We start from the raw sequence: 72,089 nt of genomic DNA, 5'->3' as shown, positions 1-72,089 counted from the left end.
AAACAAATGACGCAATGTTCCTTAAATAGTTGAAAAATGGATTCATTGGATTCCTCTAATTAATGAAAGATTCAAATTAAATTTTAATAGTTCAAGGATAAAAAATAAAAGTGCATTAGGATATATAGGTTATTAGAAACTCTAATAGGCATATAAGCAATAAGGAAAATTCTTCAATAATTATTGCAGAATGTATGATTTTAAGAGATAGTGTATTAGCTAATAAGAATAATGAGTTTGAAGGTGACTAAAAATATTAATAGTAATAGATTTTTATAATAAAAAGAGTAATATTTCTAATTCTATTACGTTATTAATGAAGGATATTTGAAAGTTATCTCAGAATTTAAATATTTACGATTGTCATCATATTTATTGGAAAGAAATAGAATAGAAGATTGTCTAGTTAAAAAATGTATTTATAATATAAAATTGATCAGGTGGTTATAAGATTTTTCTAAAGATGTTACAAAGTTTGACTTTAATGATTGTTACGGCTCATCTTTCAATCAAATATATAAAGCTCTTCTCCTAAAAAAACCCAGTTTGGTCAAAGTTGTATGTCATGCTAAAGCCAGTTTTTTTTGTAGGCATCTCATGAAGGTGGATGGGCGGTAGCTGGAATCAAACTTCTTTCTTACATTAAAAAAAAATGATAATTAAAAATATTGTACGGTATTCTACTCTGTAGCCTCTTCTCCTAATAAAAAATAATTTTTTTTAAAAAAAGTCAAAGCCTTGAATTATGCTAAAGCCAGTTTTTTTGTAAGCATCTCATGAAGGTGGATGGGTGGTAGCTTGAATCAAACTTCTTTTTTACATTTAAAATAAAATGATAATTAAACATATTAAAGGGTATTCTACTTTGTAGGCACTTCTCCTAATAAAAAAATAAAAAATAAAAAAAATTAAAGCCTTGTATTATGCTAAAGCCAGTTTTTTTGGTAAGCATCTCACGAAGTTGGATGGGCGGTGCCTAATTGGTGTCTCAGCTGATTCGTGTCCAGCTGGTGCTCCTTGATGGCGGGAGTAATCAACAAAATTTATAACCTATAACACCATGAACTAGGGTAGCAAAGAAAAAGCTACTATAGCATAGTGGCTTTAGGATCGCTCACTGGGAAGGGTTTCCAAGCTGAAAATGATACCAATTCAAAGTGAATTGGTGCTGTTTCATTTTAAGATTAACTTAAGAAATAAAACACAAACTTTGGTTGAAAAAGGTTTGGACTTAGATTAACAACACAGCAAGTGATGAAAATTACTTAAGAAGAAAAACATTCCTTGGAGATTCATGTTTACAGGGGAGGTTCCTTATGCAATAGCATAGCTCCGGTCAGTTGGTTTAATTCCTCGCATTAGAGAATTAACATAAAGTCACTTCTCTAACAGGTACTGCACAAATGCATCCCTCAATTGGATTTCAGCTTTAATTCTCTCACTGATGCAACTTGCAATGGTTCGAGCCTCTCGCTTTGCCTTTACCATTCAAGGTGATCTTTAACCTTGGACTTCCTTTCACAAGCTCGCAAGAGATAACTAATGGATGTCTCCTTAGAGTCCAAAAGCTTACCAAGTGTTGGCAATTCTAGAAAATCCTACCTTCAAGTCACCTCCCAGAGGCTCGCAAGGGGTAAACTATTGCATCTCCATGGTTAGAGATCACTTGCCTTACCAAGTGTTGGCCAAGGTGACTCCAAGGCGTTTTAAGTTAACTAAAAACGTAGAAACCATTCATGGGACACACTTTCTCTTCATTCATAGCTGAAACCACAAAGCTTCTGATTCTTGCACTTGGAACCTTTCTCGGCAACCTTAACTCCAAGGAACTAAAAGGTTTAGTTACTCATTCTCTGGGGAAAGCTCCTCAGAGAGTGCATAACTTAGTAAATGAAAAATACAATCAAAGTGAGAAGGTAAGGTAGAGCTCAAGCTCTGTATTTTACTTCCTTTGAAACTTTTACAAAAGGTTCATCACCCTCAGAACAGGCTCCTCGGGCTATATTTATATCAAAATTACATTAATAGCTATTACATGGATATTTAGCCATTTTCCTAACTTAAAAGCTAAGGAATCCTATAATTGGTGGCTTACAAGGAGAATTTGGGGATTTAGACAACAAAAATCTAATGAAAAATATCTCCAAGTGTCGGTTACAAATATCGAGAAGCACTAAGGACCATTTCGTAGGTGAAAAAGAGGTCTGCGAAATTTCGCAGACAAACAAAAAGGGCTGCGAAATCACTTCGCAGCGAAAGGCTGGTTCCGTAGCGCTGCGAAGTTGGCTTTCATCTTGTGGTGTTTAGCTTCCATCGCGTCGTGAAACTTCAGGGGAAATCCATAGCACTGTGCAAAAAGGCTGCGAAATCATTCCGCAACAAAAGGGTGATTTCGCAACACTTTTCTGAATCCTTCCTTCAGCTTGAAGCAGTTGTCTTCCAAAGGCTATAACTTCCTCATTTCAGCTCCAAATCGAACACGGTTTGAAGCATTGGATTGTTAACTTCCTAAGCTTTCAAATGACATATAGCATGCATAATTTTGACATCAGGAAGTGCTCCAAAAGTGGCTGAAATGACTATCATCAAGAATACTTCATGACAGATTTCTCTTTGCTTCCCCTCCTTGCATTTCAACTTTGCTTATGGCAAAAGTGCTTCAAAGCTTTGGTTCTTCATGCCTCTAAGCTTCCCATTGCTTTGCCAAGGATTCCAAATAACTCTTCTCAATCTCATATTGCTTTGGTGATCAAAAAGCTATCAAAACACCAAAACTTAAGGCAATTTGATTAGAATTGATTGCAAGAGGCCTTAACATGTTAATTGGGTTAAAAGGCAATAACTACTACTCAAAAGTGTTTAAAATGATTAATTACAAGCTATCAAATAACACTTTTTGAGTAGTAATCAGGCGGTAGCCTGAATCAAACTTCTTTCTTACACTTATAATAAAATGATAATTAAAAATACTGAAGGGTATTCTACTTTGTAGGCTCTTCTCCTAATAAAAAAAAAAAAAAGTCAAAGCCTTGTATCATTCTAAAGCCAATTTTTTTCGTAAGCATCTCGTGAAGGTGGATGGGTGGTAGCTCAAATTAAATCAAACTTCTTTTTTACATTTAAAATAAAATGATACTTACAAATATTGAAAGGTATTCTACTTTGTAAGCTCTTCTCCTAAAAAAAAAAAAAAAAAAAAAAAAGTCAAAGCCTTATATTATTCTAAAGCCAGTTTTTTTCATAAGCATCTCATGAAGGAGGATGGGCGGTAGCTCAAATTAAATCAAACTTCTTTTTTACATTTAAAATAAAATGATAATTAAAAATATTGAAAGGTATTCTACTTTGTAAGCTCTTCTCCTAATTAAAAAAAAAAACAAAAAAGAAAAGGTCAAAGCTTTATATTATGCTAAATCTAGTTTTTTTCATAAGCATCTCATGAAGGTGGATGGGCAGTAGCTCGAATCAAACTTTTTTCTTCATTTAAAATAAAATGATAATTAAAAATATTGAAAGGTATTCTACTTTGTAGGCTTTTTTATGCTAAATCCAATTTTTTTCATAGGCATCTTATGAAATTGCCTGCAATTTAAGCTAAGTTGAGTGACGTCTCATAGTAAAGAGTGGATGGCTTTTGCAAAACCTCAAAGTCAGAGAGCGTCTTTTTCTTCTATTTCTACTCGTGGTTGAAATTACGATGTTTTCTTGAGCTTTATGGGTGAAGATACCCGCCATAAATTTGCAGATCATCTCTACAGAGCTTTGAATCAGAAAGGAGTTCGTACCTTTAGGGATAATGAAGAGCTAGGAAGAGGAGAAGAGATTGCACCAGAACTTTTAAAAGCTATTGAAGAGTCCAGGATTTGCCTCATAGTTCTGTCGGAAAACTATGCCCGTTCTAAGTGGTATTTGGATGAACTGGCAAAGATCATGGACTGCAGGCAGAAAATGGGAAAATTAGTTTTTCCGATTTTCTACCATGTGGAACCATTCCGTGTGCGAGGACAGACTGGGAGTTACGAAGAAGCATTTGAAATGCATGAAAAAAATGCAGACCAGGAGGTAAATATAGCATTTTTTTCTGCAAGTATCCATTAAGTTTTGTACCTGTTGATAAATCGGAAATCTTTTTAAGGTTATAATCAACATCGTTATCTTGTCCTAAAAAGTCAAAATCTTATATCTCCTCCTGACTGGGAGTATTGATTAACAGACCATTTTCCAAACTTATCTTTAATAAAAGAACACAGCAAAAGTGTCTCTCCAATAATTGCAGGGCAATACGCTTTCAAGAAGGTAAGTATGTTAAGTTTCAAATGTTGGGAGGCCAAGTCATACAACCAGTCTTTGGTTTTTTTAGGCTATTTTAGGTTCCGGAAAATACCAAGGAAAGAAAAAAATATTTAAGGAAAATGATTTTATCATATTTAATTATCCTATTCAACAATAATTAAGATTAGTTAGAAATTTATACATTTTTAAGTTATTTAATCTTTCCCTCGAATTTTTCGGGAATCAAACATAGCCTTAGTATTTTCTCATACTTACAATTATCATCTTGTAATAGACCTAATGAAAGTGTTTTAAGTTTCAAATGAGCCTACTTCTAAACTTGAATGATATTTAGAATATATAAGCTTCAATAATATCATTTTTGTTTAGGTTGCAAATATTACTTGTATGTATTTTGCTCTTCACTTGTCCTCTACTCTTGTTTGTCAGGGAACAGAGGCAATTAAAGGCATACTCTTGAACTTGTCTATACCAAAGCCGATACACATTACTACTGAATCCTTTGCAATGATGAAGAATCTTAGGTTGCTCAAAATCTATTCAGATCATGAATTTGCTTCGATGGGAGCACAGTAAAGTAAAGTTGTCTAAAGACTTTGAATTCCCTTCTTATGAGCTAAGATATCTCTATTGGCAAGGATATCCTTTGGAATCTTTGCCATCAAGTTTTTATGCAGAGGACCTTGTAGAACTTGACATGTGCTATAGCAGCTTAAAACAACTTTGGGAAAGTGACATGGTATGATTAGTTAATCTCTAAAGTCCATGAAAGCTTATATATTGAAGCCGTTATTGTTATTTTCTGTTACAGCTTCTTGAAAAGTTAAATACTATCCGATTGAGTTCCTGTCAACGCCTCATTGAAATTCCAGACATCTCAGTTAGTGCGCCCAATCTGGAGAAACTAACTCTTGATGGTTGTTCAAATTTGGTTAAGGTTCACCCATCTATTGGAAAGCTGAGAAAGCTTATTTTGTTGAATTTGAAAAACTGCAAAAAGCTTAGCAGTTTTCCAAGCATCATCGACATGGAAGCGCTTGAAATTCTTAATTTGTCTGGCTGCTCAGAGCTCAAGAAGTTTCCAGATATTCAAGGTAACATGGAACATTTATTGGAGCTTTATTTGGCTTCAACAGCTATTGAGGAACTTCCCTCCTCAATTGAGCATCTCACTGGACTTGTTTTATTGGATCTGAAAAGGTGCAAAAATCTTAAGAGTCTTCCCACAAGTGTCTGTAAGTTGGAATACCTTGAATATCTCTTCTCTCTGGTTGTTCGAGGCCTTGTTTTATTGAATCTGAGGAATTTCAAGAATCTCGCGAGTCTTCCAAAAGGCATGTGTACATTGACATCTCTTGAAACACTCATTGTCTCTGGTTGTTCACAATTAAACAATTTGCCAAAGAACCTTGGGAGCCTGCAACATCTAGCGCAGCTGCATGCAGATGGAACTGCTATAACACAACCATCTGATTCAATTGTTCTTTGAGAAACCTCAAAGTATTGATCTATCCTGGATGTAAAAGATTAGCACCTTCATCATTGGGTTCGCTCTTTTCATTCTGGTTGTTGCATAGAAACAGTTCAAACGGGATTGGTTTGCGCTTGCCTTCTGGTTTTTCTTGTTTTAGGTCCTTCCCAAATTTAGACCTAAGTGACTACAAACTAATAGAAGGAGCAATCCCAATAGTATTTGCTCCTTAATCTCATTGAAGAAATTAGATCTAAGCAGAAACGATTTTCTAAGCATACCTGCTGGCATCAGTGAACTTACAAGCCTAAAAGACCTCCGACTGGGGCAGTACCAGAGTCTCACAGAAATTCCAAAGCTTCCACCAAGTGTCCGAGACATACATCCACACAATTGCACAGCACTTTTACCAGGCTCGTCAAGTGTAAGCACATTGGAAGGGCTACAGGTCCTATTCTATAATTGCTCCAAATCAGTTGAGGACCAATCCTGTGGTGATAAGAGGAATGAAATGCAAAGATTTCCACATAATTATGTGTCTTCCACTGCTTCTGTTTCCTCTCTAACTACTTCACCAGTTTTGATGCAAAAGTTGTTTGAAAATATTGCATTTAGTATTGTTTTTCCTGGCAGTGGAATCCCTGAGTGGATCTGGCATCAGAGTGTGGGATCTTCTATTAAAATAGAGCTACCTACAGATTGGTATAATGATGACTTCTTGGGATTTGCTCTCTGCTCTGTTCTTGAACAACTTCCTGAAAGAATTATATGCCATTTCAATTCTGATGTTTTTTATTATGGAGACTTGAAAGACTTCGGTCATGATTTCCATTGGAAAGGCAACCATGTTGGGGCAGAACACGTCTGGCTGGGTTATCAACCATGTTCCCAGTTGAGGTTGTTTCAATTCAATGACCCCAATGACTGGAATCCCATTGAGATTTCTTTTGAAGCAGCCCACAGATTCAACTCAAGTGCATCCAATGTGGTGAAGAAGTGTGGGGTATGTCTTATTTATGCAGAAGACCTTGAAGGAATCCATCCAGGAAATAGAAAACAACTTAAAAGTAGGGGTTGTAATGTAGTCGAGAGAAGCAGTGACAGAGCAGGATTCAATCGAAGTGGAATGGACTCCAGTTATAGTGGCAGCAATGACAGACCCACCAACCATCCCACGCTCAAGCGCAAGCGTCCTCTAGAATGACTACCATCGTCCAGACTCTTTATTCCAATAAAATTCTCCTTTTTGTTGATTTGGTCATGCATGCTCAAAATTAGTGATGGTATTTTTCGTCGATGATTCTTGGGAACTCCTCCAATTATGCCTGTATATTATATTTCTGTCGACTTTTAGGTGAGTCTTCATCTTTTCTCTTATTGAGTTATATTGATTGAAGCAACTGAAATTCTTTAAGGTGTCGTTCTTTCTTGTTTCTTCAATATTTTAGGTAGACATTTTTGTTTGAATATTACCTTTGATTTTGCTGAAATTTGTTACCAAGCCTTTCTGATTAGGTGTCTTTTTTAGCACTTGGTGGTGAATATGGGAAGTTTGATTATGAAAATCAAGCAAAGTTGGTGTTGGGTGATGAATGCAAGTTGCCTGATGAAACACCCAGCATACTTCTTTTCTGAGTGTAAATCAAACAAAGGTATTTCTCAATTCTCTGTATCTTTATTAGAGGAATAATACTCATATATATATATATATATATATACACACACACACAATTGAGAGTCCTAAATTAGGAAGGTATTATCCCTAAGGAAACAACTAAATTATGGTAAGTATAGATATATACAGCTAACACTCCCCCTCAAGCTAGAGCATAAATGTTGATCATGCCCAGCTTGTTACAAAAGTACTCAACTCGAGTTCCATTTAGAGCTTTTGTAAAAATATCCTCAAGTTGCGCTCCAGTCTTCACATAGCCAGTAGAGACTAGATTTTCCTCAATCTTTTCACGAATGAAGTGACAATCGACCTCAATGTGTTTGGTTCTTTCATGATAGACTGGGTTCGCAACAATATGAAGAGTGGCTTGATTGTCACACCAAAGCTTCGTTGGCATTGTGCACTTCATTCCCACTTCACATAAGAGTTGATGTATCCATATGATTTAAGTAGCCTGTGCCATGGCCCTATACTCAGATTCTGCACTCGAACGGGATACAACACTCTGCTTCTTACTTTTCCAAGCCACTAGATTCCCACCAAAGAACACACAATAAACTGTAGTGGATCTTCTATCAAACTTAGAACCTACCCAATCCACATCAGAAAAACACTCAATGCGAGTGTGTCCCTGACTAATGTATAGTATGCCTAGACTGGGAGCCTTCTTTAGATAACACAAAATATGCTCTAAAGCTGCCCAATGCTTTATTGTAGGCGCAGATGTGAACTGACTAACAACACTTACTGCATATGCAATATCTGGTCGCGTCATGGTGAGATAATTCAGCTTCCCAACTACCCTCAGATACCTCTCAGGGTTGTAGAAGGGATCTCCATCATCTGGCATAAGCTGTACACTAGGAACCATCGGAGTAGTACATGGCTTTGCTTCTATCTTACCAGTCTCTTTAAGCAGATCAAGCACATACTTCCTCTATGACAAGAACATCCCTTTCTTGCTCCTTGATACTTCTATTCCCAAGAAATACTTCAGTTCACCCAAGTCCTTTGTATGAAACTTGGAATGCATGAATGCCTTAAGATCAGAGATTCCTGCATGATCATTTCCCGTAATAACTATATCATTGACATAAACCACAAGAAGTATGATACTAGCAATTGATTTCTTGTAGAAAACGGAATGATCTTTCTTGCTCTTGTTCATGCCAAATGCTTGAATCTCCTTATTAAATTTTCCAAACCAAGCACGGGGACTCTGCTTCAATCCATAGAGAGCTTTTTTCAGACAACAAACCTTCCCATACTCCCCCTGAGCAACAAACCCAGGAGGTTGCTCTAGATAGACTTCTTCTTCTAGATCATCATGAAGAAAAGCATTCTTGATGTCTAACTGATGTATCATCCACTATTGGGAAGTAGTAATAGAAATAAATAGTCGAACAGAATTTAGTTTGGCAATTGGAGAGAAAGTATCAGAATAGTCTACTCCATATGTCTGAGCATATCCTCCAGCTACAAGCATGGCTTTCAGTCTTGCCACAAAGCCATCAGGATTAACTTTTACCGCAAAGACCCACTTGCAGCCAATAACTTTCTTTCCTTGAGGCAAACCAACAAGTTTCCATGTATGATTGTCCTCCAATGCACGGATTTCTTCAAGCATTGCATTCTTCCAACCAAGATGATTCAGGGCCTCTGTAACAGTTTTAGGTGCTGAAATAGAATCTATAGAGGCTACAAGAACACTCGAGGAAGATGACAGGTGATCATAAGACACAAAGTTAGCAATGGAATAGGTAGATTTGCAGTGTCGTTTACCTTTTCGAAGGCTAATGGGAAGGTTGAGATCACTGGAAGGATCAGATGACGAAGGAGCTGGTGCAGGACATGTATCTGTTGTCACTAGGCACCGAGAGTACACCTGTACAATTGGTGGTTTGACTGGAGCAGGAGGAACATCAACAACAGTACCCAAATGAGCAAGAGACGCATCAGAATCAACCACACTTGATTGCCCAACAGTTGGTCTTGAATTAACCATTAAATACACAAGCCATTCTTCATCCTCCTTCTCACTTGCAAAACTTGTGGGTGAAGAGAAAAATGATTTGTCTTCTGAAAACACAACATCCATTGATACTAGATACTTATTGAGATCAATCGAGAAACATCTATAGCCCTTTTGCAGTATTCAGTACCCCAAGAAAACACACTTTAACACCTTAGGATCAAGTTTAGTAACAGAAGGCCTTGTATCTCTAACATAGCATATACATCTAAAAATTCTTGGTTCAATTGGAAATAGTGATTTTTGTGGATGTATTACTTTGTATGGAATATCACCTTTAAGCACTACAGTGGGCATACGGTTGATCATAAAACAAGCTGTGGAAACTACATCAGCCTAAAATTGTTTCGGAACCTTCATCTGAAACATGAGTGCACGAGCCGTCTTAAGTAAATGCCTATTTTTTCTTTTAGCAACCCCATTTTGAGAAGTAGTATCAACACAAGATGTTTGATGAAGAATCCCATTGTGACTCATGTAGTTCTGAAATGAGTTAAACACATATTCTTTTCCATTATCGCTTCTTAATATTTTCACACACACATCATATTGGGTTTTAATCTCAGCAGAGAATGCACAAAAATGTGAAAATACTTCTGAATGATTCTTCATAAAATAAATCCAAGTCATTCGAAAAAAATCATCCACAAAGGTAAAAAAATATCAAAACCCAGTTTTAGAAGTAACAGGACAAGGACCCCAAACATTAGAATGTACTAACTCAAACAAAGACTTAGCCCGTTTATTAATCCCTGGGCCTAAAGAACTACGATGACGCTTCGCAAAAAGACACGACTCACAATCTAATGAAGGTAAATTATCAAACTGAGGACATAATTTCTTCAACACCGGTAGAGAAGGGTGTCCTAACCGACAATGAGCTTCAATAAGAGGGGCAGTACTGACACACGCAACTGGTCGAGGTACCTACTCATCAAGAATATAAACCCTCTGGTGGGAAGTCGTCATCAGAGAATACTATACAAGTGGCTCTGTCAGCCGTCACCATATGAATCAATCCATCTGGAGTAGTGGTGGTCTCGACTCTAATCTGGCTCAAGGCTCGAATCAACGCATCTCGATGAGTGCTGGAAGATGACAGCAAGCTTCAAATAGAAATACGAGCCTATGTGCTCTGTAACTGCCTCAGAATCTCGTCATCCTCTCTCCTAACCTCCTCAAGAGCAGATGTACCTTCCAAGGGTCTAGCAGCTATGGGAGGCGATTGTTGCAATAGCCTGCCCCCGTGAAAAATATACTGCACATCAAGAGTTTGAGAAACATCAGTATACGAAGTCTAAACCTCCTTAACATCTAGAAGCAAGATGAACGGCACTTGAACACTGTAATGTGGAGAAGTCAGTGGCTCAACAGTGGTCATTCGTACTGATGCCGCCTCAGGAACTAGTCTAAATGGTGTGGGCATCCGAGGGCTCAAAGTCACTCTGCCTATCTCATAAATCTCATCTAATACTATGGGCTCTGGCTTTGAATCATCCCAACTCAGCATGTGGATGTGGTTGTAAAGCTCAGCGAAGTCCAGGAAATGCATGCCGTTGATCAGAGGAGGAATTGTGGGCTGGTAATGGGTTTGTGGTTACACTCAGCTGACCTAAGTGAACCAAACCTTGGTCAATCAGATCCTGGATGGCATGTCTCAAAGCAGTACAATGATCAGTCTCGTGTCCAAGCCCCTAATGATATGCACAATGTAGATCCATCCTGAATTGAGATGGAACAGGCTGAGGTGGTGGTCTGGGAGTGAGAGCCGTCAATAATCCGACCTCTGTAAGCTTCTGAAGAGTTTAGCTCAACGACATGTCTAACTGTGAAAACTACATCTACGTCCTCAAAGCAAAAGGAGCAGAGGTCTGCTAAGCTCTGGGCTTGGTATAAGATGTTGTAGGTCTCGTGGCAAACTGCACCGCATAACATGGTTACCCTATGGCAGAATATGAAACAGGTGGTCTCTTTGTGCCTTGGGCAGCATAGTAAGGTAGTGATAGTGTAGGAAGCATGTAGGTCTGATCATAAGTTTGATGAAATGCCCGTGGCCTATACTGTTGAGGTGGAAATGAAGGGTAAGTCCTAGGAAGTTGTGAAACTGGCTGATGATGCCTAAGAGGCCTCTGACTGGTAGAACTGATAGCACTCACATCAATTGACCTTTGTCCTCCAGATGGTTTCTTCCACTTAACATCACTAGGGGAAGAATTTGTCCATAGACCTCTAGAAATACCGTCTTCAACATCATACAAGGCCAAAACCAGAGAGCCAAAATCTGTGAAGGGTATTCCGACCACATGTCTAGCAATCCTGGGCTATAGACTCCTCAAAACCATCTGTATCTGATCCTTCTCTGATGGCCTATCAATAATCTCGACTATCTTCCCATACCATCGGGAAATGAATGAAGAAATGGACTTGTCCGACTTCTGTCTTAGAGCCTCAAGCTCTTTCCTCGATACATCTATGACAGTGTTAAATGAAAACAATCATAAAAACTCCTAGGCCAAGTCATCCTATGTCCTACATTGCGAGGACTCCAAAGATGCGAACCAACACTGGGTCGCTCCACTTAGAGATGGTGTGAATAAAGTGATCATTTGTGGCTCATCCAATCCGTGGGCCCTCATCATTGGGCTGCAGAGTCGGAGGTGAATGCAAGGACAACCAATGCCTGTGTACCTCTCAATGTTGGGCATCTTAAACTTGGTCGGTAAATTGGCCACCGGCATACCCTCAAGATCATCCTAGGCAGCTGAACCGTCAAATACTCTCAATTGTCTCATACGCTGCTCAATACGGTCCATGCGTGTGTGAGCATCATCAATAACTATGGTCTAAATGACTATAGGTGGGGCAACCTTAGAATGACCATGCAGCAGATAAGGTGAGGCCTGAGGCACCGTTGGAACGGGTGGTGGCAGTGGAGGTGGCAATGAGTCATAAGGTGTCTCATCCTGAACTATGGCTGGTCTGATCTTCTGGCTGCCTATCTCTTGCCTGAGACCAGCCAAAGCCTCCTAAATAAAAGCCATGGCGGTCATGAACTGATCAACCATGACAACCTGCTGATCCATGTTTGATATCTCGAAAAATCGAACTAATTTTCCCTCTACTTTAACCCAAGATGGCAAATCCAGACTGAGAACAAAGTGTTGATCCTGGAACATAAGAAACGGAATAAGGGTATGACACAAGGAAAACACGGAAGAAATGTTAATCTGAATTGAAACGAGCAAAGCATTGAAGTGTGGACAAACTATTTGACTGTAACTCAAACTTGTACCGATCTCTATGCATTCTCAACTGGAGACTAAAAAAGGGAGTACCGAATCCAAACCATGACTAAAGAGGCTCTAAAGGCCCTCAGATGCACCCACATGTAGGGAGGGAGTCCTAATTGAAGGATCTACGGCTCAACCTATAAGGTCAAGGTGACTCTAAAAGGATATGGGTGGACTTTAAAAGATCCCTAACAGAAGCAATCATACCCTTCAGTGGTACACAACCCTCTGCATGCCTCCGAAGAGATAGGATGCTTCCATGTAAAGTGGTCATCACCTCCACACATGCACTACCTCGACATCCTAGGGGGTTTCCTATGGTGAAACCTCTCAAAACTCTCAACACACAGTAGTCAACTAAAGTGCACAGTAAGCGATGTGGGCGCATTCGAAAACCCTATGAAACTAAAACAGAAGAGAAAACGCATTGGTCGCACAAATATCAATGAAACCTAGCTCTGGGCTATACAAGTCTTCAATGATCGGACTCCAATCCACATCAATGTGTCAGTCACCTCCAGAATGCTCCCAAACATCGATATAGCCCGTCGCTAGACCCTACTCCTAACTTTTAGCTCAGTCAGAGTAACAAACACACATAAGGCCTCACACTTGCAAAAGCGAGAGTCGGAATGAAGGAAATGACAGAAACCAAAGGGTTGGAGGTGAGGGGATAGATGAGCGGCCCACACGGACAAACGACATGCTATCACACAGAGGAGGGCTGTCATGCAACATACAGTTAAGCAAAGTACAGATATATCACTCATGTCCACATACAAGCTATGACAATCAAGATTAATAATGACAAAGACAACATGCTCAAGGATGATCAAGATAATATACAAGCCAGAGAATCAACCTATCAAATCAAATGATATACAACAATGAATCTATACATGCGAGGTGATTAAAACAATCATGGAAAAATCAAAGTCACTATGCTAAGCAAGGCAAGATGATCAATTAATATAATCAACATGTCAATGTCCCAAACAAATATAGCAATGAAGCACAGGAAAAATCGCTACAATCGAAATCCTCAATCAAGATAATCAATCAATATAATCAGCATGTCAATGTCCCAAACGAATATAATAACCAAGCATCCATCCAATGATATCGAGAGCTCTTAATGTGCAATCAATAGATAGGTACCCACTAATCGACCAATCAAATGCCACATTTGCTTCATCTTAAGTTCAAGCTTGACCCTCTAAATGATCCCCAACGGAGTCGCCATTTTATGGACCCCGTGTTTCTGCTCATGCGCTTCCACTCAATGGAAAACTCACTTTTTATTTGAAAATGATTTCTTTTTTTAGAAAATGACTTGGAGTTGCCACTTATTTTTATTTTATTTTTAAAGGGTAAGCCAAATAAGAAAGAAAACCCTAAATGTGACTCCTTGTTTGGAAAATGTGGTGCATGAAAAACCAAATATGGGCTCATGGGTTAGGTTACTTATTGGAAAGGTACGGTAAAGATTGTAGCACCCCTCTAAGTCCCAAAAAAAAAAAAAAAACGGGTCTCTACTAATGAAATGAAGCAATCATGACAATTAATAAAGAGATCAATGGATATCAACGTGATCACACACTGAAAGCCAAAACATACATGGAGGATGGTCAGAGTGAGAGAGGATGCGTACCTTAGCAACAAACGACAATGCGCTATCAGAAAATGGGGTTAGTGCACAAGAATGAGCATAAAATATGTCACACATGCCACTAAACAGAGTGAGAAATCATCAGATATCACAATTCAATCAAATTTATTTTTAGAGGAAACATTCACTGATGTTAGGCCCCCACCATAATCCAATTTATCTTTGCGTGAATTAATTTCATAGATTCCATCATTTGGAATTACGAAATTAAATTCATGCTTATTTTAAAAATGTTTTTAAAAATCAAAGAAAATGTGAAAATTGTTTACCGAATAGAAAATGGCAGCAACTTTTATTAAAAATGGAATTTTGATGAGCCTAAACACTAAAGAGGGATGAGAAGTTGTGAATTAAATTATTTGGAAATTGGATTTTCAAACAAACAGTTTTGAAGATATGCATGCATCTATGGGTTGTGAAAACGGGCCTAGGTGGGTGGCCATGCAAACTGGAATCTGCCTATGGGCCTGGGGTGCCACTGAGGTTGGGTATGAAGGATGGTGGGCCATTTATGGGATTTGGATCGAATTTGGAACTCCATCAGTGGCACTACTAAATCTTGGCAATAACGCCTTGTACCCAAGCTTGCATCTGGGTGCTCTCTGTGGAACTGGTGATACCACTTTGACCTCCCTGACTTGTGGCAGGAGATACAGAACTTGGGATAGGACTAGCCACTGCACTTTGATTGTTGTCCGTACCTGGAGGCTAAGAACTAGTGCTGGGTCAACGACCATTTCTTCTGGATCAATGCCAGACAATGTCTCACCGGTTGCTTACCATGGCTCCGGTATTAGAGCTAAAGGTTTCCTTAGCTCCGATTCAATTCTTTTCCCCAGCATATCCAGCAGTAACCTTGCTTGCGTATCCAGAACCACTGCTTCAACCTCATGCGCGATTACACCTTCCAATAACTTGCATTTCATCCTGTCCAGACTGGGGCCATACCGTTGTCAGTGCTGAGTAGAAGACACAGAATGAAAATCAGCATCCAACACTGCAATGACACTGTTCAAAGAACAATGTCCCCCTCAGCTGTGCTCTGTGTACATCCAACAACATCTCACCAATCAACTCCATTTTTAGTTTCAAGCTTATTCATGCTAGACACTTGAGAAGACTCATTATTAGCTGCTTGAACTTTCTCTGTTATGATCAAATCATCTTCTACACTTCTAACTACATCAACTTCTGTAGTCTTGGAGTTGCTCATGAAACCATCCTTGCCTTCTGGATCATTTTCTTCTTTGTTTCCATGCACCATTCCACTCCCAGAAATTGTTGTTTCAGCTCCCATTTTTCTATTTAGAATCACACTAAGAAGTTTCGGCCCTTCAAACGATAGGTCACCTTCAGATTGTTAATGACCCTCTATCTTTAAGTTTCTCCGCCTTCCAAGGGACAATGATTGTTGAACCTTCATTTGCTGCTCTTTATTCTCCGTATTCTTCACAACTTTCAGCTTCACTAGCTCCTCCTATCTTCAAGACAACAACACCACCAGAAAGCTTGGCCAACCTTTCTTGTAACTTTTCCTTGCCATAATCAGAAGTGCTCAATTCAATGGCTGACCTAATCTGTTCACACCGTTCCTCAATGGCCTTCTTGTCACCAGCCCCATCAAGGATAACAGTATCGTCCTTAGACATTGTAACCTTTTTGCAAGTGCCAAGCATATCCAGTTCTACCTTCTCAAGGTTCAAACCAAGCTCTTCCGTTATAAGTTCCCCCTCCTGTGAGAGTTTCCAAATCCTGCATGGCGGTCTTCCTGTTCTCTCCAAACCCAGGTGCTTTGATGGCACAGACCTTGATTCCAGCACGAAGCTTATTTAAAATAAGGGTGGCCAATGCTTCGCTTTCCACATCTTTAGCAACAATCAGTAAAGGCCTCTGAGTCTTTAATGCCATCTCTAGCATTTTCACAATAGCATGTATATTCGAGATTTTCTTCTCATAGATTAGAACAAGAGGGTTTTCTAGTTCGCATTTTTGGTTTTTTGGTTTTGTTATAAAATAAAGGGATATGTAACCTCTACCCAGCTTCATCCCCTCAACAACTTCCAATTCATTATACAATGTCTTTCCATCTGAAATTGTGATTACTTTCTCTTTGCCAACTTTCTCCATTGCCTTTGCGATCAATTCACCAACTTCTCCCTCACCATTTGCTGATATTGTCCCAACCTGTGCTATTTCTTCAAATGTGCTGATCATCTTAGTTCTGCTTTTCAAGTTTATCACTACAACATCTACTGCCATTGTGATACCCCTTAGGTCCATTTCATTCATTCCAACAGCAGCCGACTTGCACCCTTCAGTCAATATAGCTCGGGTAAGGACTGTGGCATAGGTGGTACCATCTTCTGCTACATCATTAGCGGCATTTGCAACCTGTTTCACAAGGCTTGCACCAATATTCTTGATTCGATCCTCTAACACAATGCTTTTTACAACAGTTACACCATCTTTTGTCACTTTTGGGACACCAAAACTTTACTCTAGTACCACGTTACGCCCCTTGGGGCCCATGATGACTCTTAACAGCATCTACGAGCTCTTCTACGCCCTTAAGCATCAAGGCTCGAGCCCCAACCTCGAATCTGATGTCTTTAGCAGCATAGTTTCTGCTCCAATTCAGCCTACTACCCATTTGATGGGTGCTGTTCTTAGTGATCCGAGCTTTGGAAGCAAGACTGGTGGCGAAACGGTACCGACTGGGGAGTTGCAGAAGCTATAACTTCACGAAATGGAGGGTTTTAGAGAGAGAGGAGAACTCGGTTGCGATGTGAGAAGGTAAAACATAACCAAGTGGGGGAATGAATGAGGGATTGGGTGATGGAAGGTAGTGATGAAAAACGGGTTTGGGTGGATAGGGAAAAATGAGATACAGGTTTTAAAAAAAACGAAAGTGACCACGCACTTTGGGACTTCATGCACGTGGAAATTAGGCAACAAATGGATAATGAATGGAATGGGTGGTGGATATGGGCATGAAGAGTTCGATGGGTATGATCGATATGAGATTAAATGTAACGACCCGCACCCAACCATGTAGATATTGTCCGCTTTGGACCCAAGAGGGCCCTCACGGCTTTAAAACGCATCTACTTGGTTAAGAGGAGTCTCTACATATATAGCGCTAGGAACATTTTCCCCTATCCGATGTGGGACATCACATTAAAGGTGAGAATGTAATGATGGGTTTTGCAGTGGAATGAATGGAAAATGTGATAGGAGAAGTTGGTCAATGGGTTTTAAAGAAAGGGTGATATGCATGGGGGGTAATGAAAAATGAGGTGGATAGTAAGAACATGGGTGTGGTGATAGGCGTGTTTGGTGGGTTTAGAAAATGGGTATGGGATTAGTGGAATAGGTAGGAAGGATAATGGGTTTTACAAAGGTTTGGTGGAATGGTTTGGCTTGATGGGTAGTGAGAGAAGTGTCTCGGTGGGTATGAAAGATGGTCATGAATATGGGTAGGAGAATGTGAGCATGGAAAAATGGGTATGGTTATTGAATTTGATGGGTACCGGAGGGCCTGAACTGCTTCATTGGGCATGGTCATGCAAAAAGCAATACGTGAATTGAAAGCAATTTGCATCTCAATTGTGGAATAGACATCTCCAGTCTCTTTTGATACCTTCCAGCCATTGGAATGATCCAGTGTGACATCAATTGCACCATCATGAATAGCCTTGGCCACAATGCTTTCAGCCATAACAGGGTTTGCAGAATCCAATCTCAATTTGCCAGCGATATCTGCAAGTGAGATGCGGGAATAAAAGATGCTAAAGTTCCACAGCCTCATCCTAATGACATTATGCCGCAGCCGAGCCATCAGATTGTGGATTCGATCAGTATTGAAAGTGACAGCAAATTCTTCTGCAACATACCTAAACAGCTCCAAATTACCCATCTGAACAACATTTATAAGTTCATAGTACGACCGCAAAGCCTTCTGAAATTGTCTCAACTGTATCATAGGAAACACCATTTGAATTCACTACAAAGGTGTGTGGCTTCTTGTCCATTTGTGTACCGGTAAGCTCCTTTCCCATCAAAATTTCTGCTATGATCCATAGAGATTTGGCCCTGCCTCTCCCCACTTTCTTTTTGCATGAATACTGTCCTTTTAGGTATACCTCCCAGCAGTAAACGGACTATAATGGCCTACTTGTTGCAGCAGGGACCTTACAAGCAGCCTATAGAAGACTCTCCTCCGTTGCAGAAATGTGCTTATTCTCCTCAAAAACCTTCAATCGACCCACTATACGCTCGTCAATCCACCATGAATAGAAACTATTCACCCTTCTTCTGTTTGATAAGCGAAATCTGATGAAGAGAGCCTCATTCTTCAGAATCTAAGCAACTTTCACCACCCGAAAGAACTTCATTCACCCTAAACACTCATAAACCAATAGCTATTCCAACCAAACTAATGTACTCCATTGACTTAGCCTGAAGCATACGATTATATTTGTCATTTGCATTCACTAAAATAGCTTTCAGGTAAGGCATTACTGCATCATAATACTTCTGGAAATGCTCCCATGATGAATCAGCAACTGATACTAAAGCTGTCAAATCCTCCTCTGCATTGTGCCATATAGGATCATCTTCGATATCTAGCAGCATCTTCATCAGTATCGGAAATAACAATCGGTATAGACTGTGGCAACTTGTTCATCATCCCCGGGAAGATGTGAGAAATCCAATGCACACCATGGATGAATACCAAAAGCAGGGGAAAACAGCAAAAAAAAAAAAAAAAATCAGAGCACAAGGGGAAAAGACAAAACGAACTCATGCAAGCCACGTTTCATGTTTGCATCAACGAGATTATATGAGGATGAGTGAAATCGAACGAGTATTAAATGAAAACATGGTTGCAGGTATCTCATGAGGAATCTGAGACAGGGCCAAATTAATCTTCAATAAAAACCAAATAAATGAGGAACATGAACATGCTATAACACCAGCAAACCCGCAAAAAGATCAGCTGAGATACACATGTAGCATTTGACGTCTATTCCCAATCAACAAACAACACTCAATAATCAGCAGAGAAAGGGAAAAAAAAGTATACCAGTTGAAACGAATTGGAAATCCATAGTAGTCGTACATGAGGACGATCTTCTTTAGCAAGATGGGTTGGATTTCTAGCTGTTCTTGCTCCAAAAATTCCCCAGAAAATCCACGAACTGCCCCACGGGTTCCCTCTTCTTCTCTCTAGCTATCCTTTGCCTCAAGCCACCTCAAAAACACACATCTCTCAAGCAACCTCTCTGATTTTCTTCTCAAGTTCTTTGCAACTCTCTATATTGTTCTTTCCTCTCACAGTTTTTCTCTTTCTCCTCTGTAATAGACACAAAAATCCCCAGCTGATCTTTCTTTAGTCTCCTTCTCACCCCCATGCTATCTTGCCTCCCCCCAGTAACCTATGCTTCCCTCACAAATATCTCTACCCCCTCTCTCTATAGCCAGCTCCAAGAAAAACCCAGCCTCAAAATATCTCACCCCTACTCTAACAGAATACTCTCATTCCCCCAGCTCCCTCGTTTTCTCTCCAAGCTACTAAAAAAAAAACCAGCCTGCCTCTCCTTGCTTGCCTCCCAAGCCAGCTCAAAAATATCCCCGTAACAGAATACGCTCTTCTACTCTTCCAACGGCCTGTAGCTTTTCTCAGAATATTCCCTCACATGTGTCAACCTCCTATTGCCTCTCCAAACCACTAACACGATTCCCTAACAGCTAACTACAAGGTGACACGTGGCCGTCTCCAATCCTAGCACCTGGCAAAAATGAGCTGCACAAAAGTGAAAAATAAAAATAAAAAGCCCCCAAAATGGGGGTCTACACATGGATTTTTTTTCAATAATAATTTTTTTTGTGTCAAAGAAATTTTTATGGTTTTATTTTACTTTCCTAAGAATTTAGGGGAATGAACTTCTAATCATTAGGATAAAGGATTATTTGGACTATGAATAAAAATAATTATCCAATAGTAAAAATAATCTCTCTTTCTAATTTTGCTAAGAGATAATGCTCATTTGAATTATAGAGAAAGATGATTGAATATTTGCATACTCAAGGTTCTGAGCCCTTTGTCATGATGAGTACAAATAACTATAGATGATATTTGTTTTGATGTTCTTGGTAGCAAATTTGGTTATGTTCAAGGACTTGATCATAGTGAGGTGATTAACACCTTTACTCAACACAACTTATATAGACGTCATTACAACTAAATAGAAGATTGGACAACTACAAAATCAAGTTGAATACTAATATTTGGAGGGGCACACTTGATGGTTAGATGAAAATACTAATGGAAATCAATACATTGATATATCATTGAAATTTGAATTATCCAATCTTAACAAATTGATATTGCAATTTATAACATCAAAGATGTAATAAGACACACTACAATATGAGCTAAACATTGGCCAATAGTCTGTTTTGGTGTGATGCAACTCAAGCCATTTTGTTGGGCTTTCAACATTATATTTTGACTTTTCGAATATGTTTGCTTTCCGAAAAATTTAAGGGAAATAAAATACGAAGGAATAGTAGAAGGAAATAAAAAAAATGAGGGAAAATAAAAAATAGATTAAAACTCAATATATTATTTTTATTACTTTAAACTTATTTTATATATTTTAACTTATCAATATAAAGATTAAATAGTTTTAAAATGTATAATTTACTAACTAGTTTTAATTATATTGGATTTTTTTAGGATTTTTCATGTGACAACCAAACATGAAAAAATAATTTTTTTTCTTTCCTTAGTATTGTTTGGAAACCAAACATAATCTTAGAATTACTGCTTTGATTCCCAATATAATCACTCCTTAATGGGTCGTGGCAGTGTGAGTTTTTTTTTTTTTTGTAATGTTTTGTTATAATGTTTCTTTCCTCTTATTGAATCATTTTGTTTATCAATCTTGACATAGGTGCATCCAATTTTCTAGGTTTAAAGACAACCCTTGTTGATATGTACTCTAAATGTTTTTTTATTAATATGGGCATGTATATAAAATGTTTCCCGGGAACTACATGGAGAAGGTTAATGGTAATAATCTTCTTTTTTTTTTTTTTTTAGGTTTCTTGTTTTTAGAATGAGAATGTGATCGTTGACCATAAATACTTTCCATAGAAAAATAAATTTTACTAAAAATTTCATATTATGGTTAAAGGTGATTTTCATGATAAAAAGGGGCCTATTCCCATAACTTTTTTTTTTTTAATAGAAAAAATTGACTTTTTCTACAAAGTTGTTTTGTACCAAAACTATATGGTGTCACAAATTTTATTTTACAGTAAAAAGTAGCATGTTTCCATAAATATTATTTTATGTTACAAACTTTACATTTTATGGTTAACAATAAGGAAAATTCTATGGTTCCTATAGGGTAAAAGAAACCTACTAATACAACTGTTTGTACCTCTTCTTATCTTCCTTTTTCCTTCTCTCTCCTAGGTAAGCCCATGGTCCTACTCAAATTTTAATTAAAAAAGTAAAGCTATATTTACTAATTTGTTTTACTAATGATTTTTAAAAAAAAAAAAAAAAAATCTAGTAAAAAACAGAGAATTTGCCTCCAAAAAAAAGTATAAATCTCAAGTTAAATTTATAAATAAATAAAAAATAATATGTAATGAAATTTTTATTATCTAAATTCACATAAAATATTTTGTACAATCTATTTAATATTCTTATTTATTATTCTTTTTTTATCACAATCTATTTTTCATTCCTTTGAAAAAATTAAATTTAAATTTTTTATTTGTTTTTGTAAAATTTTTATTTTGATTACATAAGTAAGCTAGTCATCCGCGTGTTCTAGAATAGTAATAGATTTTATTGAAAAATGTGTCCCAGATACTAAGAATATGACGAGAGTATGAAACTGTATCCGAGTATGAAAAATGTATCTTAGAAGGTTCCCTATTTCTTTTTGCTAAAAATTCATAGGCCTTAAGGTATAATTCACTATCAGGCTTATGCAATCGGCCCATTAGTAAAATAAAATCTTCGCCCATTATAAATTTATCTTTTTTTTTTTTTTTTAAAAAAAAGTGTAGATAAAAAAGATTTTAGATAAGTATATTGATTCTTTTTAAAAATTAAATTTTATATATAAATATATGTTACTATTTGATGGGTGGGTTAATCTGTTTACACTCAACGTCAAAAAAAAAAAAAAAAAACAAATGAATTTTATAGGATTTCATGGCTTTCTTTCTTTCTTGGAGACCATGGATATATGGGCATGAGAACCTGTATGTTAAAGCCAGTTTGGTGGAATGGTTGATTCCTATATTTAAAATAAAGGACGCAATGTTCCTTAAATAGTTGAAAAATGGATTCGTTGGATTCCTCTAATTAATAAAAGATTCAAATTAAATTTTGATGATTCAAGAATAAAGAATAGACGTGCATTAGGATATATAGGTTATTAGAAACTCTAATAGAACTATAAAAATAATTGTGAGTAGGCATGTAAGCAATCCTTGTGAGAATAACTATGGACTCACACATATTAACCACAGTTTATGATTAAGCTATCTATACATATTTCAATTTATGTTCATTGAGTATGGGCCACCTTATGTGTAGAGCTCAATGTCATATGTGTCTTACATGATGGGCCTAAGACACATGTGGCCCAACATCTCAAAGGGTATGGTCCCTAAGGCATAGAGGAAATTAATATTTAAGAAATTCATTAGGTTTTGTGTCGATTCAATTTTTGAAAAGACAGAACATTCGCTCTCCTGCCTCCCATCACCAGAGAGAATACAGAAAAGTGGTTTCCCCTCTATCGCCTTAGAAGAACCATACTTCTTCAACACCCATAATGGATTCAGGTTTGTCCGCATTCTATAAAATATTAGGCATGATTTCTTTATATGATTAACATGAGATTTCTGTCTAGTATTTGGGTTGATAATGGAGTTCCAATTAACAATTGGTATCTTAGCCACATGTTGAATCATTAAGAAATTGCCACAATTTGAACAAAAAAAAAAAAAAATGAGGCAAGGGAAGATCATGAATGGAACATTCAGCCTCCACTACAAGAAAAAAGGTCATTATTGACATATATTATCTTGACTTAGGGTGATATGTGTCAATATTGCCTATTTAAATGAACAACTATGACATATATAACTTGTTTAAACCAATAATGACATATATAAAATTTTTTGAATTCTTTCATGACTTATATAATAGAATCTTGACAGATAATTTATAAGTCAATGTATTCAAGGTACTTAAATAAAAGCAATAATGATAATAATTTGTTTGATATGTGTATATCTAATTTACTTACTAAGTATTATAAATTGAAGTGACAACAATCAATTTTGATTAAGGAAGTCAATATTTAATAAATTTTTTTAGTAATGTTAATATCAATTTTCAATTTTTTTTTATCAAATTGGTTAAATCATTTTTTAGTCTATATCAATAGCACTAAAATAAAATTTTGTACATAATTTTTTATTCACTAATTTTAGTGAAATAAAATTTGCTACATTATGGTTTTTTTATAATTGGATATAAATAAAATCAATACTAATAAAGTATTTTTTAATTCATTGATGTTAATGATTTTTTTTTGTTCCGAGTTTGTATTAATATAATATTTTTTTCATAAACTATTTTTCATTATTTTTAAATTAGTAATTAACTTGTATTTGATTTTAAAATAATTAATAAATTTGTGTAAGCTTGAAAATTAAGATATTTGGAATTTTGATTTATCAATTGTTCGGCATAATATCATGTTCAAAATTTTATTTTTTAAGTTAACTCATACAAATTTAGACATTAGGAAAGAAGAAAATTAATTATGGAAAATTGACATTATAAAAGTTATAAATATATTCCATAAATTGATTCTCATAAAGTTATTATTATTATTTACTTTATGTTTTTATTTTTTATTTTATTTTCATTTCTTTTTTAAAATGTTTATTTTATTTTATTTTATTTACCTTTAAAAAAAAGGGGGCTTTGAAAAATGGAGAACAATCCAGCTCCATTCGGGAAAAATCTCTCTCTCTAAATTGATGGTTCCTACTGAGTGGTAGAAAGGGAAATTAGGTTTTTGATTTTAAGAAGCAATCTTTTGGGTTTTGACATTTTAAGGCAGAAACTACTCATCGAAACGCATTTGTTTCCAATTATCTGGTCTTAGCCACATCTTAATTATTCGCAAATTTCTAGCCCCAAAATTCATTATGTTCTTATTCGAATCGATATCTGAGTAAGAGTATGTCCGTGTCATTAACCCATCTTTCTTGGTGGTTGTGGAGTGGAAAACACCAAGAGCCCAAAAGACTCTCCAATGGATCTTCTTTAAATTCTTCTCAAGATTCAGGTTTGTGGGAGTCAGATGCTTTGAAATTCCCTTTAGTTAAGGGGGCTTCTTCGTTGACATTTCAACTTTGTTTTTTTTCTTTCTCCCAGAACCTCTCGATTCTCTGAATCTCAAAGTCTCCCAATCTCCCGCACCTCGATCCACACAGATCTCCAATTTTTGCTATTGTTTTTTTTGTCTTCGTTGAATTTTCAACCTAGGGTTTTGATTTTGTCTGTTCCAGTTGTTGCTTCGATCTCCTCGATCTCGGTTCCGAATTCACCCAGGGTTTGATCGTTTGATTGTTGGATTGTTTGATTGATCTCATGGAGGCGATCGACGAGCTCGTGCAACTGTCAGGGTCTATGCGCCAGGCCGCAGCGCTACTGAAGGATGAAGATGCGGACGAGAATTCGAGTTCCAGTTCTTCTCGCAAGGGTTCGACTTTTCTTAACGTTGTTGCTCTTCGAAATGTCGGTGCTAGTAAATCTACAGTTTTGAACAATTTGATTGGACATCCTATTTTGCCTATTGGAGAAAATGGTGCTACTCGTGCTCTAATATGTATTGATTTACAAAAGGATGGTTCCCTAAGCAACAAGTCGATCATCTTACAAATTGACAACAAATCTCAACAAGTTTCTACACGTGCTCTTCGACTTTCTCTCCAGGACAGGCTAAGTAAGGGTGTCTCAGGTAAAAGCCAAGATGAAATATATTTGAAGCTACAAACTAGTACAACACCTCCTCTGAAACTAGTTGAATTGACTGGATTGGATCAACGGATTATGGATGAGACATTGGTGAGTGACTATGCTCAGCACAATGATGCCATTTTGCTGGTTATTGTATCTGCTGCCCAGGCACTCGAAATGGCTTCATCTCGAGCTCTCAAATTGCCAAGGAATATGATGGAGATGGTACAAGAACAATCGGTTAAATTAGTAAAATAGATCAAGCTACATCAGACCAAAAAATCCTTGTTGCTGTTCAGGCTCTCCTGTTAAATCAGGGTCCTAGAAGTACATCTGAAATGCCATGGGTGGCTTTAATTGGGCAATTTATTTCAATTGCCTTTGCACAGTTTGGATCTGTTGGGTCTGCATGAGTTTGATAGCGTGCGTAAAAGAATGTCTATTGTCATCAAATTCCCTAACGATACTGTGAAAGTCTTGGTAAAAGGTGCTAATTCTTAAATGTTTAGCATTTTAGCAAAAGACAGTGGGAGGAATAGTCATGTAAGGCTTGCAACTCAGAGCCATTTGACTGAATATTCATCACAAGGCTTACTCACACTTGTAGTTGCTGCTAGGGATATTACTGATGAGGAACTTTCAGAGTGGCAGTGCAAGTATGAAGATGCAAGCACTTCGTTGACTGATAGATCTGTAAAACTTCGTCAAACAACAGCTTTCATTGAATGCAAATTAAATCTTCTTAGGGCTACTAGGATGAGAATAAGGCTGCCACTTTGAACCTCCACTACACATCAGTTTATTTTTTGTAAAAAAAAAAAAAGAATGCTGCTACTTTAAGAATATGGCAGCACCGGATTTTGTGAAAAGCATCCACACGTTTTGATGAATTTGGAGGGCAACCATACCATGCAAAGAAGATGACTGCCACTTTAAGAATATAGGTTTAGTTATTTTTTATTTATTATTCTTTAATCTTAATTATTATTGGTGAATTAACCTCATTTTTGTAGAATCACTAACGCTTGCTATACAGGTACGCTCTCTATCTTCCCATTTTAAAGTTTCATGAATATATATGTCATTAATAACTATATCCTCGTTTGATATTGACTTTGGGTGCCTTGATATTCATTTGATTTCCTTTGATAAAATGCATGTTGAGTAATATAATACTTGAAAATGGCTATTTTGATACTTGTTGATTACTTTTCTATTAACGTGTGTCTATCCTACTAGGTATTCAAGAAATATAGCAAAAAAGAAGATGATGAAGAATTAATGACCACCTCTTACGAAGATAGTATTGTACTTTTCAATTTAAGTTTGTATATTATCTTAATTGAATATTTGTAATTAGTTTTTTTTTTTTTTTTTGTATATAGAAAATAGAGAGTGAGTAGAAAAAGATTTATTCCATTGTGTTTTTAATATTCAAATGTATCTATAATAATTTTTTCCCTTGAGTAATAGTTTATTTACATTGTTTTAGGACTTAGTTATTATTATCATAATTAAATATGTACCAAATTTTATTTGGAAACAAGTTTCATATGGTAACAAGTTTATTTTCCATTAAAGCTAAAAAATATTATAGTAAAATAATATTAAATTTATCATAGGCAACCTTGACAGATGGCCAATGCCCAACATTGACATTGCAATAGCTAGAAACCTTGACATATTATACTTATCCCTGACATTTGTTGTAGCAACCTTAACAGAAGAGCAAGTTAACATTGACATATGATAAAAAAATCTTGACATATGTTGAATCCAACCTTGACAAAAGTGAAAGAAACATTGACATATGTCATACTAACAAAGATTAGATCATTGGTAGAAATAGAAACAACCTTAACATATGTAAATGTTAAGGTAGATTTAAACTTTTCTTGACACTGGCATAGATGACATATATAAATAGTAACATACCTTGATAGATATACCCTACCTTGATAGTGAAAAACTGTCAACGAAAGGCTTTTTTCTTGTAGTGCTCATATGTGGGGTTCGAGTCCCATCAGCGCATAGGGCTTGACCCTGGAAATTAGCAAACAGGCAGAATGAATGAACCAGTCCAATTGATTACAGAAATGGCAGGTTTGCCTGTTGGCATTCCCTACGACGCCGTCAGCCAATGGCTTCCCTATGACGCCATTTTCGCATCATTTTGGTTTCGGTTTGGCAATCGGAGAAGACGATTTCGATCCTGGGCGCCGACGATTCCAATCCACAGCGTTTGCTATGACACCCGTGACACTGCTTCCCTGCGACGCTGCCTTGCATTCGCTGCGACACCGTTTTGAAGTCGTTTGCCTATTGAAAAAGACAATTTCTCGTGAACTCCGTCTCCATTTCAGATCTCCAATGGATTTCGCACCGTTCCCTGCCTGCGACACCATTTTGGCGTTGTTTGGCGATCGAATAAGTCGTTTTGGCGCCGCTGCCGGAGTCATTTCGATGTGGGCGTTGCTGCCGACGTTGTTTAGGGTCATTTGCCCACTTTGTTCTCAATTGAAAAGGCATATGGGTTTATGCATGTAAAATAAATGCCCTCTCAAAGCTTTGGACTATAAGGACTTGTGGTTTTATAGGAAAATGGAAAGCACAAACCTTATAGTTGGCTGGTATGATTGGTTCTAGACGTCAATGCCAACACTTCTCTTGTGCAAATATAAAAAATTTGCATTGATATTTTGGAAGACATGTGACATGTGATTTAGTAGTCTTTGACGGTCTAGCTATGACTCAGGTGGGTTAGCTCAGGCCAAAGCCAATCAAGCCTTGTGAAAGGGAATGAGGTGAGTGAGTGGTTGTACTTTTAGTGAAGGCCCAATTTTTAACTATAACTTTAAAAAACAAACAAACAAACAAAAAAACGCCCACCGTGGGGCTTGAACCCACGACCATAAGGTTAAGAGCCTTGCGCTCTACGAACTGAGCTACGGAACCCTTATGATTTTTTATGATTCTGTAAAATAAAAATTATTTCTTATTACATTTGTGTTTAACATTTAAAAATAATGAGTTATGTATATTTGTTGCCAAAGTAACTTATATTATGTAATTTTATTTATTTTGAAATATGTAAACATGTTATTGGTATGTAAAATAATCAGCCCAAAGGAAGATTATTTTAATATAATAATAAATAAAGTAGTCATAAATGTGTGACATATAAAGTTTACCTTGCATGCTGTGTATGTCAATCCAAAGACAGACATATTGCTTCGGTTTTTTACTGTCAATATTTATGAACTAATTTTGTAAAAGAATTCCAATTACAAGTTGATATTTTTGTCCAAAGACTAAATATTAATGTTTATGCTAGGTATCTTGTAATAGGCCCACATGCATATATATATATATATATGTGTGTGTGTGTGTGTGTGTGTGTGTGTGTGTGTGTGTGTGTGTTAAATTTTTATTTATTCATATATGTATGATATTTTTTTGTGATTGATTGTGAGTTTTTTTGTTATGGATTCAACATCTTCTATATCTGCTAATGTTAATAACATTCCTGTGCTTAATGGCACAAACATCATGAAATGGAAGGAGCACGTTATAATTGTGCTCAGGTGCATGGATTTGGACTATGCATTAAGAGAGGTTCGCCTTGCGGACCTTACTAGTGCTAGCACTACTGAGCAAAGGGCTGCTATGGAAAAATGGGAGCGATCCAATCGCATAAGTCTAATGATAATGAAGAACTCAATTCCAGAAGCTATAAGGGTTGTAATACCTGAGGAAACTCGAGCTAAGACATTCTTGACCAGATAGCAAACCAATTCGTTGCAAATGAAAAGGTTGAGACGAGCACTATTCTTAGTAAGCTTGTCTCCATGCAGTACAAAGGGAAAGAGAATATAAGGGAGTACATAATGGAAATGTCCAATATTGTGAATAGAATCAAGGCACTAAAGTTAGAGTTATTAGAAGACATACTCGTGCACTTAGTCTTGATCTCTCTACCTACATAATTTAGTCCATTTAAGATCAGTTACAACACATAAAAGGAAAAATGGACTCTGAATGAGCTTATTGCTCAGTGTGTACAAGTGGAGGAGAGATTGAAACAAGAGAAGATAGAAAGTGCTCACTTGGCTTCCACATCTCAAGGATATGGTACCAGCAAGAAAAGGAATAGGGACAATAAAGGAAAACAAACTGCATTTTTAGGGACATCTAAGCAAAAGGTGCAAAATAAATAAGATAAGGAGATCACTTGTTTCTTTTGCAAGAAGACTGGTCATATGAAGAAGACATGTACCAAATACGCCACTTGACGTGAAAAGAAAAGTACACTTCTCAACTTTATTTGTTCAGAAATTAATTTAGCTATAGTGCCTATTGACACTTGGTGGATAGATACGGGTGCAACTACTCACATGAGTGTCACGATGCAAGGTTGCCTAAGGAGCTGAATGTCAACTGATGGTGAAAGATACATCTATGTGAGAAATGGAAACAAGGTTGCAGTGAAGGTTATTGGTTTTTTTAGATTACAATTAGATTTTGGTTGTACTTAGGATTTAAATGAGACTTTTGTGGTACCGTCGTTTAGACGAAATTTAATTTATGTTTCATGTTTGGACAAATATGGATATTTTTGTTCATTTGGAAATGGAATGGTTAGTCTTTATCTAAATTCAATTGTTATTGGTACTGGTAGTCTAACAGATAAATTATAAAAATTGAACATAAAGACCTCTAATGGTAATGAAACCTTGCATTCAAGTAATTATGGCATTAAGCGAAAGTTAACAAATAAGAATTCATCAATGTTATGGCATAGGCGTTTAGGTCATATTTCAAATCAACGTATTCAAAGGCTTGTGTCAGAAAGAATTCTTGATCCACTTGATTTGTCAAACTTTCAATTCTGTATAGAGTGTATTAAGGGTAAACAAACAAATGTGAGGAAAAATGATGCCAATAGGTGTGGTGACGTCTTGGAATTGATACATACAGACATTTGTGGTCCATTTCCTACCCCTTCTTGGAATGGACAACAATATTTTATCACTTTCGTTGACAATTACTCACGCTATGGCTATCTTTATTTGATTCATGAGAAGTCTCAGTCATTGGATGTGTTCAAGAATTTTAAAGCCGAAGTTGAGAACCAACTAAGCAAGAAAATAAAGGTCGTTAAATCTGACCATGGAGGTGAATATTATGGCAGATATGACGGATCCGGTGAACAACGTTTAGGGCCATTCGCCAAATATTTGATGGAGTATGGTATCGTCCCTCAATACACCATGTCGGGGACTCCAAGCCAAAATAGTGTAGCAGAGAGGCGAAACCATACTCTTAAAGATATGGTAAGAAGTATGATCAGTCATTCCATCTTGCCAGAATCACTTTGGGGCGAAGTTGTCAAAACTGCAGTTTACATTTTGAACAAAGTCCCAAGCAAAACAGTAGCCAAAACCCCATATGAGTTATGGAATATCAAGAAACCTAGTATTAGGAATTTGCATGTCTAGGGTTGTCCAGCTGAGGCTAGGCCTTACAAGCCAAATTAGAAAAAATTGGACTCCAGAACTGTGAGTTGCTACTTTGTAGGGTATTCTGAAAGGTCAAGAGGTTTCAAGTTTTATGATCCATCAACTAGGTCTTTCTTTGAAATGGGCAATGCTAAGTTCATTGAGGATGTTGAGTTAAGTGGGATAGAGCCATTAAGAAAGGTGGACTTTGAAGAAGAATCTGTTAGTATTCCTATTATGGCAACAAGACATGGTTATATTATATTTGATGACACTATCTAGAAGGTACAACCAATAACAGAGATTGTAAACACACCTGAAATTCCTCCTACTCAAGTTGTAGAACTAGTTCAAGTTCATGAAAAGGTACTTCAACAACCTCAAGTACAAGTGCCACTAAGGAGATCCACTAGAGAAAGGAGAAGTATAATTTCATATGATTATGTTGTATATCTCCAAGAACATGAGTTTGACATGGGTCTGGAAGATGATCCAATTTCAATTAGTCAAGTCAAACAAAGTTCTGATTCTGAAAAGTGGATAGAAGCCATGAAGGATGAGATGAAACCAATGAAAGACAATGGTGTTTGGGACCTAGTAGAGTTGCCTGAAGGTATAAAACCGATTCGTTGCAAATGGATTTTTAAGACCAAGCGGGATTCAAAAGGCAACATTGTTAGGTATAAGGCACACTTAGTCGCGAAAGGTTTCACTCAAAAAGAAGGCATTGATTATAAGGAGACCTTTTCACCAGTTTCATCAAAAGACTCCTTTAGAATCATCATGGCACTTGTGGCTCATTATGATTTAGAGCTACATCAAATGGACGTCAAAACTGCGTTTCTTAATGGTAACATTGATGAGACAATATACATGGTGCAATCGGAGAACTTTGAGTCTAATGATTCAAATCAACTTGTATGCAGATTAAAAAGGTCCATATATGGTTTAAAGCAGGCATCCCGACAATGGTATCGAAAGTTTGATCAGGTGATTACTTCATTTGGTTTCAAGGAGAACATCGTTGATCAATGCATATATCTCAAGTTCAGTGGGAGCAAATTCGTTATCTTGGTGCTATATGTAGATGATATTCTACTTGCAAGTAGTGATGTGGAACTTTTGCATGAAACCAAGTGATTTCTATCCAGTAAATTTGACATGAAGGATCTTGGTAATGTATCTTTTGTGTTGAGTATACAAATCTATAGGGATCATTCAAGAGGTATACTTGGGCTATCACAAAAGTCCTACATCGATAAGGTGCTAAGTAGGTTTGGCATGAGCAATTGTACACTAGAGGACACACTTGTGGCAAAAGACAATAAATTCAGTTTGCACCAATGTCCGAAAAATGAACTTGAGAGGAAGGATATGGAAAGGTTTCCCTATGTCTCGACAATAGGAAGTCTCATGTATGCACAAGTTTGTACGTGTCCGGATATTGCGTACATTATTGGAATGTTGGGTAGATATTTGAGTAACCCAGGTATGGATCACTGGAAAAAGGCAAAACGGGTTATGCAGTATTTACAAAGAACTAAATATTATATGCTCACATATCGAAGATCCAATCATTTAAAGATAGTGGAATATTCGAACTCCAATTTCATAGGATATCTTGACAGTAGGAGATCCACTTCAGGCTACATCTTCATGTTGGCTGGAGGAGCAGTTTCATGGAAAAGTGTTAAACAAACACTTGTTGCTTCTTCCACTATGGAGGCAGAATTCATAGCTTGCTACAAGGCATCAAACCATGGGATATGGCTGCGGAATTTTATCACAGAGTTGCAAATTGTTGATGGGATTGAGAAACCATTGAGAATCAATTGTGATAATAAGGCCGCAAAATTGTATTCTAAGAACAACTGAAGTTAATCAAAGTCCAAACACATTGACATCAAGTTCTTGGTTGTGAAAGAAAGAGTTTAGAGTCTTCAAGTATAAATCGAACACATAAGCACAAACTCTATGATTGTGGATCCGCTCACTAAGGGTTTGCCACCCAAAGTATATCATGAGCATGTCACACATATGGGTGTTGTACATATTAATGATGTGCTAGTATAGTGGGAGTTTGTATTTGGGTTTTGCGTTTGTTTTCTTGATGTATTGTTATGTTTGTGTTATCTGTACAAACTTTAGTTTTAAAGACTATTGTGTTTGAATACTCTGAATTGAAATGATGACTTTTAGAAGTAGTTTAGCATCAAGTGTTGAAAGTGGAATTTGACTATTTTTAGTCATAAAGTATGACCAATTGGAAATAGACATATTAAAGATCACATTTTATGTAATTTCTATGCTACACATCCATACTTGATCCATGTTGCTAATTTTGTTAATGTTGTGACCATTGATGGGTTTAGTTATAATTATGATTAACGAAGGTCGTTTTAATCCCGTGTTAGCAGCATAATTAGTAGATCAGATTGTTTAAGGATATTTGGATAGGATAGCAAAGATGAGCTCAATAAAGTATTATCATGAACATTGTTTGGTAATATATGTGGTCCAAGTGGAAGATTGTTAGAATAACTATGAACTCATACATATTAACCATAGTTTATGATCAAGCTATCTGTACATATTTCAATTTATGTTCATTGAGTATGGGCCACCTTATGTGTAGAGTCCAATGCCACATGTGTCTTACATGATGGGCCTAAGACACATGTGGCCCAACATCCCAAAGGGTATGCTCCCTAAGGCATAGAGGAAATTAATATTTAAGGAATTCCTAAGGTTTTGTGTCAATTCAATTTTTGAAAAGACAGAACATTCGCTCTCCTGCCTCCCATCACCAGAGAGAATACAGAAAGGTGGTTTCCTCTCTATCGCCTTAGAAGAACCATACTTCTTTAACACCCATAATGGATTCAGGTTTGTCTGCATTCTATAAAATGTTAGGCATGATTTCTTTATATGATTTAACATGATATTTCTGTCTAGTATTTGGGTTGATAATGGAGTTCCAACAATCCTTCAATAATTATTGCAGAATGTATGATTTTAAGAGATAATGTATTAACTAATAAGAATAATGGGTTTGAAGGTGACTCAAAAATAGTAATAGATTGTTATAATAAAAAGAGTAATATTTCTAATTCTATTACGTTATTAATGAAGGATATTTGGAAGTTATCTCAGAATTTAAATATTTACGATTGTCCTCATATTTATAGGAAAGAACTAGAATAGAAGATTGTCTAGTTAAAAAATGTATTTATAATATAAAGTTGATAAGGTGGTGATCAAATTTTTCTAAAGATGTTACAAATTTTGGTTTTAAAGATTATTACGGTTCATCTTTCAATTGAATTTGTAGAGCTCTTTTCCTAAAAAACCCAGTTTGGTCAAAGTTGTATGTCATGCTAAAGCCAATTTTTTTCGTACGCATCTCATGAAGGTGGATGGGGCGCGGTAGCTAGAATCAAACTTCTTTCTTACATTTAAAATAAAATGATAATTAAAAATATTGTAGGGTATTCTACTTTGTAGGTTCTTCTCCTAATAAAAATAAAAAAACAAAAAGTCAAAGCCTTGTATTATTCTAAAGCCAGTTTTTTTTCATAAGCATCTCACGAAGGTGGATGGGCGGTAGCTTGAATCAAACTTCTTTCTTACATTTAAAATAAAATGATAATTTAAAATATTGAAGGGTACTCTACTTTGTAAGCTCTTCTCCTAATAAAAAATAAAAAATAAAGATTAAATAGTTTTAAAATGTATAATTTGCTAACTAGTTTTAATTATATTTGATTTTCTTTAGGATTTTTCATGCGACAACCAAACATGAAACAATAATTTTTTTATCATTTTTTTTCTTTCCTAGTATTTTTTGGAAACCAAACATAATCTTAGAATTACTACTTTGATTCTCAATATAATCACTCCTTAATGGGTAGTGGTAGTGTGAGTTTTTTTTTTTTTTTTTTTTTTCTGTAATGTTTTGTTATAATGTTTTTTTCCTCTTATTGAATCATTTTGTTTATCAATCTTGACATAGGTGCATCCAATTTTCTAGGTTTAAAGACAACCCTTGTTGATATGTACTCTAAATGTTTTTTGATTAATATGGGCATGTATATAAAATGTTTCCCGGGAACTACATGGAGAAGGTTAATGGTAATAGTTTTTTTTTTTTTTTTTTAGGTTTCTTGTTTTTAGAATGTGATTGTTGACCATAAATACTTTTCAAAGAAAAATAAAATTTACTAAAATTTTCATATTATGGTTAAAGGTGATTTTCATGATAAAAAGGGACCTATTCCCATAACTCTTTTTGTTTTTTTAATAGAAAAAATTGACTTTTTCTATAAAGTTGTTTTGTACCAAAACTATATGGTATCACAAAATTTATTTTATAGTAAAAAGTAGCATGTTTCCATAAATATTATTTTATGTTACAAACTTTACATTTTATGGTTAACAATAAGGAAAATTCTATGGTTCCTATAGGGTAAAAGAAACCAACTAATGGTACAACTATTTGTACCTCTTCTTATCTTCCTTTTTCCTTCTCTCTCCTAGGTAAGCCTATGGTCCCACTCAAATTTTAATTAAAAAAATAATGCTATATTTACTAATTTGTTTTACTAATGATTTTGTTTTTAAAAAAAAAAATCTAGTAAAAAACAGAGAATTTGCCTAAAAAAAGAGTATAAATCTTAAGTTAAATTTATAAATAAATAAAAAATAATATGTAATGAAATTTTTATTATCTAAATTCACATAAAATATTTAATAAAATCTATTTAATATTCTTATTTATTATTCATTTTTTATCATAATCTATTTTTCATTCCTTTGAAAAAAAATTAAATTAAATTTTTTATTTGTTTTTGTAAAATTTTTATTTTGATTACATAAGTAAGCTAGTCATCCACGTTGAAAGATATTAAGAGGAGTAATTGCTGAATTATGTTCTTGCTATTAAACACATTGAATGGGGTTTATATAACATAAAGGGAGAATTATCTTTTGAGGGTAGATGGGCCCCCAAATTAACAAAAGGTCCATATAACTCTTCAAATTAAGTTGAAGGATATGAAATAGTAACAAACAAATATACCCTTTAAGAACACATATAAAATATTTTATAAAATTAAGTTAAATATTTTTTTTTCAAAAATACTAAATTAAATAAAAGTAGTTTTCAAAAATATTAAATTAAATATTTTTTTTTTCAAAAATATTAAATTAATTTTTTTCAAAAATATTAAATTAAATTAAAGTATTTAAAAAAATATTAAATTAAATATTTTTTTAAATATTAAATTAAATAAATTTATTTTTAAAAAATATTAAATTAAATAAATTTATTTTTAAAAAATATTAAATTAAATAAAAGTATTTTAAAAAATATTAAATTACATAAAAGTATTTTTCAAAAATATTAAATTAAATAAAAGTATTTTTCAAAAATATTAATTTTTTTCTCAAAATCAACAAAGGGCATTTTCGAAAATACTAAAGGGTGATATCCTTCAACTCAATTTCCATACTTTCATTGGGTCTTGGGCTCAATTTGAAGAGTTACATGGACCTTTTGTTAATTTGGGGGCCCATCTACCCCCAAAACATAATTCTCCCTAACATAAACATCCCAAACGGTTACAGAAAATATCCCACAAAACATGGTCAAGTCAATTACAATGAAAACAAACATTTGAATACATCAGAAGTAATCTGTTACAACAAAAAACTAACAGTTAAAGAATAGCTCCTACGATTAGGCTTCAATACGCCCCTACAAGATGGCAATTCCATCTGAAATGCCAATCTTGGAGCGAAGAAAAAGGAACTGACCTTTGGAGAGAGGTTTAGTAAGGACATCAGCCAACTGAGAGTGAGTGTTAATATGAGAAACTTTAAGAGAATCATCAGCAACTTTTTCCCTAACAAAATGGTAATCCAACGCGATGTGCTTCATTCGACTATGGAATAGCGGATTTACACACAAATAGGTGGCACTTAAATTATCACAATAAATAGTAGGAGATTGTTGAAGAGTGATACCAAGCTCAGAAACGAGATGAGAAACCCAAGTGACTTCAGCAGCAGTAGAAGCGACAACCTGATACTCGACCTCTATTGAAGAACGAGCTACTGTCTTCTGTTTCTTTGAACACCAAGAGATTGGATTGCCACCAAGAAAAAGAACAAAAGTAGTGGTAGACTTGTAAGAATCTTGGTCGCTAACCCAATCGGCATTGGAATAAGCTTGAAGATCAAGAGGTGGAGTGACATCTGAATAAGCTTGAATATGGAGAGGCTGTGGTCGTCGGAAAGTGAGACCAAAATGTATTGTATGTTTCAGGTAACGAGGCAACCTCTTAGCTGCAGTCCAATGAGTTTGAGTGGGGGCATGCATGAATTGGGCAAGTTTGTTGATGGCGAAAGCAATATTAGGACGAGTGAGCTGGAGATATTGAAGTCCACCAACCAAGCTCCGAAATTGAGTAGCATTAGCTGGAGTAGAACCATCATTGAGAGTTAGATGGCCAGTTGAAGACATTAGGGTGGGAGAATTCTTTATGCCTTCCAAATGAAACTTTGCCAACAAGTCACGAACATATTTATGTTGAGATAAAAACATACCATCAAAAGTGGAAATGGCCTCAACTCCCAAGAAGTAGCTCAAAGGACCAAGATCCTTTAGGGAAAAACGATGAGGAAGAGCATCAACGAACTTCCGAATGGACTAAGAACAATTTCCTGTTACAGGTAAATCATCCACATATACCAGAAAATAAATTGTGATTGATCGACATTGATAGATGAATAATGAAGTATCAGATTTAGAATTGATAAACCCAAAGTTGAGGAGAAATGTCTTTAACTCTGTGTACCAAGCTCGAGGGGCTTGTTTCAAACCATAAAGAGCCTTTTGTAAGCGGCAAACATGAGTAGGATTATCCTTATCAACATACCCAGGTGGTTGAGCCATGTAAACATCCTCAGTTAAATTTCCATGAAGAAAAGCATTATTAACATCAAGCTGTGAAATAGGCCAACTGTTACTCAAGGCAATGGATAGAACAACTCGAATGGTGGTTGGCTTAACAACTGGGCTAAAAGTGTTATGATAATCGACCCCAAGGCGTTGATGGAATCCTTTGGCAACCAAACGGGCTTTGTATCGAGAAATAGAACCATATGGATTTCGTTTGATACGAAACACCCATTTACACCCCACAATGTTATGGTTGGAAGGAGGAGGTACAAGAACCCATGTACTGTTGCGAGCAAGAGCAACAAGCTCATCATCCATGGAAGCACACCAGTTGGGATCTTGAAGAGCTTGAGAGGCAGTAGTAGGCTCAAGGGACGCAGGAAGCGGATGTTTGGTGACATGAAAACTTGTCTTAAAGCCAGGAAATTGTTTGGGACAATGGATATTATTTTGAGAACAGGTTACAATTTGATGAGATGGCTCGAGTGGAGGATTGGACCCTTAGGTTTGGGTAGGTGGTGACAAGGACAAAGATGGAGAGGAAGTATTAGAGGAGTCAGAAGACAAAGGGAGAGGGGAAGAGGAGAGATCATACCTTGGAGTAGCATCACACACCAAGAGAGGAGCTGAAGTCATAGTAGATGGACTGGAACTAGCAGGAGAACGTGATGAGAGTAGCTCCTGATTAGGCCGTGTGGTAGTGGAAGAAGATCCTTGGTGCGGGAAAGATTCAGAGGGAGTGTGAACCATAAAAAAAGAAGGTTGGATAGCAGCAAGAGCTGGTGAACACGAAGACCAAGTGGAGACAACTTGGTCAAGATCTGTAGGCGAAGTATTTGAGGCAAGAGGAAATTGATGTTCAATGAATTGGACATGACGAGAGATGTACACATGGTTGGAAGACAAGTATAAACACTTATAAGCATTGTGAGTGTTGGAATATCCTATAAAGACACAGGGCTTGGAGCGTTTATCAAGTTTATGATCATAATAAGGACGCAACCAAGGAAAACATAAGCACCCAAAAGCTCATAACTTATCATAGTTTGGCAGTTGTTGAAAAAGAGACTCAAAAGGTGTTTGATGTTTAAGAACTGGAGTGGGCAAACAATTAATTAAGTATGCAGCAGCAAGGAAAGCATGAGACCAATATTTCAAAGGTAGAGAAGCTTTGTGGAGCATGGCCAAACCTGTTTCAACAACGTGACGATGTTTCCTTTTAGCAGAGCCTACATGTTCGGGTGTGTAAGGGGAAGACACTTGATGTTGAATACCTTGTGATACAAAGTAGGATTTAAGACTTTTATATTTAGTGCCACCATCTGTGTAAAGAGTTACCAATGATGCTTTAAAGTATTTTTCGACCATAGACTTGAATTTGGGAAAAACTGCGTAAACATCAGACTTGTAAGCCATAGGAAATAACCAAACATATTTTGTAAAATAATCGATGAAAATAAGATAGTACCAAAAGCCATCAATTGATTCAATTGGGGAAGGCCCCCATACATTTGAATAAACTAAATTAAGAGGACCACGACTTTGAAGTGAAGAAACTCCAAAATGCAACTTGTGGCTCTTATTACATAAACATGACTCACAAAAGAAACTGTGGAATGACTCAGTGGGATAAATTGGAAGATTATGTTTGCGAATTAAAAACTGAAAAATACGAGATGATGGATGTCCTAAACGATGATGCCAATTGGCAAGTGATGTCTTGACACTAACACAGGCTTGTTTAGGAAAGGTACCCATTGCGTTTCCCTTGTTAGGCCAAGGCCACTCATAAACATCATCCTTGCTCCGCCCTTGAGTGAGACGCGCCCCCGTTTTGAGATCCTTGACAACAAAAGAAGAAGGAAAAAACTCAATAGAAGCATTGTTGGTTTTACAAAACTTAGAGACAGAAATTAAGTTTTGCTTTATGGAGGGAACACATAACACATTAGACAAACAAAAAGACTTAGAAGGAGCAGGGAGTTTAGAAGAACCAGTGTGAGTAATTTTGAGGCTTGAACCATCACCCAAGAGAATGTCATCAGGACCTTCATAAGGCTGGTGGTGGGAAAGATTAGTTAAATCGCCAGTAACATGATGGGAGGCGCCAGAGTCCACAATCCAATTTGAAGACGACGAGTTCCCAAAAGAGGTGTGATGAACCTCTGGCTGTTGTTGCAGGAACCTATTGGCCGAATTGCATTGTCTAGCAGTATGCCCATTTTTCTGACAAAATTGACATACAACATTGGAGTGAAACTGATTGTTATGGTTACCATTGTTGTTGAACTTCCCATTATAACTTTGTCCATTGCCATATCGAGGTTAGGTGTTGCCAAGACTTGTGCGAGTATTATTCACAGTGACATTTGAACCACCACGTGACTCTTCTCTTTTCAAGAAAGATTCATGTTCTACAAGCTTATCATGAAGTTCTTCAAATGAAACAGGAGTGTCTCAGGCTCTTAATGCAGCAGAAATCTCCTTAAAGCCACTGCCAAGGCCATTGAGAGCAAAAATTGTCAGATCATCATCACTTAAATGAGTGTCAATGAGAGCTATCTCATCAGCAATTCCTTTGATGGTTTGAAGATACTCTGCAACAGAACGAGTATTGCAAGTGATGTTGGTAAGCTTCTCCTTGAGATTCATTACTCGTGATATGGATTTGTTAGCATAAAGCTTGTGAAGCTTTGCCCAAGCATCACGAGAAGAAGTAGCAGCAGTAATCAAAGGCACAACTCCTTCTGAAAGAGATGCAAGGATTGCATGAAGGAGCAATTTGTCTTGCCTAGTCCAAATAGAAAAATTTGGATTTGAAACAGTTGTTCCATCTTCGGCAATAATTTCCTTGGATGGGCATGTCTTAGTCCCATCAAGAAATCCCATGAGGTCATAACCATATAGTAGGGCGTCAAATTGTGCTTTCCAAGAGGGAAAGTTGTTGTTGTTCAATTTGATGGATAGTTAGGCAGTTTCATTAATGGAGATAATTCCATCAAAGCAAGAAGTAGAAGAAATGAGTGATACATTGGTTCTGCTGGTTGTGTTTTCAGCCATGGTGCAGGATATTTGCAAAGAGAGGTTTTGGATCAAGAAAAAAAAAAAAACTCGTTAGAGTCTTTACTGCTCTGATACCATGAAAGATATTAAGAGGAGTAATTGTTGAATTATGTTCTTGCTATTAAACACATTGAATGGAGTTTATATAACATAAACATCCAAAACAGTTACAGAAAATATCCCACAAAACGTGGTCAAGTCAATTACAATGAAAACAAACATTTGAATACATTTGAATACATCAGAAGTAATCTGTTACAACAAAAAACTAACAGGTAAAGAATAGCTCCTATGATTGGGCTTCAATACACGTGTTCTAGAATAGTAATGGATTTTATTGAAAAATGTGTCCCAGATGCTAAGAATATGACAAGAGTATGAAAAATGTATATGGGTATGCAAAATGTATCTTAGAAGGTTCCCTGTTTCTTTTTGCTAAAAATTCATAGACCTTAATGTATAATTCACTATAAGGCTTATGCAATCGGTCCATTAGTAAAATAAAATCTTCCCATGTTATAAATTTATTTTTAAAAAAAAGTTTAGATAAAAAAGATTTTAGATAAGTGTATTTAATTATTTTTTTAAAGTAAATTTTATGTTTTAAAAATTAAATTTTATATATAAGTATATGTTACTATTTGATCGGTGGGTTAATATGTTTACACTCAACGTAAAAATAAATAAATAAATAAACCCTTTATTTCATTTTTTTTTAAAAAAAAGATAAAATGAATTTTATAGGATTTCATGGCTTTCTTTCTTTCTTGGAGACAATGGATATATGGGCATGAGAACCTATATGTTAAAGCCAGTGTAGTGGAATGGTTGATTCCTATCTTAAAAACAAAGGAGACAATGTTCCTTAAATAGTTGAAAAATGGATTCGTTGAATTCCTCTAATTAATGAAATATTCAAATTAAATTTTAATGGTTTAAGGATAAAGAATAAAAGTGTATTAGGATATATAGGTTATTAGAAACTCTAATTTAACTATAAAAATGATTGCGAATAGGCATATAAGCAATCCTTCAATAATTGTTGCAGAATGTATGATTTTAAGAGATAATGTATTAGCTAATAAGAATAATGGTTTGAAGGTGACTTAAAAATAGTAATAGATTGTTATAATAAAAAGAGTAATATTTCTAATTCTATTACGTTATTAATGAAGGATATTTGGAAGTTATATTAGAATTTAAATATTTACAATTGTCATCATATTTATAGGAAAGAAATAAAATAGAAGATTGTCCAATTAAAAAATGTATTTATAATATAAAGTTGATCAGGTGGTTATCAAATTTTTCTAAAGATGTTACAAAGTTTGGTTTTAAAGATTATTACGGTTCATCTTTCAATTGAATTTGTAGAGCTCTTCTCCTAAAAAAACCCAGTTTGGTCAAAGTCGTATGTCATGCTAAAGCCAGTTTTTTTCGTAGGCATCTCATGAAAGTGGATGGACGGTAGCTAGAATCAAACTTCTTTCTTACATTTAAAATAAAATGATAATTAAAAATATTGTAGGGTATTCTACTTTGTAGGCTCTTCTCCTAATAAAAAAAATTAAAATAAAAAAGTCAAAGCCTTGTATTATGCTAAAGCCAGTTTTTTTCATAAGCTTCTCATGAAAGTGGATGGGCGGTAGCTTGAATCAAACTTCTTTTTTACATTTAAAATAAAATGATAATTAAATATATTAAAGGGTATTCTACTTTGTAGGCACTTCTCCTAATAATTTTTTTTAATAAAAATAAATAAATAAAAAGTCAAAGCCTTGTATTATGATAAATCCAGTTTTTTTGGTAAGCATCTCACGAAATTGGATGGACGGTAACTCGAATCAAACTTATTTCTTACATTTAAAATAAAATGATAATTAAAAATACTGAAGGGTATTCTACTTTGTAGGCTCTTCTCATAATAAAATAAAAAAAAGTCAAAGCCTTGTATCATCCTAAAGCCAATTTTTTTCGTAAGCATCTCATGAAGGTGGATGGGCGGTAGCTCAAATTAAATCAAACTTCTTTCTTACATTTAAAATAAAATGATAATTAAAAATATTGAAAGGTATTTTACTTTGTAAGCTCTTCTCCTAATTAAAAAAAAAAAAAGAAAAAAAAAAAGGTCAAAGCCTTATATTATGCTAAATCTAGATTTTTTCGTAAGCATCTCATGAAGGTGGATGGGCAGTAGTTCGAATCAAACTTATTTCTTACATTTAAAATAAAATGATAATTATAAATATTGAAAGGTATTCTACTTTGTAGGCTCTTCTCCTCATTAAATAAAATTCAAAATTTCAAAAATCCTTGTATTATGCTGAAGCCAATTTTTTTCATAGGCATCTTATGAAGGTGGATGGGCTGTAGCTGGAATCAACTTCTTTCTTACATTTAAAATAAAATGATAATTAAAAATATTGAAAGGTGTCCTACTTTGTACGCTCTTCTCCTAATAAAAAAAAAAAAGAAAAAAAAGTCAAAGGCTTGTGTCATGCTAAAGCCAGATTTTTTGATAGGTATATCATGTATTCTTTATTACATTTAAAATGAAATAATAATTAAAAATATTGAAATCCATTTTTATATTTGATACATGATACATCCACCGGAGACCTTCACAAGAATTTTAGCACACAGCATCCCCACCTTCCAAGGCAGACTTCATCCCTGCCTTTTCTACCCACCAGCGTTTTCCTGAAATTTCTTGCCGCTTTTATGAAGAAATTGCCTGCAATTTAAGCTAAGTTGAGTGACGTCTCATAGTAAAGAGTGGATGGCTTTTGCAAAACCTCAAAGTCAAAGAGCGTCTTTTTCTTCTATTTCTACTCGTGGTTGGAATTACGATGTTTTCTTGAGCTTTATGGGTGAAGATACCCGCCATAAATTTGCAGATCATCTCTACAGAGCTTTGAATCAGAAAGGAGTTCGTACCTTTAGGGATAATGAAGAGCTAGGAAGAGGAGAAGAGATTGCACCAGAACTTTTAAAAGCTATTGAAGAGTCCAGGATTTGCCTCATAGTTCTGTCGGAAAACTATGCCCGTTCTAAGTGGTATTTGGATGAACTGGCAAAGATCATGGACTGCAGGCAGAAAATGGGAAAATTAGTTTTTCCGATTTTCTACCATGTGGAACCATTCCGTGTGCGAGGACAGACTGGGAGTTACGAAGAAGCATTTGAAATGCATGAAAAAAATGCAGACCAGGAGGGAATGCAGAAGATGGTGGCGAATATTAGCGGATGATAAATCGGAAATCTTTTTAAGGTTATAATCAACATCGTTATCTTGTCCTAAACAGTCAAAATCTTATATCTCCTCCTGACTGGGAGTATTGATTAACAGACTATTTTCTAAACTTATCTTTAATAAAAGAACACAGCAAAAGTGTCTCTCCAATAATTGCAGGGCAATACTCTTTCAAGAAGGTAAGTATGTTAAGTTTCAAATGTTGGGAGGCCAAGTCATACAACCAGTCTTTGGTTCTTTTAGGCTATGTTAGGTCCCGTAAAATACCAAGGAAAGAAAAAAATTGTTAAGGAAAATGATTTTATCATATTTAGTTATCCTATTCAACAATAATTAAGATTAATTAGAAATTTATACTTTTTTAAGTTATTTAATCTTTCCCTCGAATTTTCCGGGAACCAAACATAGCCTTAGTATTTTCTCATACTTACAAATACCATCTTGTGATAGACCTAATGAAAGTGTTTAAGTTTCAAATAAAGGCCAATATCATATAAGAAGGGAGGTGATTGCCCTTCCTGTGTGGGATGGAGGTCAGAAAAGATGAATAAGGGAGAATGGTTTCCATAGAAGACCTCTTTATTTATGGTATTCTAATGGAGCTTGAACATGATAGAGATATACTATTAACCATGCATAAGCGTGAATTTAATAGTATGTTATTATGATGTCATTCTATAAACAATTATTTCTTTGTATTTAATTGGAGATTTGCATTAGATAAATTAATCTTTCGGCATAATTTAATAATAATTGTGTTAGTATATTTTATATATAACTAACTGGACCAAGTAGAGAATGGATGTTTTGTACTGACTGTTAAAACATATTCTCTAGGACATTAGAAATAAGATTTATGTTTTTAATCATGATTTAATTAATATGAGCAAATATAAAATGTCTTGTGTTTTGATTCATTAAAGAGTGAGTTTCATTTATTGGAGCGATAAGACTCGATGAGTTGGACAAAGACGCTTTATGTTTGCGATGTATTAAATAATGATTGAATCCACGTCTCGGAATAGAGATTGATGATGCACTTTAAGTAAGCTTATAAGGTTTCATTGTGTAAACCCTACAGGTGGATTTTTATCCGACACATGAATTAAGTTAAGCGACAATCTTGAAGATCTATTGTTACTCAAATAAATTGTCCGTAATTTGTTTGATGTAAATAACATCTGTAATCTTAACGTGGGAAACATAAATTATTATGTAATGGAATTCTAAGATTAATAAGGAGTTCAATCATGAATTTTTAGTGGTATAATTTGTGATTAATTATAATGAGAATATACTGGTCCTGTATGAATTCTTATTATAATTAGTAGCCTTGTTAATTTTATTCCTGCGGTCCCTGCTGTGCCTTAATTGTTTGGACTATACATGAATTATGTGTTTTAAATAAATGATAGATTAGTTTTTAATTAAATTTTATTTAATTAAAAATAGATAATCTAATTTATTTAAAATGAGCATTTTAAGGGAAAGAGAGTCACGCTTATATCTGTTTCTTGAAGCAAATTATACGCTCAAGAGTTTCTAAGAAAGCTGTCTTCTTCCCATCGAAGAGAGGCATATTAGAAACAGAAAAGAGAGTGACACAACCCTAGCTATTGTTTTTCTGCCCACTCAGAAATCATAGTCCGGAAATTGATAAGGTAAACAGCAGAAGATTGTAGGAGATTGTGGGCGTTTTCAGCAGAGAAAAAGGTCAGTCTTTTACATATGGTTTTGGCTTTCTCCATGCTTGTTTCATCATGATTTGTTTCCGCTGCGTAAATCATGGTTTCTATCAGAACAAATGACAAAGGATTGCCCAAGTATAATATCCCTTGTTGTTGAAGGATTGAAAAACGTGTAGCTCATGCCAGCTAAAAAGATTACATGTTTTCATACTATTGATCCTCTATGAAAACACCTGAATATGTGATCCAAGTATTCCAACCTTATTCCTTCACTGCATTCTATTTCCCCATAATTCTGGTTTTCTAAATAAAGCTGAAAGCATATATAATCCAGTGTACTTCATGTTTGCTGGTGTTTGTAACTGTTGACTCACCACTTGTGTCATGCTTTACTACTTACAGGCCTAAGGCTCATGTTATTGAGGAGATTACTTCCACTGTTTGGAAGAGTTTAAATAGGGAATTCTTACATGTTGAGAAGAACCTTGTTGGGATGGATCGACAAAGGGCATCTTCTACTTGTACTTCTATTGGTTCATGGGATTATGAAGTTTTCTTGAGCTTTAAGGGTGAAGATACCAGATACAATTTCACAGATCATCTCTATGCAGCTTTGTATCAGAAAGGGATTCGTACCTTTAGATTGGATGAGATCAGGGGAGAAGAGGTTGCATCAGCTCTTTTTAAAGCTATTGAGAAGTCAAGGTGCATCCTTGTGGTTCTCTCAAAATACTTTGCCCACTCCAGATGGTGTTTGGACGAATTGGTGAAGATCATGGAGTGCAGGAACCAAAATGGAAAAGTAATTCTTCCAGTTTTCTATCATGTGGATCCTTCCGATGTGCGAAAGCAGGAAGGGTGGTATGGAGAAGCATTAGCCCAACATGAATCAAGAAACATTTTTGGCCACAAGACACAGAGGTGGAGAGCAGCTTTGAGGGAAGTGGGCAATCTTTCTGGATGGCATGTACAGAATGGGTAAATATAGCTTGTTCCATACAATCTTTTGCGAGTATCCTTTATTTTTTACATAAATAATGACAAAACATAAATCTATTAAAAGATATATTCGACATATGTGTCTTTCCTAAAAAATCAAAATATTATGTCCCCCTTGAATGGGAATGCTAATGTTCAAGCTAAGTGTTGGTTAACTACATTTCTACTTTATTATTCATTATTCAATTCAAGGCTTCATTCTGGTTATTAACAGATTACCCAGGTTCATGGCCCATATACAGTGTTAAAATCTGCTTCATCAATTAAAATAGAAAAATCATGGACTTTCTAAATTATTTCCCTGAATTGGTTCTCATAGGCCCTGTGACTATTTGAAATGCAAGGCGCAAACATGATGTTTTTCTCAACAGAGAACCAATTTGGAGGAGTTTTTTCTTCTTCTTTCTTTCTTTCTTTCTTTCTTTTTTGTTTCTTTTTCCTTTACTTTTTTTTTTTTTTAATGATATAACATTACTCTTTCAAAATATAAGTTGCATATAAAAGGTCTTAAGACTCAGTCATGTAGATGAGACTCAAGATAGAAGGCCAAAGTTTCTTGATGATACTTCTAAAATGTCATCTACTTTGTTTTTGTTCAAAACCAAGTCTTTCAAACTTAATCCCTATCCTTGAAATGCCAGAAAGGAACCCCTTTCTAAATTTGTTCACACACTCAAAACTATAGATTTCAATAAGGTGTTTCATTGACATGATTATTTTGGGTGGGCTTTTGTTTCCTGTTTTTTCATTTTGTTTATGGGAAATGGAGATTGTTTTGGTTGTATATGAAAATGATGATGTTTTATTTTGAATTGCATGTGTGATTAAGATACATTGCTTTTACTGATTTGATGATCACAAATAATTGTCTAAAGCAGGATTTCATTGTAATCAATATGACAGGGAATAAGTTGATTTTCAGTAAAATCATCTCTTTTTCCTTCATCAATCATTTATTTCTTTCTTAAGATATCATACACAATATAAGTGAATATTTAACAAATAATTTATTTATTTTTGAAAATAGTCTTTTTTCTAAAGATATTTTTTCTTCGATTAAAATTAGTTGGTTTGAATTTAAAACAATATTATATCTTCTTGTCCTTGCATTAATATTTAATTGGTTTCCTACTTCTTTGCATTTCTTTAATGGGTTAATATAATGGTATGCACAAGCTTCTATTCTTGATTTTTGTTTTTTTAGTGTTTCCCGATACATACAAATACCATTAATTGATAGGACTAATGAAAAAGAAGCTTATAAAAGGAAGTGTGTAAAGTATCAAATAAAGGTGGACATCATCTAGGAAGGGACGTTAGTGATCTTTCGGTATGGATAGAGGTTATTATAGATCATTAAAGGACTATATTTAGAAGCCCTTTTTCTACAATGCTCTAATGGAGTGCTTGAAAAAATGGCTAAAGATCATCTATGTATAATATCTCTGATTGTCTAAGGATTGTCGATCATGTAGCTAATGCTAGCTAAAGAGATTTCATGCTTTCAACTTATTGATCTTTGTTGTAATGTATACTCAACATAATGAAAACACTAAAGTATGTGATATAATGTATTCATTCTTTTACCCCTAATGCATTCTATTTGCTCATAAGTCAAGTTTATAAATGAAACTAAGCATAATCAATTTTAGTTAATGTTTTCTACTATTTGTTACTCTATTGGCTCATCCACGTATATGCCTTGCTGGTGGCAAGTCTGAGGTAGATTATATTGAGGATATTACTTGTGTTATTTTGATGAGATTTAGTCATAAACTCTTACATGTTGACAAGAACCTCATTGGGATGGATTATCATTTGGAAGAAATGGAAGAAATTTTTCCACAAATGATGGACTCAGTATCAAATGATGTTTGCATGGTTGGGATCTATGGACTTGGAGGAATTGGTAAGACAACCATTGCCAAAGTTTTATATAATCGAATTGCTACTCAATTCATGATTACTACCTTTATTGCAAATGTTAGAGAGGATTCCAAAAGTCAGGGTCTACTTCATTTACAAAAGCAACTCCTTCATGATATCTTGCCAAGAAGGAAGAACTTTATAAGCACTGTTGATGAAGGGATCCATATGATAAAAGATAGGCTTTGCTTTAAAAGGTTCTTCTTGTGCTTGATGGTGTTGATGATTTGAACCAATTGGAAGCCTTAGCTGGTGATCATAATTGGTTTGGTCCAGGAAGTAGAATTATTGTAACAACTAGAGATAAGCATTTGTTGGAGGTGCATGAAGTGGATACATTATACGAGGCTAAGAAATTAGATCACAAGGAAGCTGTTGAACTCTTTTGTTGGAATGCTTTTAAACAGAACCACCCCAAGGAAGATTATGAAACACTTTCAAATTCTATGGTACATTATGTTAATGGTTTACCATTAGGTCTTAAAGTTTTGGGTTGTTTCCTATATGGCAAGATAGTACGTCAATGGGAAAGTGAATTGCATAAACTAGAACGGGAACCTAACCAAGAAATTCAATGTGTGCTTAAGAGAAGTTATGATGAATTAGATTGCACACAACAACAAATATTCCTAGATGTTGCTTGCTTCTTTAATGGAGAGGATAAAGATTTTGTTACTAGAATCCTAGAGGCTTGTAACTTCTATGCAAAGAGTGGAATACGAGTCCTTGGTGATAAGTGTCTCATAAATATTGTAGACAACAAGATATGGATGCATGACTTGTTACAAAAAATGGGGAAAGACATTGTTGGACAAGGATTTCCTGAAGAACCTGGAAAATGGAGCAGATTGTGCTATCCTAAGGTTGTAAGTAGTGTATTAACAAGAAAAATGGTAAGAGCAAACTGCAAATGAGCCTACTTTTAAACTTGAATGATATTTAGAATATATAAGCTTCAATAATATCATTTTTGTTTAGGTTACAAATATTACTTGTATGTATTTTGCTCTTCACTTGTCCTCTACTCTTGTTTGTCAGGGAACAGAGGCAATTAAAGGCATACTCTTGAACTTGGCTATACCAAAGCCGATACACATTACTACTGAATCCTTTGCAATTATGAAGAATCTTAGGTTGCTCAAAATCTATTCAGATCATGAATTTGCTTCGATGGGGGAGCACAGTAAAGTAAAGTTGTCTAAAGACTTTGAATTCCCTTCTTATGAGCTAAGATATCTCTATTGGCAAGGATATCCTTTGGAATCTTTGCCATCAAGTTTTTATGCAGAGGACCTTGTAGAACTTGACATGTGTTATAGCAGCTTAAAACAACTTTGGGAAAGTGACATGGTATGATTATTGATTATTTATTCGTGTCACTTCTTTAGTTAATCTCTAAAGTCCATGAAAGCTTATATATTGAAGCCATTATTATTATTTTCTGTTACAGCTTCTTGAAAAGTTAAATACCATCCGATTGAGTTCCTGTCAACGCCTCATTGAAATTCCAGACATCTCAGTTAGTGCGCCCAATCTGGAGAAACTAACTCTTGATGGTTGTTCAAGTTTGGTTAAGGTTCACCCATCTATTGGAAAGCTGAGCAAGCTTATTTTGTTGAATTTGAAAAACTGCAAAAAGCTTAGCAGTTTTCCAAGCATCATCGACATGGAAGTGCTTGAAATTCTTAATTTGTCTGGCTGCTCAGAGCTCAAGAAGTTTCCAGATATTCAAGGTAACATGGAACATTTATTGGAGCTTTATTTGGCTTCAACTGCTATTGAGGAACTTCCTTAATTGAGCATCTCACTGGACTTGTTTTATTGGATCTGAAAAGGTGCAAAAATCTTAAGAGTCTTCCCACAAGTATCTGTAAGTTGGAATCCCTTGAATATCTCTTTCTCTCTGGTTGTTCAAAACTAGAGAATTTTCCAGAAATGATGGAGGAAATGGAAAATTTGAAAGAGCTTCTTTTAGATGGACCATCAATAGAAGGGCTACCCTCTTCTATTGACCGTCTAAAAGGCCTTGTTTTATTGAATCTGAGGAATTGCAAGAATCTTGTGAGTCTTCCAAAAGGCATGTGTACATTGACATCTCTTGAAACACTCATTGTCTCTGGTTGTTCACAATTAAACAATTTGCCAAAGAACCTTGGGAGCCTGCAACATCTAGCGCAGCTCCATGCAGATGGAACTGCTATAACACAACCACCTGATTCAATTGTTCTTTTGAGAAACCTCAAAGTATTGATCTATCCTGGATGTAAAAGATTAGCACCTACATCATTGGGTTCGCTCTTTTCATTCTGGTTGTTGCATAGAAACAGTTCAAATGGGATTGGTTTGCGCTTGCCTTCTGGTTTTTCTTGTTTTAGGTCCTTCACAAATTTAGACCTAAGTGACTGCAAACTAATAGAAGGAGCAATCCCCAATAGTATTTGCTCCTTAATCTCATTGAAGAAGTTTGATCTAAGCAGAAACGATTTTCTAAGCATACCTGCTGGCATCAGTGAACTTACAAGCCTAAAGACCTCCGATTGGGGCAGTATGAGAGTCTCACAGAAATTCCAAAGCTTCGACCAAGTGTCCGAGACATACATCCACACAATTGCACAGCACTTTTACCAGGCGCGTCAAGTGTAAGCACATTGGAAGGGCTACAGGTCCTATTATATAATTGCTCCAAATCAGTTGAGGACCAATCCTGTGGTGATAAGAGGAATGAAATGCAAAGATTTCCACATAATTATGTGTCTTCCACTGCTTCTGTTTCCTCTCTAACTACTTCACCAGTTTTGATGCAAAAGTTGTTTGAAAATATTGCATTTAGTATTGTTTTTCCTGGCAGTGGAATCCCTGAGTGGATCTGGCATCAGAGTGTGGGATCTTCTATTAAAATAGAGCTACCTACAGATTGGTATAATGATGACTTCTTGGGATTTGCTCTCTGCTCTGTTCTTGAACAACTTCCTGAGAGAATTATATGCCATTTCAATTCTGATGTTTTTGATTATGGAGACTTGAAAGACTTCGGTCATGATTTCCATTGGAAAGGCAACCATGTTGGGGCAGAACACGTCTGGCTGGGTTATCAACCATGTTCCCAGTTGAGGTTGTTTCAATTCAATGACCCCAATGACTGGAATCGCATTGAGATTTCTTTTGAAGCAGCCCACAGATTCAACTCAAGTGCATCCAATGTGGTGAAGAAGTGTGGGGTATGTCTTATTTATGCAGAAGACCTTGAAGGAATCCATCCAGGAAATAGAAAACAACTTAAAAGTAGGGGTTGTAATGTAGTCGAGAGAAGCAGTGACAGAGCAGGATTCAATCGAAGTGGAATGGACTCCAGTTATAGTGGCAGCAATGACAGACCCACCAACCATCCCACGCTCAAGCGCAAGCGTCCTCTAGAATGACTACCATCGCCCAGACTCTTTATTCCAATAAAATTCTATTTTTTGTTGACTTGGTCATGCATGCTCAAAATTAGTGATGGTATTTTTCGTCGATGATTCTTGGGAACTCCTCCAATTATGCCTGTATATTATATTTCTGTCGACTTTTAGGTGAGTCTTCATCTTTTCTCTTATTGAGTTATATTGATTGAAGCAACTGAAATTCTTTAAGGAGTCGTTCTTTTTTGTTTCTTCAATATTTTAGGTAGACATTTTTGTTTGAATATTACCTTTGATTTTGCTGAAATTTGTTACCAAGCCTTGCTGATTAGGTGTCTTTTTTAGCACTTGGTGGTGAATATGGGAAGTTTGATTATGAAAATCAAGCAAAGTTGGTGTTGGGTGATGAATGCAAGTTGCCTGATGAAACACCCAGCATACTTCTTTTCTGAGTGTAAATCAACAAAGGTATTTCTCAATTCTCTGTATCTTTATTAGAGGAATAATACTCATATATATATATACACACACACAATTGAGAGTCCTAAATTAGGAAGGTATTATCCCTAAGGAAACAACTAAATTATGGTAAGTACAGATATATACAGCTAACACTCCCCCTCAAGCTAGAGTATAAATGTTGATCATGCCCAGCTTGTTACAAAAGTACTCAACTCGAGTTCCATTTAGAGCTTTTGTAAAAATATCCCCAAGTTGCTCTCCAGTCTTCACATAGCCAGTAGAGACTAGATTTTCCTCAATCTTTTCACGAATGAAGTGACAATCGACCTCAATGTGTTTGGTTCTTTCATCATAGACTGGGTTCGCAACAATATGAAGAGTGGCTTGATTGTCACACCAAAGCTTTGCTGGCATTGTCCACTTCATTCCCACTTCACATAAGAGTTGATGTATCCATATGATTTAAGTAGCCTGTGCCATGGCCCTATACTCTGATTCTGCACTCGAACGGGATACAACACTCTGCTTCTTACTTTTCCAAGCCACTAGATTCCCACCAAAGAACACACAATAAACTGTAGTGGATCTTCTATCAAACTTAGAACCTACCCAATCCGCATCAGAAAAACACTCAATGCGAGTGTGTCCCTGACTATTGTATAGTATGCCTAGACCAGGAGCCTTCTTTAGATAACACAAAATATGCTCTAAAGCTGCCCAATGCTTTATTGTAGGCGCAGATGTGAACTGACTAACAACACTTACTGCATATGCAATATCTGGTCGCGTCATGGTGAGATAATTCAGCTTCCCAACCACCCTCAGATACCTCTCAGGGTTGTAGAAGGGATCTCCATCATCTGGCATAAGCTGTACATTAGGAACCATCGGGGTAGTACATGGCCTTGCTTCTATCTTACCAGTCTCTTTAAGCAGATCAAGCACATACTTCCTCTATGATAAGAACATCCCTTTCTTGCTCCTTGATACTTCTATTCCCAGTAAATACTTCAGTTCACCCAAGTCCTTTGTATGAAACTTGGAATGCATGAATGCCTTAAGATCAGAGATTCTTGCATGGTCATTTCCCGTAATAACTATATCATCGACATAAACCACAAGAAGTATGATACTAGCAGTTGATTTCTTATAGAAAACAGAATGATCTTTCTTGCTCTTGTTCATGCCAAATGCTTGAATCTCCTTATTAAATTTTCCAAACCAAGCACGGGGACTCTGCTTCAATCCATAGAGAGCTTTTTTCAGACAACAAACCTTCCCATACTCCCCCTAAGCAACAAACCCAGGAGGTTGCTCCAGATAGACTTCTTCTTCTAGATCACCATGAAGAAAAGCATTCTTGATGTCTAACTGATGTATCATCCACTATTGCGAAGTAGTAATAGAAATAAATAGTTGAACAGAATTTAGTTTGGCAACTGGAGAGAAAGTATCAGAATAGTCTACTCCATATGTCTGAGCATATCCTCCAGCTACAAGCCTGGCTTTCAGTCTTGCCACAAAGCCATCAGGATTAACTTTTATCGCAAAGACCCACTTGCAGCCAACAACTTTCTTTCCTTGAGGCAAACCAACAAGTTTCCATGTATGATTGTCCTCCAATGCACAGATTTCTTCAAGCATTGCATTCTTCCAACCAAGATGATTCAGGGCCTTTGTAACAGTTTTAGGTGTTGAAATAGAATCTATAGAGGCTATAAGAACACTCGAGGAAGATGACAGGTGATCATAAGACACAAAGTTAGCAACGGAATAGGTAGATTTGCAGTGTCGTTTACCTTTTCGAAGGCTAATGGGAAGGTCGAGATCACTGGAAGGATCAGATGACGAAGGAGCTGGTGCAGGACATGTATCTGTTGTCACTAGGCGCCGAGAGTACACCTGTACAATTGGTGGTTTGAGTGGAGCAGGAGGAACATCAACAACAGTACCTAAATGAGCAAGAGATGCATCAGAATCAACCACACTTGATTGCCCAACAGTTGGTCTTGAATTAACCATTTGATACACAAGCCATTCTTCATCCTCCTTCTCACTTGCAGAACTTGTGGGTGAAGAGAAAAATGATGTGTCTTCTGAAAACACAACATCCGTTGATACTAGGTACTTATTGAGATCAGTCGAGAAACATCTATAGCCCTTTTGCAGTATTGAGTACCCCAAGAAAACACACTTTAACACCTTAGGATCAAGTTTAGTAACAGAAGGCCTTGTATCTCTAACATAGCATATACATCTAAAAATTCTTGGTTCAATTGGAAAGAGTGATTTCTGTGGATGTATTACTTTGTATGGAATATCACCTTTAAGCACTACAGTGGGCATACGGTTGATCATAAAACAAGCTGTGGAAACTGCATCAGCCTAAAATTGTTTCGGAACCTTCATCTGAAACTTGAGTGCACGAGCCGTCTTAAGTAAATGCCTATTTTTTCTTTTAGCAACCCCATTTTGAGAAGTAGTATCAACACAAGATGTTTGATGAAGAATCTCATTATGACTCATGTAGTTCTGAAACGAATTAAACACATATTCTTTTCCATTATCGCTTCTTAATATCTTCACATACACATCATATTGGGTTTTAATCTCAGCAAAGAATGCACAAAAATGTGAAAATACTTCTGAACGATTCTTCATAAAATAAATCCAAGTCATTCGAGAAAAATCATCCACAAAGGTAAAAAAATATCAAAACCCAGTTTTAGAAGTAACAAGACAAGGACCCCAAACATCAGAATGTACTAACTCAAACAAAGACTTAGCCCGTTTATTAATCCTTGGGCCTAAAGAACTACGATGATGCTTCGCAAAAAGACACGACTCACAATCTAATGAAGGTAAATTATCAAACTGAGGACATAATTTCTTCAACATCGGTAGAGAAAGGTGTCCTAACCGACAATGAGCTTTAACAAGAGGGGCAGTACTGACACACGCAACTGGTCGAGGTACCCACTCATCAAGAATATAAAGCCCATCATATACATGTCCTTTACCAAATGTCTATTTCGTCATAAGATCCTGAAACACACAATGATTAGGGAAAAATGAGACACTAAAATTCAGATTTTTGGTAAGTTTACTAACAGAGATTAAGTTAAAGGCCAAATTTGGTAAGTTTAACATAGAAGATAACATAATAGAAGATGTTGGTTTCACAGTCCTAGACCCTTTAATCTCATAGGTAGAACCATCAGCAACAGTAATAGGAGGAGCAAAATGTGTTCTGAAGGTAGAGAGAGTTTTATGATTACCTGTCATATGATTTGTGACACCTGAATCAATTATCCATTTGTTTGAGGAGGAGACAAGACATGTTTTACCTAACTCTGCCAGAGCACTAACATGAGTAGATGCTTTCAGTGCTTCTTGATATTGTGAATATTTAGCAAACTCTTTTGTTGTCATTGTGACGATCTTGTCTGAGGAGTCTGAAAATGTAGCAGTATCAGATGTAGCAACATTGGCAGTTTGATTTCTCCGATCCCGATTATGCAATTTCTTGCGGTTCTTTTTGGTATGGCCAGCCTCATGGAAGTAAAAACACACAATGTTACTTGAATCATTGCCACGATTTTCAAATGCCCTGTTTCCGCCCCTGTTATTCACCCACCTTGCATTCTCTGCATTTCCTCCTTTTGCAGCAAGGACATTGGTGTGCTGAGAAGACGGGACATTCTTAGTTCATAGAACTCTACTGAAAACTTCCTGAAGGGAACGAATGTCAGAACCAGAAAGAATTTGAGATTTTGCAGTCTCAAACTCAGATGGGAGACCGGATAAGAAACTCATAACAACCATCTATTCCCGTTGAGCCTGTTGTACTCTAACATCCGGACTGAAAGGCATAAGTGCATTTAATTCCTCATATACCTTCTTGAAGTCCATAAAATATGCAGTGAGGGATTTAACTCCCTTCTCAGGACAATGGAAGGCATTCCATACATCATACATCCGAGATACATTTCCTTTTCCAAAGTAAAGAAAATCTAGATAATCCATTAGCTTTTTAACAAATTCATAATGACTCAGCAAACCAACAATATCACTATTAATAGAGTTTTTCATCTACAGAAATAACCATGCATCATCTTGCATCCAAAAGTTTATAGTGTTATCATTAAGAGGTTCCTCAGTCAAGTGGTCATCTTTAGCAACACTTCTCAGATAAATTTTGATAGTCTTGCTCCATTCAATATAATTAGACCCATTTAATTTGTGTTCAGTTATTTTTGACACAACAGGCACTATATCGGCAACAGAATTCTTATTCTCTTCCATGGAAATAAAATTCAATCTCCAAAGTAATTTTACACCCAGATAAGAGCAGCCCAGACCAGAAATTGCAATTCACCACAACAAGAAGAAAGAAAGAGACAAGTACCTCTCTTACAAGAAGGCATCAAAAGCGTCAACTCATTTATAATTTTTCTTCTCCCATTCTACCATAACAACTATAAAACCCTTGACTCCCTCTCTTTCTCAAACCGAAAGTTGTGAGGGAAAATGGATTGTCAACGTGGCAGCCAAGGTGGGTGAAGAGGAGTGTGCGAGAAAATAAGATCGACCTGGTTTCTAAGAAGAGCAATTCGACTAGATCGGCATCAAAGCGATGGAGGTTCAAAGATTTACTCTGATGAAGTAACAGTAGCGAACTGGCGTCGAAGTGGTGGAGGTTCTGAGATTTACTCCAACGAAGTAACAAGAGCAAGGGTAAGGATTCCTTCGTGTTCCTTACTCCTCCCCAGAAAGCTAAGTGATTCCGTAATCGCCAATGAATAGTCATGATCTCTTGATCGACGTCGAGATTTTCTGGCGAAGGGAGCTAATCATAGATCGAAGAGAGAAATTTTGGTTGCAATGGTGAAGTCGAGAGAAGAAAAGGCCGATGTAACTGACAAATCTGATCATTCAAAGGAAACGAGGAACTCCATCGACGCGTCCCAAAAGCAGAATCTCACAATCCAAGAACAAGATCACCCTGGCCGGAAAATGGGATTGCGACGCCAATGGAACTAGTCGGAGGTCAAAAGAAGCTGCTACACTCCTCCACGCGCCGATGTGTGAGTTGACGTGAGCTTCACGCGTTCAACTTCTGGATGTCGGACTTCGGGTACCGACCGATCCTGACACCTCGCTTCTCCCCTCTGAAGGCAGTGACACTACTAGGTCACTTTTATTCCATGACCCAAGAAGAACAAAGAATGGCAGAATGTCACTGGAAATCAGTGACTCGGAAATAACAAACCCAGAATTTGAGCCAATGGCTCTGATACCATGTAAATCAACAAAGGTATTTCTCAATTCCCTGTATCTTTATTAGAGGAATAATACTCATATATATATATATATATATACACAATTGAGAGTCCTAAATTAGGAAAGTATTATCCCTAAGGAAACAACTAAATTATGGTAAGTACAGATATATACAACTAACATTGAGTATGAATGATTCTATGCATTATAACCTTCAAGTTTTATTAGTAATAGTTTTTATGTTGAATAGGAAAGAATGGCTTGAATTTCAAAGTTACTTGATTACTGTTTTTTGCCTTTTGCTTGATTACTGTTTTTTGCCTTTTGCTTTTGGTTTCAATGAATTTGATAGTGTTTTGGTTGTGTTATAAGCTTTAGAAACTTATGATGTTGAGTACTAGGATAAAAACTGCATTTTTGCTAACATTTATGATGTTTTGAGTTATAAAATCTGGTTCTTCTATATTTTGTTTGACATGAGTTTGATAATCATTGCAAATTGTAAATTTCAAAACTTTCTTTGGGTGGAAATGATAAGAATCTTGAATTACACTATGTGACAAGCTGTTCTCTCCATTGCAGAGGCCAGAATCAGAATTCCCATGAAGGGATACAATTTTCTTGCTTTCTGTAGAGCAATCCTTTGTAAATGCGGTGGTTCTACGAGCTTGGAATCTTTTACATACTGGAAAAATGATTCTAAATCTGTTGGAATTGTTTTTAATGCTTTTGATACTTGGGTTTCATTGTAGTTTGTATTATATGACCATATTGAATTAGGTTTTAAAATAAGCCAAAGTAGAATTTGTACTTCTGGTTCCTGAATTTTTATTTGATTGGTAGTGAGCATTTGACATGGTTATTGCATTCCACTAGTAGCTTTCCTAGATTAATTTTTCATGATATTCAAAAACTCTGAGAATGAAGAGTCTCCAAGTCATCTACTCTCTATTCTTGTCATATGAAGATGACTTTACAAAGCTTGTTTACTACTGATTTAGTTGGATATCACATAGAATTGATTTGGAATCTCTTTGAACTGAAACTTCTTACTTGGATGTTGATGTCACATGTCAGGACCTCAAGACTAAAAATTAGGAGAAGAAAGACTTGATCACGTTGAGGGGATCAACCTCTGCCAATTAGAAAATAATTCAAATCCTGGTACCCAATGTTGTAATTATTATTTGTGAGATTGTTTAAGCTAAGGGAAAAAAAATACTAATTCATATATTTCAATGTTGCATTGATTTCCCTAGTTGAATTTTGCCTCCTAGAGATTTTCATAAGCAACCTACTTAGTTTCCATTAATGAAAGCCCATGCTGCCAATTTCTAGCTAATCAATCATATTTTCTCAAATATGTTCTAGCATTCCCACATACTCAAGTTCAATATTGTCTTGAACGTTTGAGTGTAAATGAATTCAGCATACTTTTCTTTCAAAGTTGATGAAGTTCCTAGTTTGACTTCCCACCAAGCAGCAATGTCAGGAAGATGGTTGTGTGGAATGGAATACTCACCAAGTTTCGTTTTTATGAAAGATACATGGAAGATCAAGTGTATTTAGGAGACATTTGAGAGGTTGAATTGATATATGCCATAGGACTAATGTGTTCAACAGCTTCTTAAGGTCATAAAACCAAGGTGAGTTTTTTTAAAAGGCACTCACTAATGGTAAACAACGATTAAAATATTGAAAATTATAAAAATATCAGCAGTTGAATTTTATGAAATTTGAACAAAAAATATTAGTGGAATAAATTTTTTTATCAAAACTTCTAGAAATATTGAGAAACATTATAAGAAATGATCAAATAAGCAATAATGCACTTATTGAAGTTATTTTTTTGAAGGAAACAATTTATGTTTAATAACATTTGTGATATATATTTGATAATATTTACAAAACTTGAAAACATATTTAATAATAAAATTATGATTTATTTAGTTTGGATGTATTCACATATATAAAAACATTAATATATGGATAATTTTTTTGTATTTATAAATTTCTTTATATTTAAGTACTATATATATATATATATATACTTATTAAAAAATTATCATGACTGTTTTATATTTTTGAGAATTAGTTAAATCAAATTTGAAATCGAAATTTAATTAAAATCTTATACCATGAAATTACCGAGGTTGAATAGGTAATCCTTGGACATTAGCCTAAAAATTATAAATTTTTGGTTTTTTTTTATTTGAATTCTTTAATTAGATTGAAATTATTAATTAACTTCAAAAATTCTAATCATGCATGGAAACACAAGATATTCATAAAAAACTACCCACAAGGTCTCTCAGAGACTTTTTCCAATGTCAAAAACCTCAAGTCTAGAGACTATAAAACTATAATCCACTTGATATTAAGAATAATATATACAAATTTATCTAATAGTGACTACATACTCCTTGAGATTTACACTATAGTACGCCTTAACCTCACATCCATGACATAAAACTTTTGTGCTCCTTAATGAATTCCTCAATACTTTGAGGGGATATGATAATCTACCACAAACCCATGAATAATGGTGACTCAGTCATAAATTTTTAAAAAATAGAATTTGCAAAATGATGAAAATAGGAATAAAACACAAGGTAATATAGATTGATTATCGAAACAATAAAACGTAAGAAACAAAACAAAAACGAGTTGTTTTGTGTTTAAACATTTTGATATTTGAACTATTTATTAAGGACTATTGAAGGCTATTAATAATAGCTACAGGCATAATATCAAAAGACAAAATAATCAAAGCATAATTAATTATTACTACCATAAGGGTGTTCTTATAATTTCACTTAATAGTTATTTTAATAAGTATTTATATAATTTGTGGCAATCAAATTAAAAAAAAAAAAAAAAGAATTAGTTGTTAAATAAAAATGTTTTTTTTTTTTTATTGAAATGAAGTAATTTAAAATGATTAAATTGCTAGTATTATAGTAATCTTTTAAAAAGACTAAATAATCTAATATAGTAAATAAATAAGAGGTATTGTAACTAAATAAATAGAGATATAGTAACTAAATATATAATTTAAATATAGTAACCAAATATGTTAATAACTTCCAATAATACTGACCTATAATCCGAATCCCAAAAGTGACATAACCTTCTAAGCATATGAATTTAGGTTGGCAATTTTATCATCAACCTAGAATATGATTGACATCAATTGAAACTCACTAGTTTCATCTCATTTTGGAATCATATTTATTGGTTGATTTTATGAAGAATTACCATCCTTACATAATCTTTTCCATGACAATAATACTTAGTGTGGAGCTGCCCTCACTAACATATTGTTTTATTTACATGGATACCTAAGTATATAGTGATAATGTGCTTCAAGTATACAATTTATTGCCATTTGCCTGCAAAAAGCATTATAAAACTTTCCTCATGCTACTCTTGTCATTAATCTGTAGCTCATTTGACTCACCATATGTTTTATTATGATTTATAGTTGGCAGGTATGAGCCCAAATACATCAATGAAAATGTGGAATACACTTTCAAGACATGGTGTCAAATGATATTGGAATGGTTAGAATCTATAGGAGAAAAAGTTACTAGCGGAAGAGCCTGATGAAATTAATGTTAGGGCTAATTATTCAGCCCCCAATTAAAATTAAAATTAAAATTAAAATTCTAGTTTAAATTCAATTGTATATTCTCAATTTCATTGCATTTTCTGATTCTCTGAACTAAATTTTATATTCCAAAAATAATATTAAACTCTAAGCTATCCAAGAAAAATGAAAAAAAAAAATTGCATCAATAAATAATATAATATAAAAAGCATAACCTTTATTACATGGAGTGGAATAACTGGTCCTTCAATGGCATCAGTCCTTTCTTTCCTACATAAAATTTAAAAATCATACTTGTTAATATTATTAGCTCCACCATTTACTCTTAACTCCACCATTTGCTCCTTAATTATATCCACGATTAGCTCCTTAATTGTAGACTAATTCCTTGATTTTCTTCCATTTGATGTGACCTTCTTTCCTTAGTTCTACTATAAATAAGCTAATATGTAAACTTGTTATATTATGAAATATAGAAAGATCATTCTTTCAAAGGTTTTTCTCAATGCTTTTGTATCAATACTCATTGATAAATATTAATTCTTGATGGAAACATCTTGAAAATGCAATAAATTCATATAAAATCATCCCTAATCTCAAATCAGCAGAATTAACTCTAGTCAAAATATTTCTTCTATTTTTTTTTCTATGTTGGGATGAATTTAGAATTTATTGGAATTGTTTCATAAACCAAAGCAATTTAATTTTAATTTAATAAACCAAAATAAAATACAGACATTTCAAAACCAATAACTTAAGAAATTGGTTCCTTTTTATTGCTACCTTTTTATTGCTAAAATCATGAAATCAAATACAAAAGTGTGATAGGAAGAAAAAGTCGGTCCAATATTTCAAAATTTTGTGGTTTTTAGGTTTTGAGGAAAAAAATATGTCAGTAAAAATATTTTAACAATTTGTTATTTATAGGCTTTGGAAGTGAATTGTAAATTCTAAAGAATAAACTAAAAAAATTTCCCTACTCATGAGCTTGTGATGTTAAATATTTATACCAATTTTTTGTGTGTAATTCACTAGATGAACAAAACAAAGGTACCTAATATGCATTCGTAACAAATAGTTGCTACAACTGATAGATTATTCTAGAAGTTGAGTTGAGGTGGCAATCTACTATTTATCATCCCCTCAAGCTAATTTGGAAACAACATAACCCTTACTACAAAAGGTGAACAACAATGTGCTTCGAAAATGCTTTGTAAGCACATTGGCAAGTTGATTAATAAAGGGAATATATTCAATAACAAGATCATTATATAACATTTTTCCACAAATGAAATGGAGATTAAGTTCAATATGTTTAGAGCAAGCATGAGAAAGGATTTGTAGTAAGGTAAGTAGTACTTCGATTATCATACCACAAAAATGGAGGGGTAACCTATGCTATAAATAATTCCTAAACATAGATTAGATTCAAGTGAGCTCAGGAATTGCAGTAACCTATGCCACAATATTCTAATTTAACACTACTCCTTGAAATAACCCATTACCTAGTAGAGAACTAAAAACCAAATTCGGCCTAAGGAAGACTGTTAGGTCCCAGCCAAAGCTCCTGAAATAAAGATAAAGTGTATTCTTCGAGTGAGAACAGACCACACTGTTAGGAACAATTTTTTGATATTCTTTTTATACATTGAAAGAGTTTAAATACATATATTTTCTAACCACTCTTCTTAAACTTACGGCCACAACTATTGTGCACAAACAGAAACTAAATCATGGAAGCAGAATAACAAACTAGCAGAAGAATAGGACTTCTTGCAAAATAATAAGACTCCAACTAAAAGAAAGACTCTTAACACAAACAAACTTCTTCTCCAAGCGTTGCAACTCAAGACTCAGTCCAAATATTTATGATTTGGTCGAGAAACACGCTAAGATCTTCGTGGTTTATCAATACCCCCCACTTTTACTGGAACCTTATCCCCAAGGTTCAAGTTAGGGAACCAATCTTGCAACTCTGCTGCATTGTCCCAAGTAGCATCTTCAATGGAAAGGTGTTTCCATTTGACCAAGCACTCTTCAAAAAATTTCCCCCATTTTTTAAGCCAACGAGTGTCTATGATTTCTGCAGGTTCGATGATGAGGGCACCATCATCGGTGAGAGGTGGCAAAGTAGGACAACTTGCACTTGAATCACCAATCTTCTTTTTTAACAAAGAAACATGGAATGCGGGATGGATGCGAGACCCCGCAGGAAGTTGGAGTTGATATGCTACCTTGCCAATGCGTTTCTCAATTGGAAAGGGCCTATAAAACCGGTGAGCAAGTTTCTCATATGCTTTTTTGAACACTGTTTGCTGGAGATAAGGATGCAGTTTAAGGAAAACAAGGTCACCTTCATTGAATTCGATGTCCCGCTTTTTTTAATCGGCGATTTGTTTCATCCGATTGGAAGCTTGATGTAAGTTGACTTTGAGCTGATTGAGAAGATCATTGCGTGAGGCCAAGTTTTGGCCGACCTCATTAACTAGAGAAGAGCCCAACTGATAGTGTGGAATCATGGGGGGAGGGCGACCATACAAAGCTTGGAAATGTGACATGCCGGTTGAAACATGGTAGGCCGTATTGTACCAAAACTCTGCCCAGGGAAGAAGGGAGTACCATTTTCGTGGTTGCTGGTGAACCAGACAGCGCAAATATTGTTCAACACAGTGATTGACGACTTCGGTCTGCCCATCAGTTTAGGGATGGTATGTGGAGCTCATCTTTAATTGTGTGTCCGACAATTTAAAGAATTCACTCCAAAAGTTGCTTATGAAAATTGGATCACGGTCACTGATAATTGATCTGGGCATGTCGTGTAATTTTACGAAGCCCTCAACAAATTTTTATGCTACCATCTTGGCATAAAAAGGGTGAGTTAAGGCCAAGAAGTGAGTTGATTTGCTAAGGCGATCGACGACCACAAAGATTGTGTTCTTGCCTTGGGATGGAGGCAGTCCTTCAATGAAATCCATGGTGATGTCGTCCCATACTTGACAGGGAATGGGCGGCAGTTGTAAGAGACCAGTAGGGGACAAGGTGGATGCCTTAGCACGTTGACAAACATCATAAGAGGAGATGTACTCATTAACCATGCGATACATTGAGGCCAATAAAACTGTTGAGTGATACGTTTATATGTGCGTAGCACTCCGGAGTGGCCACCAAGAGGAGAGTCATGGAACTCATGCAGTAACTGATCCGGGATATGGGACTAAGGGGGCACCACCACTCGATTTTTGTAGAAGATCAGCCCATGACGGTTGGTGTAGAGAAGACCAAGTTTGATAGCAGTGAGCTTGCTAATGCGGGCCATGTAAGCATCGTCTACTGAGGCTGTTTTGATTTCCTCCCAAATTTTAGCCTGAGAAACAAATAAAGCATTAAGAGTTGGGGAGCCTGGCACGCGGGAAAGGGCATCGACAACTAAGTTTTCATGGCCAGGTTTATATAGTATCTCATAATCATAGCCAAGTAGCTTTACAACCCATTTCTGCTGCTTTGGTGTTACGACACACTGCTCAAGTAAGTACTTGAGGCTCCGTTGGTCAGTTTGGATGTAGAATTTCTGCCTGAGAAGATAAGGGCGCCAAGTTTGTATGGCGTGAATGATGGCAAGCATCTCTTTGGCATATGTACACCAGGATAATTTGGAGACTCCTAAGGCTCGACTCATGAAGGCAATGGGCTTGCCTTGTTAGGTGAGCACAGCGCCAATCCCATCCCCGGAAGCGTTAGATTCGATAGTAAATGGTTGCTGAAAATTTGGCATGGCAAAGGTGGGAGTGGTAGTCATAGCTTGCTGAAAGAGCTTGAAGAAGGTCTCAGCTTCTGCAGTCCACCCAAATTGGCCTTTCTTCAAGAAATTAGTGAGTGGGCAAGCCAAGATGCCATAATTGCGAACAAACTTCCGATAGTAACCTGTAAGGCCTAAGAACCCACGTAATTCTGAAACATTAGTAGGACGAGGCCAATCAAGCATGGCCTGTATTTTATTTTGGTCCACTTTGACCTCATGAGCAGTGACAATTGCCCCAAGTATTCTAATTCTTACTGGCCAAAGGCACATTTTTTTAGTTTTAAAAAAAATGTGTGATGCCTCAAAATTTCAAATGCTTGCTTAACATGTTCAAGATGCATGTTCTAATTGGGGCTAGAAATTAAAATATCATCAAAGAAGACTAGAATGAATTGTCGGAGGTGATGGCGAAATATGGAATTCATGATGGCTTGAAAAGTGGATGGGGCATTACAAAGGCCAAATGGCATAACAAGATATTCATAATGACCATTATGAGTACGAAAGGCAGTTTTATGAATATCATATGGATTGACTTGTACCTGATGATAGTCAGCCCGTAGATCGAGTTTGGTAAAATAAGATGCCCCATGAAGTTCATCGAGCATATCATTGATAGTTGGAATGGGGAATCGATCTTTGATGGTAACGGAATTAAGACCTCGATAGTCGGTACACGCCATGTATCATCTTTTTTCTTAATAAGCAAAACAGGAGATGAAAAGAGACTGGTACTGGGCCGAATTAGCCCTAATTTTAACATGTCAAGAACTTGTTTTTCAATTTCAGCTTTTTGAAAATAGGCATACCTGTAGGGGCGTACATTTATTGGCTCCATTCCTTCTTTGAGAGGAATACAACGGTCGATTTCGCGAACTGGTGGTAATTGTTGTGGTTCCTCAAAAATTGTAGTAAAGGCCTCAATTAATGTTTGCATGTCTGGCTGGATGGTTTGGTGTGGCACATCTGGTGGTTGCAGGCAGATTGCAAAAATAGAGCTGGTGTGCCTCATATCCTTTGAGATTGCTTCTAATGATGCTTGCTGAAGGATTCGAGTGCTAGATCCTGGTAATAATTGAGGTTTGTTGGCCCATTCGAACTCCATTGTCATATTCTTCCCATCACAAACAACAGATTCTAGTTGTTCCAACCATTGAACACCCAATACCAAGTCTAAACCAATTAGTGGTAAAGAGTAAAAAGTAATTGAAAAATGAATACCCTGTAGAAGGATGTGGATGTTGTCGATTCACCGTTGGCATTTTAATGGTTGGCCGTGGGTAGATGTAGTAAAGCGGCCACCTTGTCACTAATGAAATTATGTGTAGAGCCACTGTCAATGAGGACCACAACATCATGAGTCCCAATCTTGGCTGTAACACGCATGGTCTTCACGGCTATCCAGCCGATTAAGGCATGTAGTGAAATTTCGGGATCAGATGGAATGTCAGTTTTGGCCTCTTTAGTGTCTCCTTCTGAGTCATCATCGATATTACCTTCCAATAGAAGAAGTTGAGGACCCTTGCATCTATGGCCAGAAGTGAATTTGTCATCACAGTTGAAACAGAGTCCTTGTGCACGTCTTCTTTGCATCTCTTCCCACGATAGTCTCTTGACAAGTAAGGCTTTTGATGTTGTTGGTAGAGCCAGTGGGGTACGAATAGGTAGTGGTGGCTATGAGATTCGTCTTTGGCGTTGTAGTTGTTCGTCCTTCATACAAGCCAAGCTTGTCACCTCCTTCAAGGTTTTGGGCTTGAACATACGAATCGTTTCAGAAATTTCTGACCTCAATCCAACCATGAACGATCTGACGAGCGCCTTTTGTGACCAACCATGAACCCGATTACCCAGCCTCTCGAACTCTTTTTCGTAATCACGAAGGGATCTAATCTGTCGAACTTTGGATAGAGCTTCATCTAAATCTTCACACTCTATTGGTCCAAAACGAGCCCATAGTTCCTCCTCAAATAACTCCCAAGTTACTAATCGATCTTCCTCCTGGTAAGCACGACGCAACCATTGCCACCATTGATTAGCTTCTCCTTCAAGATGAAAAGATGCTAGAGAGACCTTTTAGTTATCCATCGTGCCTTGAATTCAAAAAATTGAGCTACCCGGTTGAACCATTCTGTTGGATAAGCTTCAGGGTATTTTGGAAATTCCAATTTTGCCATTTTGGAAGAAAAAATTTGTTTGCCGCCGTCGTTCTCTTTTCGATTTGGCCGGACAATTCCTTCTCGCCCATTGTTGTGATTGTTGGAGCTTTCCCTAGTTGAAAGCAAAATTTTAGACAGCCTATTAACAGTGTCCTCAAGTCGTTGCATTCCATCTTGAACACCACCGAGTCCAGCCTCTAAGGCTTCAATTCTCTTTGTTGGTTGCCATTGTAACCGAACTCTGATACCAATGTTAGGTCCCATCCAAAGCTCCTGAAATAAAGATAAAGTGTACTCTTCGGGTAAGAACAGACCACATTGTTTGGAACAATTTTATGATATTCTTTTTATTCATTGAAAGAGTTTAAATACTTATATTTTCTAACCACTCTTCCTAAACTTATGGCCACAACTATTGTGCACAAACAGAAACTAAATCATGGAAGCAGAAATAACAAACTAGCAGAAGAATAGGACTTCTTGCAGAATAATAGGACTCCAACTAAAAGAAAGACTCTAACACAAACAAACTTGTTCTCCAAACGTTGCAGCTCAAGACTCAGTCCAAATATTTTTGATTTGGTCGAGAAACATGCTGAGATCTTCGTGGTTTATCAAATACACAATAACCATGGGGGCTTTTCTTGTCATCAAGACAAGAGGCATTGCATCCGAATAAGCTTGAAGATGAAGAGAATCAACCATTTGTAAAATAATACTGATAAAAAAAATCCTATTAAATAACACAAAATGTGTTTCACAACTAACCAAAGGGCAAAAGTAGGCCGGGACATGAACTAGCAAACTTATTAACAATAAAAGATAGGTTTGGTTGAGTAATGGTGACATATTGTAGAGTAATGACAATGTTGTGAAGAGGCATTAGGAAATGGCTCCCCATCAAAATGAGGCAAGGTTGGACCAATATGATTAGGAATAGCAACTAGTTTACAAGTAAGAATCTTTGTGAAAGTAAGCAAGTTCGTAATGTACTTGTGTTGACTAAGAAGAAGGGCTTCAAATGTATGAGTGACCTCAACACCAAAAAAGTAATTGATAACACCAAGATCATATAGGGAAAGGAAGCATTAAGGAAAGCAATCAATTGAGAGACTTGAGTAGAGCTACTACCAACAACTAATACATTGTTAACATAGACTAGGATAATAATAAGATAAGAGGCTAAATAATAAACAAACATTAAATTATCATCCCTTAAGCATCTAAAACCCCAGTTGCCTAATGTCAATCTTAATTTAGAGAACCAAGCATGAGGAGCCAACGTGAGGTGGCCATAGAGAGTCTTGTTAAGCTTGAAAACATAGTCAGAATATTAGGATGAAAAAATCCTTATGGTTGGAATACAAACACTTGCTCATTTAAATCACTATTTCAAAAAGTATTATGTAGGAAACCATGCATCCAACCAAATGAGAGAGTAATCATGAGAACAATTCAAATAGTAGCCACTTTGACTACCATTGGACTAAAAGTAGTCAATGCCATGTGTTTGATGAAATCCCTTGTAAATCAAGGATGACTTAAAACATTCAACATTACCATCAGGATTATACTTGAACTTATAAACCCACTTGCAACCAAGAATATTGGTTTTCAAAGGTAAAGGAACTGGTGTTTAGGAATCATTCTTCATCAAGGTATCATAATCAGTTCCCATAGCTTTTTGCTAATGAAGATCCTTGATAGATTACTAAAAAGTAGACAACTTAATGGAAGCATTAGTTTGATAAGTCTTACGTTCAAAAACACTAGCTTTGGCATGGGTAAGCATAGGATTAATAGTTGGAGCTAATAGATGCATCCTAGAGTCTAAAACCATAGGTTGAATGGGGGATGGAATAGGGAAACTAAAGAAGAATGATGAGTAGAATGTAAAGTATTAGAGGAAGAATGAGAAGGAGAAGAAAGGGGCATAGGAATAAAAGCAAGTGGAAAAGTAAGGGGATGAGATGAGTCAAAACATTAGGGGGAGTGCCTACAACCATAGGAAAACAAGATTCATCAAAGATAACATTTGTGATGAGTGTTTAGTAAACCAATATTGTAGTTTCTATTTATTGAAAGGATGAATAAAAGGATAGCAAAGACACCCAAAGGATTTAAAGGAAGAGTCATCAAGAATTGACCCAAAAAGAACCTGATAAGGAAACTAAAAGTTTAACATATAAGAAGCCATTATGCTTATAAGAAAAATGGTTGCATGAAATGTACACACCCAAAATTTGAAAGGCATAGATGCTTGAGTGAATAAGGCTAACCAACAACATAATGATTTGCAAAGATGCTTGAGTGAACAAGGCAAACCTACAACATAATGATACTACCCAGCCCTTCTAATGTGGAGTTTTAGGACAAGACAATCAATGTTTAATGCCATGATTGGCTAAGAATGAGAAGGCTTGAACTCACCCTTACCATCAAATTGATTATATTTTATCTTATTGTCTAATTGGTTTTCTATAGGATTTTTGAAGTGAACAAATATAGACAAAGCTTGATCCTTTGTTTGCAAAGGATACAACCAAGAAAACAGAGAGTGAGATCACCTTCTTTACAATCTCAACATAAGGGTGACCTAAATAAGGATGCAAAATGTCAAAAGTCTTAGAGGTAGCATTATTAATCGCTACAACAGGATGATTAAAAGGCACATGATAATGACAATCTGAATGAGAATTGGTTGATTCAATCTGAATGAGAATTGGTTGATTCAGAGACTTGAAATTTGTACATGCCATTTTCAAGCTTGCCTTGAATAATTCCTCCTTTGTATTAAAATAGTTTTTAAAAGATAAGATCAAATATGAGACTTTTTAAAAAAAATAATTAAATAAAAATATAACTCCAACATATTATTTAAGAAAAAACATAGATCTCTTTGCTTTTCCAAGATGCTCATAAATTAAGTTGGGAGGTGTAGGGCTCATGATTGTGAATTTGAACCAAATACTTCTAAAAATTACATTTAAACATCAAATGTTGATTTTAAAAATCATAATTAACCTTCAAATGTTGACTTTAACTTTTAAAAAAGTCTTTCAAACAACATCTAAATCCTCAAAATCAATTTTATTAATAAGTCAGCTAGCATGTATTATTGCTTCACATAATCAACCTTTATCAAAACAAGTACAAAGGTAAACTTACGTTCCAAGTGATTTCCTTCCAAGCTTAAGCTTATTTTCATTAATAAATTGGAATATCTATCCTATATGTTTGTTTTAAAGTGAAATTCATCCATAGAATTATTTTTTATCCTTATTTTGCACAACCCTATTAAAAGTGCATTTGATAGTGATTCTAAAATTTCTAAATTTTCTAACACTTAAAATTTTTATTAGAAAGATAGAAAAGTTGGAATTACTGACGAACACACTCTGAGTCATCATATACCTACTACATTCTAGTACAAGTGCCTAATAAAATAATTTTAGACCTAATAATTGTTTAATTTATGTACATAGTAACACTTTAAGAGCGTATATGAATGTGATTGATTCTACTAAGGATAAAAACGTTCATTAATGCTTGAAAATATTTTTAAAAAATTACATGTTTAGAGTACTGTGATTGACGATGTTTTTATTCTAAGTGTTTTTAGTAGAAGTATTTTTTTTTTCTAGAAGTGTTTTTAGGCTGAAAAACACTACAAGTGATTTTTCATATTTTTAAATGTATTTCCTAAATTTTTCCAAATACCTAATTTAAAAAAAAAAACAAAAAGAAAAACCATTTTTAGGATAAGAGTATTTCTTAAAGCTATAACCAAATGGACTCTTACAATGATTTTGAGAAATGTTTCTAACCTTTTTAATACTTAAAAATTTCAAGTATTAAAAAAAGACTAGAAACACTATTTAAAATCACAGCCAAATACACTATTAGAGTCCCATTTAACAGTGATTTTAGAAAACGTTTTTAATTTTACTAACATTTAAAATTTTTTATCATTTAAGTGTTAAAAATGCTAAAAATATTTTTTAAAACTACCCCCAAACACACTCTTAATATACTTTAAAAAATCACTTTTAAATAATTAAATATTCATTTGAAACTATTCTTGGACATAGAAGTTTTTTCAAAAATAATTTTTTTGTTATGTATTACTACTAAATTATCTTCATAAAAATAAATTATTAAATTATTATTAAAAAAACGACTACGGATTAGAAAAGTTTTACTATGATCATTCCAAAAGGATTCTATAACATGCACCAATCAAATGTTGCATATGTTCTTAGACAGCCAATGCCATCAGTTGATCATGACACTCCACGTTGCATTTTTTTTAATATTATAAATATAATTACTTAAGCCACAAATCAGAACTTATCCCTTCACATTATTTTTTCTTATTCCACATAATCATTTCTTTAATAACCCACAAGAAATTATGATTCACAATTAAATATATAACATTTCATATGTCAACTCTTACTAAAATGTATTGCAAAAGTACTTGTGGAATTTA

General features: G+C 35.5%; 5 protein-coding genes and 2 pseudogenes across 5 annotated transcripts; 4 read left to right on the top strand and 3 right to left on the bottom strand.

The window, feature by feature from the left end:
• The first annotated feature begins 3,714 nt into the window (after positions 1–3,714).
• Positions 3,715–6,968, top strand: LOC117905622 (disease resistance protein RUN1-like). The gene is made up of 3 exons (XM_034818502.1): positions 3,715–4,062; positions 5,105–5,773; positions 6,009–6,968. The coding sequence occupies exons 1-3, from the start codon at positions 3,715–3,717 to the stop codon at positions 6,966–6,968; spliced, it is 1,977 nt and encodes a 658-aa protein (XP_034674393.1).
• A 916-nt stretch (positions 6,969–7,884) lies between these two features.
• LOC117905621 (secreted RxLR effector protein 161-like) lies at positions 7,885–8,310 on the bottom strand. Its single transcript, XM_034818501.1, has one exon. It carries the CDS (start codon positions 8,308–8,310, stop codon positions 7,885–7,887), a length of 426 nt encoding a protein of 141 aa, XP_034674392.1.
• A 7,553-nt stretch (positions 8,311–15,863) lies between these two features.
• Positions 15,864–19,071, bottom strand: LOC117905620 (annotated as a pseudogene).
• A 24,731-nt stretch (positions 19,072–43,802) lies between these two features.
• Positions 43,803–44,273, top strand: LOC117905619 (disease resistance protein RPV1-like). The gene has a single exon (XM_034818499.1). It carries the CDS (start codon positions 43,803–43,805, stop codon positions 44,271–44,273), a length of 471 nt encoding a protein of 156 aa, XP_034674390.1.
• A 1,788-nt stretch (positions 44,274–46,061) lies between these two features.
• On the top strand, positions 46,062–46,946 carry LOC117905618 (disease resistance protein RPV1-like). Its single transcript, XM_034818498.1, has 2 exons — positions 46,062–46,099; positions 46,367–46,946. The coding sequence occupies exons 1-2, from the start codon at positions 46,062–46,064 to the stop codon at positions 46,944–46,946; spliced, it is 618 nt and encodes a 205-aa protein (XP_034674389.1).
• A 1,844-nt stretch (positions 46,947–48,790) lies between these two features.
• Positions 48,791–49,803, top strand: LOC117905616 (annotated as a pseudogene).
• Positions 49,804–53,211: 3,408 nt separating this feature from the next.
• LOC117905615 (uncharacterized mitochondrial protein AtMg00810-like) lies at positions 53,212–53,637 on the bottom strand. The gene has a single exon (XM_034818497.1). It carries the CDS (start codon positions 53,635–53,637, stop codon positions 53,212–53,214), a length of 426 nt encoding a protein of 141 aa, XP_034674388.1.
• Positions 53,638–72,089: the final 18,452 nt, after the last annotated feature.

Source organism: Vitis riparia, chromosome 18, assembly GCF_004353265.1.
Source record: "Vitis riparia cultivar Riparia Gloire de Montpellier isolate 1030 chromosome 18, EGFV_Vit.rip_1.0, whole genome shotgun sequence".
In the NCBI taxonomy this organism is placed as follows: domain Eukaryota; kingdom Viridiplantae; phylum Streptophyta; class Magnoliopsida; order Vitales; family Vitaceae; genus Vitis; species Vitis riparia.
Note: the sequence above shows the minus strand (reverse complement) of the source record. Positions and strands in the feature narration are given on the sequence as shown.

Coding starts and splice junctions, on each gene's coding strand:
- LOC117905615 (XM_034818497.1), bottom strand. CDS start 53,637: ATGGTTCCTAATGTACAGCTTATGCCAGATGATGGAGATCCCTTCTAC.
- LOC117905619 (XM_034818499.1), top strand. CDS start 43,803: ATGGCTTTTGCAAAACCTCAAAGTCAAAGAGCGTCTTTTTCTTCTATT.
- LOC117905621 (XM_034818501.1), bottom strand. CDS start 8,310: ATGGTTCCTAGTGTACAGCTTATGCCAGATGATGGAGATCCCTTCTAC.
- LOC117905622 (XM_034818502.1), top strand. CDS start 3,715: ATGGGTGAAGATACCCGCCATAAATTTGCAGATCATCTCTACAGAGCT. Junction 4,063..5,104: donor AAAAAAATGCAGACCAGGAG/GTAAATATAGCA, acceptor TTTCTGTTACAG/CTTCTTGAAAAGTTAAATAC. Junction 5,774..6,008: donor CACAACCATCTGATTCAATT/GTTCTTTGAGAA, acceptor ATCTCATTGAAG/AAATTAGATCTAAGCAGAAA.
- LOC117905618 (XM_034818498.1), top strand. CDS start 46,062: ATGGTTTCTATCAGAACAAATGACAAAGGATTGCCCAA. Junction 46,100..46,366: donor AATGACAAAGGATTGCCCAA/GTATAATATCCC, acceptor TACTACTTACAG/GCCTAAGGCTCATGTTATTG.